The sequence below is a fragment of the Lacerta agilis genome, chromosome 17 (genome assembly GCF_009819535.1).
Source record: "Lacerta agilis isolate rLacAgi1 chromosome 17, rLacAgi1.pri, whole genome shotgun sequence".
Lineage (NCBI taxonomy): Eukaryota > Metazoa > Chordata > Lepidosauria > Squamata > Lacertidae > Lacerta > Lacerta agilis.
Genome location: NC_046328.1, coordinates 34778215 through 34849882, shown reverse-complemented (window position 1 = coordinate 34849882; position 71668 = coordinate 34778215). Strand labels below are relative to the sequence as shown.

General features: G+C 45.4%; 3 protein-coding genes across 3 annotated transcripts; all 3 read right to left on the bottom strand.

Moving 5' to 3' along the window:
* Positions 1-25678: 25678 nt before the first annotated feature.
* On the bottom strand, positions 25679-27658 carry LOC117061877 (keratin-associated protein 5-4-like). Its single transcript, XM_033174866.1, has 2 exons — positions 27592-27658; positions 25679-26867 (listed from the first exon to the last, which is right to left on the bottom strand). Exon 2 carries the CDS (start codon positions 26865-26867, stop codon positions 25905-25907), a length of 963 nt encoding a protein of 320 aa, XP_033030757.1. The 5' UTR covers positions 27592-27658; the 3' UTR covers positions 25679-25904.
* Positions 27659-30670: 3012 nt separating this feature from the next.
* LOC117039174 (loricrin-like) lies at positions 30671-35117 on the bottom strand. The gene is made up of 3 exons (XM_033136244.1): positions 35049-35117; positions 32137-32693; positions 30671-30773 (listed from the first exon to the last, which is right to left on the bottom strand). Exons 2-3 carry the CDS (start codon positions 32691-32693, stop codon positions 30671-30673), a joined length of 660 nt encoding a protein of 219 aa, XP_032992135.1. The 5' UTR covers positions 35049-35117.
* A 6513-nt stretch (positions 35118-41630) lies between these two features.
* LOC117038956 (proline-rich protein 4-like) lies at positions 41631-47812 on the bottom strand. The gene is made up of 2 exons (XM_033135957.1): positions 47784-47812; positions 41631-42556 (listed from the first exon to the last, which is right to left on the bottom strand). Exon 2 carries the CDS (start codon positions 42532-42534, stop codon positions 41725-41727), a length of 810 nt encoding a protein of 269 aa, XP_032991848.1. The 5' UTR covers positions 42535-42556; positions 47784-47812; the 3' UTR covers positions 41631-41724.
* Positions 47813-71668: the final 23856 nt, after the last annotated feature.

Below are 71668 nucleotides of genomic sequence, written 5' to 3'. Positions count from 1 at the left end.
GATAGTGACCAGACCCAGGTTCTAGTCAGCAGGAGTGCTGAATCTTGTGAGCAGAATGGATTGGAACACATCCCTAGAAGCCCTGATGTTCTGGATGGTCCTGTCAGTGCTGGACAGGCCAATGCGCCACCTGCTGGTGGCAGTGGTCCAGGTGGATCAGCCCCAAGAGGGGGTATCGCTGTGGTTTTGGCAACTGCTGGTGGCTCGGGCCGAGTTCCCGGCCATCACCAGGGTGCAGCGCAGCTAGGGGCAACTCCAAGGCAGCAGCCTGGGAGTGCACCCGCAACTCCTATGTCACGGACTAGGAGGCAGGCCACGCTTAGTGACTTTTTGTGTGGCAACTCTTCTCCAGGAGAGCCTGACGCAGGTCTCGTCCTGGTGCAAGAGGGGGGTTCTTTGGCAGTGAAGCAGGAGCCCAAAGGCGCGCCAACGTTATCCTTGGGTGGTTCAGTTAGGATGCACAGGCGCAGCAAGTCTGTAGGTGAGGTGCCTGACGTCAAGGACGTGCAGGTGGAGTCCAGTGCAACTGGAGCAGAGGGAGAATCTGAAGTGGTATCACAGCAGTATGCACAATCCACTGAAGGGATTCTGCCCGAAAGGTTCACGGCCACTAGCGTGAGTGCTTGTTTGGTTCAGTGTGAACCGGAAAGCCTTGTGAAGGTTCAATGGGTATCTCAAGGTGAGGCCCAGAAATGGCAGGATGCCATGGTAGAGCAGGTAAGCTCAATGAGGTCTTTGGGTGTGTGCACAACCACGACGCTGTCAGAAGGTCGTTGGGTGTACAGACTCAAGACGGCAGCAACTGGCGAGTTGCAGTGCGAGGCTAGGTCAGTAGCCAGAGGTTTCACTCAGGAGGAGGGGGTCCATTGTTCCGAGGTACTGGACGCGCCCTCTCTCAGAAGCGGAACCACGCGCATGCTGTTAGCGGTCGCGACTCAAAGCAGTTTTGAGGCGAGCCACTTTGGTTTGGATGCCTGTTTGGATTCCGACCTGGATGAGGAGAGGTACGAGGTACCTCCGCCAGAGTTCGAGGACAACGGGCCAAATCAGGTGTGGAGTTTGCACGAGGCAATCACTGGCTTGAAGGAGTCAGCCAGAGATTGGTCCTCAGGCGTGCAAGAAGCTTTGAGAAAGCTAGGTGTCAGCCAGAGTTGTGCTGATAGCTGCCTGTTTCTGGCAGGAGTAAGCCCAGAACAGGATCTAGTTCTGCAGTCCGGTGCGGACATGCTTTACCTGGTGGAGACCAGGGGACAGGTGCAACGGTTCGCAGAGGAGCTTGGTCAGTCTTTCCAGCTCAGGAACCTAAGCCCTGTTGGTGTTTACCTAGGTGTGCAGGTAGACAGAGCCGAAGACGGTAGTGTCTTGCTCAATCAGACTGGCAAGGTAGTGCAGTCGTTGAAGAAGTTCAGAGTGTCTGAAAGTGCTAGTGTCAGAACACCCATGGAGACGTGTCTAGGTGAGGACAGTCAGACCGGGGAACGCTCTGAGTTCGAGAGCCCCGAGGTGTTTAGGTCAGCTCCTGGGAGGCTGTTGTTTCCTTCACGGTTGAGCAAACCTGACATAGCAGTTGCTGTGGATCTGTTCAGCAAGGTGGCTGCAAATCCCAGCGTGCATGCCTGGAATGGCATGGAGAGAGTGCTCCAGAGTTTGCAGGAGACTAAGGAGTTTTGCCCAGAGTTGTCAGCTACCGGTGAGCCCCAGCTCACGTGCTGGTGCGACGGCGGTTGGGCAAATTCCGAGGACAGGAAATCTGTGTCTGAAATGGTTGTACAGTGTGGAGGAGCTCTAGGCGGGCTGAAGTCCCGGTGCCAGAGCCTCATTGCTCGTTCTCGTGCAGAAGCCAGGTACAGTGCGTTGTCAGTGCTTTGCAGGGAACTGGAGTTCAATAGGTGTTTGGTCCAAGAGATCTGCGTTCAGAGTTGCCTGCCCGTGATGGTTTGGGAGGACAACCAACTCTGTTTGTTGGCGGCAGAGTCTGGACAAGTCAAGGCCAGACCCAAACACCTAGACGTTCTCTTTCGAGACGTGTGTGTTCAGACCGGCTTGGAGAAGCTGAAGTACTGTCCTGGTCAGGTGAACCAGAAGGTTGGGTTCACGAAGCCCCTCAACTTCCAACGTCATGGGGAGTTCTGTGAGGGTTTGTGTGAGGTAAGCTGCAAGCTTACAACGCCCCTGTGTGCGGGACAAGAGGGGGTGTAGAGGTTTGGAGCTTTTAGAGTTAACAAGCTCAACCAGATTGTCCCACCCACAGGAGGAAGAGCGTCACCGGATGCTCTGTGTACTGTTGTACTTTGTAATGTGATACTTTCTGTTTCTGTGTCCGGAGAACGGAGAGAAGGGAGAAGCCACCAACATGGCTTGCGTCTCTCCAGGAATGTAGATTTATGCCTTGTAAAATAAAGCTTCTAGATTAGAAAGAAGCCGGACTCTGTTGTCTGTAATATGCTGGCATGCACACCACCCGTTGCGTGAGAGAAGATAAGAAAAGAAAACTCTGCTGAATAGCACAGGAGACGGCATCAAGGAAAAGCGCTTCAGCAGGTACGCGCAGAGGAAGTGTGCCGGGCTCCGTTAGTGTGCAGAAATTGGTTTGAAGCGTTTCCAACAATCAAAAACACTTCATACCTGAAATACAGAGCTGAAAAGGAGGAATTAGAAAACACGTGAAAGGTGGAGGTGAAACACGAGTCCCAAGGAAAAAGGGAAGCAACTCCTCCATAATGCCCCCATGGAATTAAACATTAAACCTGATATATGTCCAGCTACCTCACCCTCCAATAAGATCATGCTCACCCTCTTCCAAACTCAGGATGGGATGATGGACAAAATCTGGAGCAGAATAATCAGGAAACTCAAACATCAAGAGGCTGTGTTTTATAGGATTTGCCGTGAAACTCCCACTAGGGATGGTCTGGGCTAAATTTGCAACCATGTGGAACCAGATTTTGAAAACGACCTCTTCCACTATTTTAAATTTAGTCTACGTGCCTCTTTCTTTCTTTTTTTAAAAGTATTCACTGAAAGACTGAAAAAAGGGCCCCACCTAGACTGGAGTTGTGCCTTTTAAAAATAAGCCAGATTGTCCATTTTCTGGATTTATTTATTTATTTTTCATCTTTAACGCCACCCAATCTGTTCTCCCTGAGTTATTAATGACATTCATTGAGGACATTTGCTTGCCCCCCCAATTGCTGGGAACCATGTGTCCTGAGAGACAATTTAGTGCACCTGCGGGAGTGAAGTCAAACCACTAGAGCCTGTTGTGGCTGCAGAGACCACTGTTTGACAACTGCTTTCTCCCATGTGGTTTTTGCACCAAAGAGTCATCTCTGGGGCACACGCCTGGGCAATATATAAAATATATATCTGAGCAACTAACGGTAAATGGCTACAAAGAAGCAATAGCCCCAACGACTCAATGCTCATTCAGTGCATTTAACACTGTGATAGATGTACCAACGGTCTGAATCTGTAGCAAACATCCCCCTGTGCAAACCAGCTTTTTATTCAAGAACATCAGGACTGAAATCTCACTTGGCTAAGGACCATAGCACTGTAGCAGAGCAGTAATATAAAGGTGGCTCAGTGGCAGAGCGTCTACTCAGTATACACAGGTAAAATCTGCAGCATCTGTCTGAAAAATTACAGACTGATTGGTGTAAGAGAATTCCTTATGTTCTATATTGGGACCAAGGCCCAGTGGCAGAGTATCTTCCTTTCCTGCAGAAGGTCCTAGGTTCAAACAACTCATCCTGACAGAAGGCACCCACAGACACAGGTGCATAACATACTGGAGTGTAACGGAAGATAGGAATCTCATGTAGGGATGAGTCAAAACTCATAAATGCAAGATGGTGGGAAGTTAAGGAAATGTGAGGTCAAGGGTGCGTCAAAAGCTCTATCAGAATGCCACTGGTTTCTGAAATGGAATGTCTGGACATGGTATAAAAAGCTCTTTTGCTCCAAGGGAACCTCATTCGCTCGACAACACTTGACTTGAGAACAACGTCTTCTGAGTGATCGACAGGGTAAGTATGAGGACCTCACTTTTCTCTGGACTCTCAATGGATCTGTCATTCTTCAAGGGAGCCTTCTGCCAAATCTAATTGAGTAGAAACAATAGTTTTCCAGATTTGTGACCGGAGAGGTCAAGGCAGGCTTCCTCAACCTTGACCCTCCAGATGTTTTGAGACTACAATTCCCATCATCCCTGACCACTGGTCCTGCTAGCTAGGGATCATGGGAGTTGTAGGCCAAAAACATCTGGAGGGCTGAGGTTGAGGAAGCCTAGTTCAAGGGCTGCTAGTCATGATGGCTATGTTCTACCTCTACTGGTGGGGGCTGTATGCCCCCAAATACCAGTTACTGGGAAGCGCAAGGGGAGAGGTGCTATTGCACTCGGGTCCTGCTTCCAGCCTTCCCATTGAGGCATCTGGTTGGCCACTATGAGAACAGGATGTTGGACAAGATGGGCCACCTTTGGGAGGATGGAGCAGGCTGTCCTGTTATTCTTATAGGATCAGGCAAATTCAGGTAGAATGGCTACTAGCTGTGATGGCTACGTGTGCAGCATTGCACCTCTGAGCATCAGTTACTGGAAATTACTAGTGGACAGACTGGTGCTGTGTTCAGGGCAAGCTTATGGGCTTCCCATTGAGGCATCTGATTGGCCACTAGGAGAACAGGATGCTGGCCCAGATAGGTCTTTGTCAGAATCCAGTAGGCTCTTTTGTCTTGTCCTGTTTTCATGAAATTATTTTACCAAACCAAATTCAAGACGCTTGTGATAAGTTATAAACTCATTAACAACTTGAGACTTAGATACTTGGACTCCGAACTTTCATCATTCAAAGTCAGTCTGACCAAAGGTAGAGGATGATGGGCATTGTATTCCAGCCTGATGGAATGGCGGCTGCAAATAATAGTGGTGGGATGAGCCTGATGAAACTCGTCCTTTAGCAAGGAAGGGGAAGAGGCCCTGCAGACCCATCTCTCCCCCTGCTACAGCCTCATGGAATTCCTAGTGATGTACTGAAACTCTGGATGACCTTTATCTTGATTAGATAGTTGAGTTCATCTAGCTCTGTACTGCCTATTCCAACTTGCAACAGCTCTCCAGGGTTTCAGACTGGATCTTCTCCCAACCCTTCCTGGAGAATCCAGGGATTGAACCTGGGACCTTCTGCATGCAAAGCCAATGCTGTACTTCTGAGCCACAGTCCTCATCCATAGAAAGGAACATACAAAGTTGCCTTGTATGGAGTCAGACCATTGGCTAGCTCAATGTTGTCCATCTTGACTGGTACCTGTGGCCTTCTTTTGCATGCAAAGCAATTGTGCTACCCACAGAGCTACGGGGCCATTCCCCCTCTTAGTCAAACTGTTGGTCCATCTCACCTAGCTGTTCCTCCTTTGACCAGCCGTGGTTGTCTAGGAGTCTGTGTCAGTGGCAAATCTATGATGGAGATGCTAATTACTGAACTGAGCGGGGCTTTGATATACAAAGCGTGTGTTTTACTGCTGAGTATTGGGATTTTTCATTTGACACAGCATTTTGCAAGAGCTTGAATACTATCTATAAATGGTTGTAAAATCAGGATTTAGCTGGAATTTTCTTTTTGTGCTTGGTTAGATTGGCTGAACTGAAGCAGGGACAAGGAACCAATCTTGATTTCTGAAAAATCAATTTCTTTGGGAAATATTCTAGTATATTTAAAGAACATGTCTCAACCAATCAGGGATCATATAGGAAACACACATACAGAGGTGTAAAATAAAGAAGGGGGGCGTGTAGTCCTTTAGATGTTGTTGGTCCCTGATTCCCATCACTCCTAGTCAGCATGACTGATAGGCAAAGAATGATGGGGGTTGGAGTCCAAAAGTAACTGGTGGGCCTCAAGTTTCCATTGATGATCAGTAGGGTTGCCAAACCCCCAGGTTTAACCTAATGTCTCCAGGTTTTATTTGGCTCCTTTCAAATGCTTGTCGGGGGCTTGAATCTCCAGATGGGTAAGAATGCCAATCATCATCATCATCATCATTCATTAAGAAGACTGTGCATACAACTTGCAAGCTTCATCCCAACATAGCTGGCTGCAAAAGACAGATACTTGGGGTGGGTCTGCCCTGCTTGCTTCTCTCGTTGAACTAACCTCAGTATCCAGGACCCATAACAACACAAGGAGCCACCCCAGGGTCTCAGGTTTGGGCTCTAAAATATCAGGGTCTGGGATGTTCCTCACGTGGCAACCCTGCTGGTCTAGGAAATGATGTCTATCAAAGGTAGGGAACCTTTGGACCCCCAGATGTTATGGGACTCTTATGTCTAGCATCCCCAACCAGCATGGCTAATGGAAGAAGGAAAATGGGAGTTCTAGTCCAGGCATAGGCAAACTCTGGCCCTCCAGATTTTTGGGACTACAATTCCCATCACCCCTAGCTAACAGGACCAGTGGTTAGGGATGATGGGAATTGTAGCCCCAAACATCTGGATGGCCAGAGTTTGCCTATGCCTGTTCTAGTCCAACAACACCTGGAGCGATCACATACCTGCTTTACAGATTACCCCAAAAGCTGCTGCCTTGGAGAAACCGGATCAAAAAATGACGTTGGTCTTTCTATCTTTTTCTCTCTCTCCAGAAGTTATCAAAGCCATAGCAAAGATGAGCCAACAACAACAACAACGAGGAGGAGGAGGAGGAGGAGGAGGTGGCTGTTGCTGTGGTGGCCGCCGTGGAGGCGGTTGCTGTTGTGGTGGCCGTGGAAGAGGAGGTGGAGGAGGAGGAGGAGGTGGCTGTGGCTGTTGTGGTGGCCGTGGAGGCGGTTGCTGTTGTTGTGGTGGCAGAGGAGGTGGTGGATCATCTCAACAAAGCCAGAGGAGTGGAGGATGCTGCCGTAGTGGTGGTAGTGGAGGTGGTGGAGGTGGTGGAGGATGTTGTGGTGGCCGTGGAGGTGGATCTTCTCAAGGCGGAAGCAGCAGTGGAGGAGGATGCTGCGGTGGCAGAAGCAGTGGTGGAAGCAGCGGTGGAAGCAGCGGTGGAAGCAGTGGTGGATGTTGCGGTGGTGGTGGTGGTAGTGGTGGAAGTTCTCAGCAGAAGATGAAGTAGATGCCTCCAGAAAGAGCTGAAATCCCAAACCACAATGACCACCGGCTCTTGAAGATATCTTCTTGCAAAGCAAACTGTTGCTGTCTTTTCCAGATGGATGAACCAGACCTTCCTCTGACATGGGAACCATAGTCTTTCATTTTCCTGCTATGACTACCTCTTTCAAGGCATTAAAATCTTCTTTCCTGCAAGCCTCTCAGTGTCATGGTGTTCTTTTCCTATCTTCACTTCTCTATACACACATACGTTCCTACTCTTTATTCACATTAGACCAGTATTGTCCACTCTGACTGGAAGCAGCTCCCAAGCTCTGCAGATAGTCCTTATTCAGAACTTATTTGAGAAGCTGGGGATTGAACCTGAGACCTTCTTCATAAAGAAGGTTCTCTACCACTGATTTAGGAGTCCTCCCAAAATGGGAAGCTACCTAGATAATCTTGCCCTGCATGGCCTACTGTGACTGGCTGCATCTCTCCAGGGCCCCCAAAAGAGGAAGACATTTCCCATGCTTTCCCACGTGATCTCTTCTCCATTGGAGATGCTGTGGGCTGAACTTGGGATCCTTCTTCCATTATTGAGCTAGAATGATGGACCTACAGTCTCAGTATAAAGGAGCTTCCTATATTCTTCTTCCACGGTGGAATATACAGGTGGCTTTTAAGAAAACTTGATGCAAATTTCATCTCTTCAGTGAACGGTTCAGTGTGTACCTATTATTTTACATCTGTTCTTATTTCAGGCAAAGATAGAGGTGTTCTTTTGAATCTCCTCTCAGCTTCCACCTTTTCCAAAAACACCCAAATGAGTCATCTTGTCTAATACCTTGCCAAACAAACAGAACCTGATTATCATGTGACACGAGAGGTTAGCCAGAATGTCTGATTAGAAAAATATATAGAATAATGACTAATGCTCTCCTTGGGGTTGTAGATCATAGAAGCCAATTCCTAGGGGCCGTAGTGCCTTCTCCCTTCCTTAAAATATTTGAGGGGCTGGGCCCCAAGAGCTTAATGGGCATTGCCATTCAAATGCTGTGGGGGTGGATTAACTGGGCCCTCACAGTGCCTTATTCAAGTTGGCACCCCTGTTGCAGATGATTGATCCATCTAGCTCAAGGTCAGTTATACTGATTGGCAGCAGCAGCAGCTTTCTAGCGATTGGACCCAGCCCCTCCTTCATGAAAAACAGTAGTTTTACCAGTGAGTTACAGTACTTCCCTTGGGTTGGATTTGTGTGATCCCTCTGGACTCAACTGGTTGTCGTCAGATGGGCTTTGTGTGTGTGTGTGTTTTTTTTTTTTGGTGTGTGTGTGTGTGTGTGTGTGTGTGTGTGTGTGTGTATGTGTTCATTGAATGTGTTTATAAGTGAGCTTTGAGGATAAGACCTCCCAAGCTGGCTTCCGACAAAAACAAACAAACCAATGTCCCATGTTCAATACCTGGCATTCCCATAAGAACAAAAGAAGAATCATGACAGATCAGGCCAATGACCCATCTCATTCACTATCCTATTTTCACAGTGCAAAACCACAAGAGTAGACCCTCCTAGTGTCCCTATTTCCCAGGGACAGTTCTGGATTTATGGAAGCTCTCCTGGTTTCTGATTTGATCCTGGAATGTCCTGCTTTTCCTTAGGACATCCTTATTTTCATTGGATAAATGTTTGAGGGTATGGAGTTATCCAACTCCTGAGCCAAAGAGATAAGTAACTATACAACATTTATAAGACATCTGAAGGAAACCCTGTATAGGGAAGTTGATTATGTTTTTATATGTTGGAAGCTGCCCAGAGTGATTCACAACTGAGTCAGATGGGTGGAATATTGATGATGATGATGATGATGATGATGATGATGATTGTAGTAGTAGTAGTAGTAGTAGAAGAAGAAGAATAGGACCTCCCTATTTTCAACAGAGAAATGTTGGAGGCTATGCAAGATAACTCTTCCTTCCTGGCATTCAGCAGCATCACTGCCTCCCTTACCTGAAACCCTGGAGAGCCACTGTACACAATAATGTACACATTAATCAGAGTACGCAATACTGAGCTAGATGACCAAGGCTCTGTTTCAGTAGAATCCAACTTCCTATGACCCTACATCAAAGTGACGTTGACGCTGGTCATTTACCAGATAGAAATGGAAGATTATTTGGATGAACTGCAGAGATGCTTAGAATAAAAAATAAAAATGAACAAATAAAGAGTTCATTATTGCTAATTGTTTATTATTTATTCTCTCATGTGTGCAAATGAACAGCAAATAGAAATAGCTCCAAATGTCACAGGAGATGTTCCCCTTTGAAGAGGAGAAGAGGTAGCTGAGAATTTGGAGCATTTGAGGTGGTGGAATTTGGCGCAGGGGTAAAGCTGAGAGTGCCTCAAATGCTCAAGAACTGTAGTTAAAATGACTCCACCTAATGCCTGCAGAATTAGGCCCTTCTAGGAAATGTCCTTGGTGTTACTTCAGCTTCTGAGATGGCACTTGGAAGACCTGCTGCTGCTGTTGCTGTTGCTGCTGGTCTTGTTGCTTCCCGTGACAGCCGGATGAACCACGATTGTCATGACACCCTCCGCTGTTTCTCCGTCCCAGACAGCAGGAACCTCGGTCCTCACTGGTGGAAGACCTCCGGCCACCACAGCAGGACCCTTCCTCTTTCTCCTGCTTGTAGCATTGGTCTTTGTCCTGACGGGAACACATCTTTCTTGGCTGTCAAAGCAAACCTGTAGGAAACAGAAGACAGACCTGGGCTTACTTTTGTTGAATTGGTTTATTTACAATTCCATTTGCATCCCAACTTTCCTCCTGGGAGCCCCACAAGGCATCCATGCATGACCCTCCCCTTCCCCATTTTATTCTCACAACAACCCTGCTGTTGGGCTCCTTGCCTCCTGACCCACCAGTCAGCATGGAAATTATCCAACATCTCCCACACACTAATCCAGGTGTAGCCAATGTGGTGCCTTCTAGATGTTGTTGGATGGCAACTCCCAGCATCCCTGAACATTGGCCATGCTTGCGGCTAATGGGAACAGATTGCTCCCAAGGTCACATTCAGACCAGACATTTAAGTCCCCAAGAAACAACTCTAAACAGTCATGGCTTCCCCTAAATAATTATCGGATCTGAAGTTTGTTAAGAGTGCTGAGAGTTGTTAGGAGAATGATGAGAGCTGGAGTCCAGCAGCATTGGAGGGAACCCAATGGGCATCGGCCACCACTGCCTGAAAGGAGGACGAGGGAGGCAGGGAGGCAGGGAGGGAGGGGGGGAGAGAGAGAGAGAGAGAGAGAGAGAGAGAGAGAGAGAGAGAGAGAGAGAGAGAGAGAGAGAGACTTAGAGTGCTGAGAGTTGTTAGGGGAATGATGAGAGCTGGAGTCCAGCAGCATTGGAGGGAACCAGATTGCTTCTAAGGCCTTCCACCATGCAAGTCCCAATGGGCATCAGCCACCACTGCCTGAAAGGAGGACGAGGGAGGGAGGGAGGGAGGGAGGGGGAGAGAGAGAGAGAGAGAGAGAGAGAGAGAGAGAGAGAGAGAGAGAGAGGCTTACCTGGTTCACCAAAGAGATCTATGGAAGTGCAGCTGTTGTGAATGTCAGCCTCCCATCCAGGGCACCTTTTTATACTATTCCTTAGCCAACCCCTCCTGTCGATTGAGCCATGGCCCAGCCATGTCAGTTTGTTTTCTTTTCCTTTGCATTTTGTACCAATCTCTTCCTTAATTAGTTGGAGCTGTGCAACCTTGGCCTTGACTCATGGCATTGCACACAGAATTTCCAAGCATGGGATGGTTTCTCCATCCATTTGGGTCTTGGTCATGTTGTCTTTGCGTCACCTGGGCAATGATTGCTGGACACACCCCATATGAGTTCCAAGGTGGGGAAACCAGGGGTGTTTCTCTCTCTTATGAGATCACTTGGTGTGTGCAGAGCTCATCCATATTCCTTGGAAATTCAGTTTTGGCTTCAATGAACCAAAATGACATTATGTACACATTTGATTCACCTTCACTTTCACAGGATCATAAAATCATACAATTGTAGGACTAGAAGGCACCAGGAGGGTCATCTAGTCCAATCCCCTGTAATACAGGAATTGTTTGGCTAATATGGGGATTGAACCTATGACCCTTAGATTTATTTCCCGTTTGGATTACTGCAATGCACTCTACGTGGGGCTACCTTTGAAGGTGACCCGGAAACTACAACTAATCCAGAATGCGGCAGCTAGACTGGTGACTGGGAGTTGCCGCCGGGACCACATAACACCGGTCCTGAGAGATCTACATTGGCTCCCAGTACGTTTCCGAGCACAATTCAAAGTGTTGGTGTTGACCTTTAAAGCCCTAAACGGCCTCGGTCCCGTATACCTGAAGGAGCGTCTCCAACCCCATCGTTCAGCCCGGACACTGAGATCCAGCGCCGAGGGCCTTCTGGCGGTTCCCTCATTGCGAGAGGTGAGGTTACAGGGAACCAGACAGAGGGCCTTTTCAGTAGTGGCACCCACCCTGTGGAACACACTTCCATCAGATGTCCAAGAAATAAGCAGCTATCCTATTTTTAAGAGACATCTGAAGGCAGCCCTGTTTAGGGACGTTTTTAATATCTAACACTGTATTGTTACAGGTGGGTAGCCGTGTTGGTCTGCCATAGTCGAAACAAAATAGAAAATTCTTTCCAGTAGCACCTTAGAGACCAACTGAGTTTGTTCTTGGTATGAGCTTTCGTTTTAACGCTGTATTGTTTTAACATTCGTTTGGGGCCGCCCAAAGTGGCTGGGGAAGCCCAGCCAGATGGACGGGGTACAAATAAATTATTATTATTATTATTATTATTATTATTATTATTATTATTAGAGTCTCATGCTCTGCTCACTGAGCTATCCTGCAGCCCATGTGCACTGGCTTGACAGGAGCCTGCATGATTTCCAGAAGTGGTGTCTTTCATCTCTACAGTGATGGCTTCCAACTTGTATGGCTTTAAAAGGGGATTCGACAAACTAATGGAGATCAGACTAACAGTGGCTCCCAGCCATGAGAGCTATGTTCTCCCACTGTTATATGCTGTATGCCTGAGCGTAATACCAGTCACTGGGAATCATCAGTAGGAAGAATTGCTGCTTGTGGGCTTCCCATTGTGGGTCCTTTGATTGGCCACTGTAAGGACAGGATGCTGGTTGGTTTTATTCTCTCTCTTTTTAAATTGCATTTATTTGTTTTGTTTTTCAAATCAAAATTTTATAGAGATATATCAAACATAAATCATAAAAACAAGATTCCAAGGAACCTCCTGGACACCCACCCTCCCCTTTGTGGGTCCTGTTATTTATCATTTCCTTCTGCTTCTTTTATGATGGTCCAAATCTTTTGCATCTCCATTGTATCCAGAATTCACCCTTAAACTACAAGTGATATTCCAATCCTTACTAACAATTTTAATTGACATTTTGGCCTTCCTGATTTCTGATTCTTCCGGTCATTTTGGCCATTTCAGCATCGTCCAACAACTTTATCTGCCATTCTTCTCTGGTAGAGACTTCGTCTTCTTTCCATCTCTGGTTGGTTTTATTCCCTTATGACTTAACAGCGAGAGAGGGGGCTCTCCTGTTCATGCTCTGTCTGTTGCTTTCCTGGCAGAATTTAATAATTCACTGAGAGATCTGGCTGTTAGGCTAGATGGGCCTAGATGATCCAGCAGATACAGTCTTATGGTCCAATGGGCTTTCTGTTTTATGTCTGGTAGACACTGACGAACCCCTCGTCCTCCTGGAATTAGTCTATAAGACCATCTAATTGTCGGTAGTATGTGTAAGGCGTAAGACCCAGGTGGCGCTGTGGGTTAAACCACAGAGCCTAGGGCTTGCTGATCAGAAGGCTGGCGGTTCGAATCCCTGCAATGGGGTGAGCTCCCGTTGCTCGGTCCCAGCTCCTTCCCCCCTAGCAGTTCGAAAGCACGTCAAAGTGCAAGTAGATAAATAGGTACCGCTCCGGCGGGAAGGTAAACAGCGTTTCTGTGTGTTGCTCTGGTTCACCAGAAGCGGCTTAGTCATGCTGGCCACATAACCTGGAAGCTGTACGCCAGCTCCCTCAGCCAGTAACGCGAGATGAGCGCCGCAACCCCAGAGTCGGACACGACTGGACCACGACTGGACTTTACCTTTACTTTTATGTGTAAGGCAGTGAAAGATAGGCGTGCCTGGCGTGCTCTGGTCCATGGGGTCACGAAGAGTCGGACACGACTGAACGACTGAACAACAACAACAACGTGTATGATAAGATGTGTAAACCATTCGATCGAAAAGCTCTCCAATCAGTGTACAAATAAAACTAAAATCCACAACCCGGTTAAAAGCAAATATATACAAGAGCATTATCATGGAACACAAAATATGTGCCCTCCCATAATCCCTAGTCACAATTTTATTGCTCCTTCATTCAATCATAGATTTGTAGAGCTGGAAAAGGTCACAGGGGTCATCTATTTGAAACCCCAGCAATACAGGAATCACAGCTAAAAAAATCCCTGATAGATGACTTTCCAACCTCTGTTTAGAAACCTCCAGTGAAGGCGAGTCTTACACAGTCAATTCTACTGCTGAATGGCTTGTAATCATTCAGTCATTTATTATACGGTCACAGACCCATTAAAACGGAACACAGAAAGCATAAAAACATGACCATTTAAACATTCACTTGTTCGATTATAACCAGGGCCGGTGCTAGGGTTTTTTGCGCCCTAGGCGAGATCACCTTCTGGTGCCCCCACCCCGGCCAATCCCTAGCACCGGCTCTGTGGAGAAGCCTGATTTCGGGCTGCTCCCCCCTCCCCGCCACTCTGCCACTGGCGAAGGGGGGGGGCGGAGAAGCCCGATTTCAGGCTGCTCCCCCAGGCTCCTCTGCCACTCTGCTGCTGGCGAAGCGGCACCGGGCGGCAGGGGAGGGCAGGCTGGCCAGTGCCCCCTCCATTTTTGTGCCCTAGGCAACTGCCTAGTTCGCCTAAATGGATGCACCGGCCCTGATTATAACTCTGTGGTTTTCAAGCTACTGACACAGGTTTGAGGCTAGTGCTTCCCCCCCCCCCTAAAAAAATGTTGAGGGGTACTTTCATTTTGACTCAAGAAAATCACCATTTTATAGCTCAAATCGGGGGGAAATAAATACAGTAAATGGACAAAAGTACAAAGATTCACAAAACGTTTAGGGGCATGCCTACCCCTGCGTACCCCCAGGGAAAAAGCACTGAGTATGACTATACTAGTAACAGAGAAATCACTCCTGTTGATTCACAGCAATGGTGACCATGTGTAGCCTTATGATCTACTATTATGGCACTGTCACAAGGAAGTAAATGACTGTCCCTTTAACAGGGCTGCAATTAGATCATTGGAGCTGCGAGGAAGGCATAATGGTGTGTGCAGCTGAAGTTTCAATTTAATGAAATGGAAACGGGAAATGAAGACTTCTTACGCAACCTATAAAGGTCACAGTTAGGAAGACAGGAAGATCTGCCTTCCTCCAAGTCAGATCATTGGTTGGCTCTGCATTGTCTACAGCAGTGGTGACCAAACCTGGCCCTCCAGCTGTTTTGGGACTACAACTCCCATCATCCCTACCTAACAGGATCAGTGGTCAGGGATGATGGGAATTGTAGTCCCAAAACAGATGGAGGGTCAGGTTTGGCCACAACTGTTCTACAGTGACTGGCAGTAGCTCTCCAGACTTTCCCTGCCCTACCTGAAGATGCCAGGGATTTAACCTGCAAGCTTCTGTATGCAAATCAGATGCTCTGTCACCAGATTATGGTCCTTCCCCTAAAATGGATTCTAGTCCTCATGGTTATAAATTAAGGGCCAGTTTAAATAGGAAGCTGAGTTGTACTGATTCAATCCATTGGTCTGTCTAGCTCAGGATTGTTTACACTGAGTGGCAATGGCTGTCCAGGATTTCAGGCATGGGGCATTCCTTTTTATTATTACCGGTATTTGATTTTAAAAAGTATAACCATACAACAAACAACAATTCAGAATCCAAATATTGATATTACTCTGAATCTCCAGACTCCCCCCCCCCCCAATCCCTTCCATGGGTCCAAATGACAATATTTACAATTGCATATCAATGCTATCCATTTTTTTTCCTTCTAATTTATCAACGTTTTTCGTTTCTTTGCAAGTGTGATTAGAATCTTGCCAATGTTCTGACCTGCTTGCAATGGACTCGTAAAGAAATTATAAACTTTTCCCATTCTTTTTAAAAAGTTCTTGTCTTCTTGATTTCCGAGCTTCCAGGTAAATTTTGCCATTTCGGCATAGTCCACCATCTTGGTTTGCCATTCTTCTCTGGTCGGCATTGACTCTTCCTTCCATCTCTGGGCTAGAAGAGTCTGTGCGGCTGTTATCACATATATTTACAATCTTTTCTGGTCCTTTGGATATCCCCAAGTGCTGGAGATTGAAGCTGGCACCTTCTGCCAGTGAGCTACTGAACTCCCCCTGATATTTCTTCCTGCTTCCATGGTCACCTGTCGCTGATGACAGCAAACCAAAGAAAAATAATGTACGTTTGTAAGAGACAGCAGAACTGCAATTTTTTAGTTGTTGAAACAGATTTAAGAATAAAACAAAGACAATAGAAAACCATCTTAATTATTCAGCAAAAAATATTGGGAAGCTTAAGGGCTTCCTGTCTGGTCATTGTTTGGCCACTGTGAGAACAGGATCCTAGACTGGGTAGGTCTTTGGTCTGATCCAGCAGCTGCGCTCTTAGGACAATGCACAATGCACAATGCCGAAGATTTTAATCTGGATTCAGTCCTTTATGGGCTCAGGACACTGTCTGTTGAGGGCTTGCTGTCAATCTTAATGAAACATTCTCCCCTCCCGCAGGCATATACAGATCATTCCGTAACGACAGTGCTCTGCGCATGAAATTTACCACCCTCCCTTCCAGCATAAGCCAGTCTCCTCGTGTCAATCACACCAAGAGCAGATGGAGGAACAGATAAGTGTGGATGCATTTAGGGTTTGCTTTGGAATTCAGGCTGAATATATGGGACATGATAATACATTGAAATTAAATAAAAAAAAATAAAGTGACTTTTCCCCAGGAGGCCAGAATCCTTCTAGACAGCGAAATCCCAAGAAAGCCTTAATGGTACTTATGTATATATATGACAGCACGGGTGGCGCTGTGGTCTAAACCACTGAGCTTTGGGCTTGCCGATCGGAAGGTTTACGGTTCAAATCCCCACGTCAGGGTGAGCTCCTGTTGCTCGGTCCCTGCTCCTGCCAACCTAGCAGTTCGAAAGTACGTCAAAGTGCAAGTAGATAAATAGGTACCGCTCCGGAGGGAAGGTAAACGGCGTTTCCATGCGCTGCTCTGGTTTGCCAGAAGCGACTTATTCATGCTGGCCACATGACCCAGAAAAACTGTCTGCAGATAAACACCAGCTCCCTCGGCCTGTAAAGTGAGATGAGCGCCACAACCCCAGAGTCGTTCGCAACTGGACTTAACTGTCAGGGGTCCTTTACCTTTACCCTTATGACTACAGTGGCAAGGATTCAGAAATGGAAGGAGGCGAGAACACACTCAAAGGAATAATAATAGTAATAATAATAATAATAATAAGAAGAAGAAGAAGAAGAAGAAGAAGAAGAATTTATTTATACCCCACCCATCTGGCTGGGTTTCCCCAGCCACTCTGGGCGGCTCCCAACAGAATATTAAAAACACAATAAAACATCATACATTAAAAACTTCCCTAAACAGGACTGCCTTCAGATGTCTTCTAAAAGTCAGGCAGTTTTTTATTTCCTTGACATCTGATGGGAGAGCGTTCCACAGGGCGGGTGCCACTACCGAGAAGGCCCTCTGCCTGGTTCCCTGTAGCTTTGCTTCTTGCAGTGAGGGAACCGCCAGAAGGCCCTCGGCACTGGACTTCAGTTTCCGGGCAGAACGATGGGGGTGGAGACGCTCCTTCAGGTATACAAGACCAAGGCTGTTTAGGGCTTTAAAGGTCAGCACCAACACATTGAATTGTGCTCGGTAACGTACTGGAATATGTAGTGATGGCAAAATGGACGGCACCAATAAAAGATACAAATTTAGAATCTTTTAAAGAAGACTGGAAACCATTACTGGTCCATATAAAAAGTTATTTCTCATATGCGAACACCATAGTGGGGATTGAAGTGCAAGAAAACAGCAGAATATATTAAGAAACAGTTAGAGAATATGAAATAAGATAAGACGGAACCTTAAAATGCAATTGTATGCAATTTGGGTTATAAACATTGAAACTGGGTGAGGAGGGAAGTCACTAGTTTTGCTGAATTGGAATATAGTTGTTGAGTAACAAATGTAATTTTCTATATGGAGAATAAAATAAAATATTATTATTTGAAAAAAGGAATTTGGGCTGAATTTAGAATCTGGGTAAAATTAGCAAGAATGAGCATCTTAGGAGCAACTGTTGAGAGATTCCCCCTTAGATGTCCCTCTCTGGTCCCAGGATGAGGTTGGCATTGTTTGGAGGTATTGAGTAAACATTCCAGGTTGATGAGCAGGATATTATAAAGAGTGAGATTAAGCATTTAGGTGTCCACCCAATGGCAAACAGGTATGAGACTCGAGTGACTGGTTTGCTCGAGGGAGGAAGAGTCATGCAATTGTGTGGGAGGCTTATCGGAGAACTTGATGCAGGAGAATGTGGGACAACTTCATCCCAGCTTGTTGGGGGGTGGGGGGCTCAGAGGGATTTAGGAAATGGCCCTCTATCTAAAAATAAAGGAAGATTCCAGCCCTCGTCATTGAAAATGCAGGGCTGATTGGAATAGGCAGCTTGTGCCCCCAGACAGAGAGATCTGCCTTAAATGGAGCCAGACCAGAGTCACTGAAGGTAGTGGCTGTCACTGCGCCTTGTCCCAGGGAGTTGTGTAAGTTGTAATTAACAGCACGTGAGGTGAAGAAAGACTTCCTGTTTCCTGTCCTGAACCAGATCTCCCAGGTGACCTCGAACAATGTTGAATTTTAGGGGAATCCCGGAACACCAATCTCCCAGCTCTAGGGGTAAAAGAGACCCCCTGACCATTAGGTCCAGTCGTGCCCGACTCTGGGGTTGCGGCGCTCATCTCGCTCTATAGGCCGAGGGAGCCGCCGTTTGTCCGCAGACAGCTTCCGGGTCATGTGGCCAGCATGACAAAGCCACTTCTGGCGAACCAGAGCAGCGCACGGAAACGCCGTTTACCTTCCCGCTGGAGCAGTCCCTATTTATCTACTTGCACTTTGACGTGCTTTCGAACTGCTAGGTGGGCAGGAGCTGGGACCGAGCAACAGGAGCTCACCCCGTCGCGGGGATTCGAACTGCTGACCTTCTGATCAGCAAGCCCTAGACTCTGTGGTTTAACCCACAGTGCCACCTGGGTCCCTACCATGCTTCTAAAGCAGGGGTCCCTACCATGCTTCTAAAGCTCTACCATGCTTCTAAAGCAGGGGTCAGCAAACTTTTTCAGCAGGGGGCCAGTCCACTGTCTCTCAGACCTTGTGGGGGGCTGGACTATCTCTCCTCTTTTAAATCTGTCTGTGGACTAACTCTGGCTCCCCTGGCCTGAAAGCCAGATGAGCTCCGCAACCCCATAGTCACCTTTGACTGGACGTAACTGTCCAGGGGTCCTTTACTGTTTACCATTGTGACTGGTAAAGCAATAGGCAGGTAGCCCTCATAGTAGGTGAAGCCAGAGCCATCAGCCTCCCTGCTGAGTTCTACCAGGAGTAATATTGAAACTCAGAAGAATGAAGCTGGCAGACAGTGTCACATATCTGCGCTTGCAAGCAGGGGCGTAGCAAGGGGAGCGTAGGGGGTGGGCCGCCCTATGTTCCATAATAGAGGGTGTGACAATTATCAAGGAAAAATTACTGCCCTGTTAGAGCGGTTCATAAAAACTTTTTTTTTTAAAAAAAGCATGCTCCACAGGTCTTATCTTACTATACTAGGGATTATATAGCTATATATGAAATTTCATGCATATCGGTTAATATCTTGACCCTCCTCCACCAAAATAGCTGTTCACTTGGCTGTTTTCCTATGTCGCGAAGGCTGAAATTTCAGTTCAGTGGAGCACTTACTGTTCCCAACCCTAACCCTGTGGAAAGCCATCTAATTAGACTTTAATTTGATTCTGAGATGTTTTTAGGTGGTAATTTAATTATTGTTTGATTTTATACCAATGTTATGTATCTAATGTTAGCCAAACCTGAGCCCGACTTCAGCCGGGGAGGGCGGGATATAAATAAAAGTTTTTTATTATTATTACTTGTTCTTATTCCTTTGTAAGAAAATATGAAAGAACGTAAAACCATTTTTGCGGGGGGGGGGGGATCAATGGGGGGGTTGACAAGAAATTTTCCGCACCGGGTACCACCTGACCTTCCTACGCCTGTGCTCACCACTGTACCACACTGCCTCTCAAAGGGGAAGCCTGTCAACAGGAGCTCATTGCAACAACAATGCTGTCCTCACATGTGATTTTAGACCTGCCCATCCATATACAGATATAACAAAACATCTAATGAATGCAGGAAATGCAGAATGTTGGGAACAGGGTGCACCATTGTGAAACGCTGTTTGGTGTCTTGGGTTATCTGAGGTATGTTTCTGAAATGAGAAGGTAAGAGTCTCGTAGTGGAACTTTTAAGTGATGTATGAGCCATAATTACGAGGCAAGGCACTGATGGATAACTCTGTCATTTCGCCAGGCACGTGAATTACAGTCAACAGGCTTGTACTCAAGAGCTGGATGAAGGAAACCTCATTTTAGTGTCAAGGAGGAGTAAGCAAAAATATTGGGTCATCTCCAATGACGTTCTATGCAGAGTAGAATAATTAAATTAAAGAACCCAAGTTAATCAAGCAGAATACCTTGGTTCTCAAATGCCTTGGTACCCAAACAACTTGGAACCCAAACACTGCAAACCCGGAAGTAAGTGTACCGGTTTAAGAACTTGTTTTGGAAGCTGAACGTGCTCCGTTTTGAGTGCTACACTTCCATTTTGAGTTTTACTCTGAGGTCCATCTGTTTTTGATACTTATTTTGCGTTTCTGTTTTTTGCGGCTCTTTTTTGTTCTGTTTTTGCGACTGTGTGGAACCCAGGTCAGCTACTGATTGTTTGATTGTGTGACTGCAGTACATTGTTTATTGCTTTCATTTTATGGATCAATGCTCTTGTTAAATAAGTAAAATTCATGTTAGATTGCTGTTTTAGGGGTTGTTTTTAAAAGTCTGGAACGGATTAATCCATTTTGCATTACTTTCTATGGGAAAGCGCACCTTGGTTTTGGAATGCTTTGGTTTTGGAACGGACTTCCGGAACGGATTAAGTTTGAGAACCAAGGAACCACTTTAGCTTTTACTGCCCAGGGCATCATAATCCGGAGAATGCACGTAGAATCTCACTCGATGGGTGCTCCCTTCTATGAGTGCACAAAATAGCAAATTACGTGCTATTTCAAAAAAGAGCCATTTGTGTTCCTGTGTTCAAGTCATTTCTATCCTTTCCCCATTTCTGCCTGTACACAGAATCCAATTTTATTTTATTTTTTGGTAACCAAACATTTCCGTAGAGCAAGTGCCCTCGGTTCCTCTGGATGGATCATAGAATGCCCACCTTCCTTCAGCTGCCTATTAATTTCAATGGGCCTTCTCTGAGTAGGGCTAGCATTGGATTCAATTCATTATTGCTGAGATGCAGCAGGAGGAGATTATTTTGCTCCCCACGCAGCTGTAGGAAGGGGAAAACATAGCTCTTGATTTACAGAAGTGAAATGTTATATTATAAGGTATTCTGATACATAATTTAGAGCTTGAAATAGGAATAAAATGTGGTCAAAAAGAACCAGCTAATTCAGTAAAGGAGGAATTAGGAGGTTCATTGGATTTTGATGGATTGGAGACCCATTGAAATTAATGGATGTGATTCACTTGGACCCATTCATTTCAATGAGTTGCATTCAATGCCAGATCTTACCTGTAAGGTTCTCAGTTAGTTGCTCATGAGTAAGCAGCCTGAGAGCCAGTGTGGTGTAGTGGTTAAGTGGGGAACCGGGTTCGCGTCTCCGCTCCTCCACATGCAGCTGCTGGGTGACCTTGGGGCTAGTCACACTTCTTTGAAGTCTCTCAGCCCCACTCACCTCACAGAGTGTTTGTTGTGGGGGAGGAAGGGAAAGGAGAATGTTAGCCGCTTTGAGACTCCTTCGGGTAGTGAAAAGCGGGATATCAAATCCAAACTCTTCTTCTTCTTCTTCTTTAAAGATTTCATTGTGCAAACTATGTACAGTGCAGAGCTAAAAGGTTCATGTCTGTATCAAGCGGTGTCAGAATCTGGGAATGGCTCCTTCCGGTTCTGACCCCAGCAAAAGAGTTTCGGAATACGGAAACCCCGCCTCCCATACTTTCTTTTAACTCCACGACGCCTGTGGGGCGAGGGAAATTGCGTTCCCCCTGTATCGCCCTCAGGACTGTGGGAGTGTTGGGACTGTCTTGCATCCCCAGAGCCTCTACTCCCTTTCCCCTGTGAACCCTCCCCCTCCTCGCTGGACATCTCGCCACTCCTCTCGCTACCATAGGAGGAGCTGCTGGCAAGGTGGGACTGGTGCTGCATAGGGGACAGTTCCCTGACATTCCCTAAAGATGCATCTCTTTACTCTGGCATGTGGCCCTTGGAAGGTTCCCCAGAGAAGAATAATTGCATTTTGAATGTGGAAAAAGTCTCCATCCAAACTGGAAATCAGAGCATTTCTGGCTTGCTGGCGTTTTGTAAATCATTTTGTGGTCTTCTCTGGTGAAAAGTGGCATATAAATACCTGGAATAAAGTAAAATAAATTAAAATATTAAACCTCCTGATGGCTCCTGGCCATATGAGGTCTCATTAAGTATATACAGGTGAAACTTGAAAAATTAGAATATTGTGGAAAGGGTCATTTATTTCAGTAATTCAACTTAAAAGGTGAAACTAATATATGAGATAGACTCATGACATGCAAAGCGAGATATGCCAAGCCTTTATTTGTTATAATTGTGATGATTATGGCGTACAGCTGAGGAGAACCCCAATTTCACAATCTCAACGTTGGGGTTTTCATCAGCTGTATGCCATAATCATCACATTTATAACAAACAAAGGCTTGACATATCTCTCTTTGCATGTCATGAGCCTATCTCATATATTAAACTCCAGTAGCTAATGAAAACAATTGCTTACATAAATGGACTTTTCCACAATATTCTAATTTTTCAAGTTTCACCTGTAACTACCAGTGCTTTCTTTAAAGGGGGTTCTCAAGGGCACACAGTTCCGGCACCTCTTTTTGTTGTTGTTAAAAAGTGTGGCACTTACTGTAACAACTTCACGGTGAGTACTGGCGTATTTTATTGTCAGTATAGGCAGGACTCAGTTTTTGCACCTACCACTTTCAGCTGTTCTCTGAGATGTGGAGGGGAGGAAAAAGGAAAACCAGGGCATTTTGGGATTAAATCACAAACCGGGATGGCTTCTGCAATTCCTGGACTGTCAGGACACTTGGAGGGTATGGAATCCTTTACTTCTTCTGTTCCTTTTTTATTCTTTGGATAACCAGGCCATATTTATACCCTACATTTAAAGCCTTTTTATATCACTTTAAACAGTCATAGCTTCCCCCAAAGAATCTGAAGAACTGCCATATGTCCTCTTTTTCCAGGACACAACCTCTTTTACTTGGGTATGTAAAATGAGAGTCATACTGATCCATAGTTAAAAGTAGAAGTCGGCAAATGTGTCCTCTTTTATTGCTCTTCAAAATATGGTAACTCTAGCTGAGAGTTATGGGACGGGGGTGGCGCTGTGGGTTAAACCACAGAGCCTAGGGCTTGCTGATCAGAAGGTTGGCGGTTCGAATCCCCACGACAGGGTGAGCTCCTGTTGCTCGGTCCCAGCTCCTGCCCACCTAGCAGTTCGAAAGCACGTCAAAGTGCAAGTAGATAAATAGGTACGGCTCCAGTGGGAAGGTAAATGGCGTCTCCGTGTGCTGCTCTGGTTCGCCAGAAGTGGCTTAGTCATGCGGGCCACATGACCCAGAAGCTGTACGCCGGCTCCCTCGGCCAGCAATGCGAGATGAGCGCCACAACCCCAGAGTCGGACATGACTGGTCAGGGGTCCCTTTACCTTTACCTAACTGAGAGTTAGTAGTAGACCTCAATTCCCCCCACAGAGCTTCATTTCTCAGAGTTCCTTGTGAAGAAAGATTAATGGTTAAATCACATTGGAAGTTGTAGCTCTGTGAGGGGAACAGGGGATCTCCTAGCAACTCTTAGTATCCTGAACAAAATACAGCCCCCGTAATTGTTTAAAGAGTGCTTTGAACGTATGGTGTGATTGTGGCCTCTGTGAAGCTCCAGTCCATGCTTACAGATAGTTGTGCCCAAAATATTGATCTCACCTGTTAAAAATGCCAGCATCAGGACCTATTCCTGCCAAAGGAAAGGAGCTGTACCAGAAGAATGGTGGCCAGCAGGTGGAGCTCATCTCCCACTTATATGCTGCAGTTATTTGTCTTGCTGGCATTCGATCGCATAGAGTTGGGTGTAGGGAACTTGTGGCATTTCAGACATTACTGGACCCAAACTCCCATCAGCACCAGCCAGTGGTCAGGGCTGATGGGAGATGTAGTCCAGCGACAGTTGGAAGCCATAAAGTTGGAAAAGGATGGGCCAGACGCATCCCTCTGGAAAGCTCACCAACAGCTCTGTCATTTTTCTTCCAGCATCTGGTACCCAAAGGTATACTGCATCTAAACCTGGAAGTTCCATTTTGTCATATTAGCTAACAGCTATTCTGACTTGTTTTTTTTTTCCGTGACAAGAATTGTAGAGTTAGAACAGACCACAAGGTTCATCTAGTACAACTCCCTGCAATGCAGATTTTTCTTTTTCTTTGACCAATGTGGGGCTTGGACCCATGAGCCCAAGATTAAGAGCCTCATACTCTATCAACTGAGCTACCCAGCTCCTTATCTCCTCTTTCCCATCCCCTCTTTTGCATCTTGGTGGATTCATTATCTCCTGTTTGCACCCTTCAGAGATAGCATTCATGGGAACAGCAGGACCAGAAAGGAGTCCTAGAATTAACTGACCCAGCCTTCTCTGCCAAGGCAGATTCTGCTCCACCCAAATAGTTGGAGACATCATGCTCCTGTTAAACACACACCTGAACAATTACAATTAGCACTGACCTCTAGCGCTTCCTTGAATCCCTGCCCAGGCATGCACACGAAAGCTTATACCCAGAACAAACTTAGTCTCTAAGGTGCTACTGGACAATTTTCTTTATTATTTTTGGAAGGATTCTTTTAAATACTTTTTTAAAAGAATTAATCTTTTTTTAAGGACTTGATTCTTTTAAAGGAATATTTTTTTTGGAAGAGTTTTTAAAATAATCTTTTTCGAGATTTTTTATTTATTTATTTCGACCACGGCAGACCAACACGGCTACCTACCTGAATCTCTTTTCCATTATGCATTGCTCAAGGAGTGCATTTTAGTGCAATGGTTGGTGATGTCACATGTCTCTATAAAGTGGGGCGGGGGGGGGGGATAAAGGGTTGTCTCTGATGTTAGTCCTACTCAGAGTAAAACCATTGAAGCAAATGACTCTAAAGTATTCTGTTCTATTAATTTAAATTAATCTGCCCTGAGCAGGGCTAACAGTGGATGCTATCCCATATAACTCCCACGTGCAGTTCCTTGGGGGGAAGAAAAGGAGGAATGAGACCACCCTTCCTGCCCTGTAGATTAAAACGTTTCAAGATTCCTCATATGACATCTAAGGGTTCCTTTCCACCTGTATCAGCAAAGGGGTTCAGGAAGTATGAAAAGGACCTGTAGATGCACTGGGCAGGTATATAGGACAAGGATAGGGAATCTTAGGCTAGGGACAAAATGTGGACCTCCTTAGGCTACACCCATCTTCCCAGGCCACAAAGAAGGAACCAGCAGGGCAGCCGCTGACTGCACCCAATCATCAGAAGAACACAACTTTAGCCAATCAATAGAATTTTATTTATGCCAAGGAAAAGAAAAAAAACAACAACAACAGGAAAAACACAGAACTTCGTTGCAGGCAGATAATGTTCAGGCGCCAACGGTCCAGATATGGTCCACTAAGAAACGTTCACACTTCTCTGCAGCGGACACAGTCTTTAGGTTTTCAGGATGACTCAGGGGTTGATGGAGTGAGGAAATGGTACAGCATTTTCAGGATGTTATCAAAATTAGAAGAAGACATTGACGGAAAAAGCTATTTATGTGGTTTGCTATCAGTACCATCAGTCAGTCAGTCAGTCAGTCTAGGAGGGCACCTGCAACATGCTTCCCTCTCTCCATCTGGAAGGAAGAACCTTCTATGTAGATGATGAACTCATCAAGAGACATGGCCGAGAAGAGGCCATTACCACTCACATGCTTTCCTGATGTATTGTAATATTATTATTTTCTTTCTGGGGGGGGGGGGGTTGAATGTCTAGAGTAAGCTGCTTTGAAAGCCCAACTTGGCTACAAACTGATGCATAAATACCAGTGAATAAATATGATGAAGCTTCCTCTGCTGTGGTTGCGCTTGCCAGCCACTCAGACCGACAGTATCTCTCTCTGTAACATTCTTGGCTTTGTATATTGTGGTTGCAGGGACAGGGTGATTTGGAGCCCATCTGATGACTTAGAACACTTCCTCCTCCATCCACCTGAAGATGAACGCCTTGGCTCAGCACACACTCCCCTATGAGCGGCATCCCGGCTCAGAACACACTCCTCTTCCTCCTCCGCATCCCGGCTCAAAAGATACTCCTCTTCCTCTTCCACATCTTCCTGAAGATCTAACGCTGGACTCGGAACACACTGAGCCCCCAGAGGTTTGCGGCCGCCTTGAAGACCTGCCGCATCCCGGCTCAGAACACACTCCTCTTCCTCCTCCACATCCAGGCTCAGAACACACTCCTCGTCCTCCTCCACCTCTTCCTGAAGACCCGGCACACCCAGCTCCCCCAGAGGTTTGCAGCCCTCTTGAAGATCTCCCGCACCCCGGTTCTGAGCACACTCCTCTTCCTCCTCCACATCCAGGCTCAGAACACACTCCTCGTCCTCCTCCACTTCTTCCTGAAGACCCGGCACACCCTGCTCCCCCAGAGGTTTGCAGCCCTCTTGAAGATCTCCCACACCCCGGTTCTGAGCACACTGCTCGTCCTCTTCCACATCCAGGCTCAGAGCACACTCCTCTTCCACCTCCACATCCTCCTGATGAAGCAACTGGCTGGGCACATGCCCCGCCTTGCCCACCTCCACATCCTCCAACAGATCCACCGCAAGATCCACCGCAGAATGACTCTTCATTAGAATAGTGCCCCCCTGTATTTCCATCGCACGAATCGCCTATTGGACGCCCCCAGTAATCACGGGGTCCTCCTGAAGGATTGTGGACACAGCAGGTCACTCTTGGGTTTCCCCCTTGCCTACAGGTGGAGCTTCGATAGCCGTAGCATCGGTAATTGTGGCCTCCTCTTCTCGGTACATCATCCCTGCGGTTGCAACCGGTGACACAGGATGTGTTTACAACATAGCGAAATGGTTTGCGGCGATTATCCAACCAGGATCCAGCTGGGCCATACCATGTTGAGTTCAGATTGAACCAGGGTTCTCTCCCAGAAGAGTAGATCACTCTATCTTCACACCTTTCTTCACACATCTGAAAGACATGGGGGAAACCACACATTAGATTAGAAACACAGATTTCCTCTCTTTCCCCGAACCACCAAAATTATGTATCTGTCATTGTCTTCTTTCTATGTCCGTCCATGCTTTCTATGTCCATCCATTTCTTTCTATGTCCATCCATTCTTGAATTACAAGGCTTTTCACCTTTTGGAAACTGATTTTGGCAGTGGAGTCTGTTATGTCAGGCAATACACAGATCCAGAACAGGAATCCCTGAATGGCTTCCTTCCTCATTTATCTGGGATCCTGATTCCCAACCCATAAAAACATACTGTAGGACTTAAAAGGTAACTAGCACTGATACAGAAAACCTACTGCTTCAGGGCATCCATCCATCCATTGTTTCAAAACCTCACACACCACCTTCTGAGACCATTGTCAGACAGCTTGTACCATCAGAATGTTTTTTTCTAATATGTAGTCAAAATCCTATTTCTTATAACTTGAATCTATTCTTTCAAGTTGCTTCGAGCAACAGAAAGAATCATCTGGAGTTCCAGCACTGACACAAGAGCCCTTCAAATATTTGGAGATGGTGATCATATGGCTCTCCTTGTTCCCATCTGTTCTTTCCTGGTATCCTGATGGTATAGTCCCAATCTGTACAGCAGGAAGCTAGTTCAGACTGATAGCAGAAGTCTAGAAATGGACACAGGGGGAAGTGAAGACACAAGGATCAGCAGAATCTGACTTACCTTAACAAGTGGGGAGAAGACAGCTGGTGAAAAGGCAAAGGCCAGTGAGTGAATGAGGACTCCTGGACAGAGAGGCCCTTTTATATGGTTCTAAACAGTCCTCCCCCCTGTAGATGATACAGGAGCTGGGGAATGGTGGCTCAGTCCAAAACCATGGACCCAAGGAGACCATGTCTGCATTCTACAGCAGCCTCCTGACTCCTGATCCTTGACACATCATGTAACCATTACTCGATGGATCAAGATACATCTAATTAGTAGTCACACCAGTTCCATGATACAGATGATAAAGCATGTTGCTTCTATAAAGATCAAAGAGCTCTATGGGAAATGCACGGGATGCTGGTGACAGTGGTTGCATGGTAGCCCTAGTGACTCAGAGATGAAGCTGTGGGAGATCAATGTCTCCACATCAGCACCAGGCAGAACCATGCTGAGCTCCTTGCCACACATATTGTAGTACCCCGTGCCTGGTGATAAATGGATTATTCATCACTCCTCATGTGTATTGAGAAGCAGAGTGAAACAGATTTGAAGAATGGGAGTTCTCCAGGATGGCTAACATATGGATTTTCAGGGGGTCATCTCCAGATTTGCCTTCACCAATCTGTTGCCCACCCTGATGCTGTTGGACTCCCATCATCCACAGCCATCAGTGCCGGAGTTACGTATAAGCTAAACAAGCTATAGCTTAGGGCCCCACTCTCTTGCCCCTCCCCCCCAAAAAAAATATTAAAGAAAAAAACACTGGATGTACAGACTCCAAAATATAAGATAAAAAAGAAATAATATGAAACCTACATACAGCAACAGTGTTTTGTGTTGTGTAGGCTCCTATGATGTAAGTCATGGGGCCCGCCTGCTAGCCCGCTCCCTGAAATGTCACTGGTTTGCTCCTTTCTATATATAGGGTGCCTATATTCTGCATGGACTGGTTGTATTAACTACAATTGCATTGTACAGGTTATAACACTTAATTTCATATTAATAAAGCTATTTATAATTATTAGTAGTTTGCACCATATATTTACACCTATTATTATTTCATGTTATAGTAAGTTTCTTGAGACTAGATTATGAGTCTTTGTCAATTGTGTTTCTAAAGAAACTTTTGTCATTGCCAGATGCCAAAGTGTTTGCATTATTAAGTTTGTTATGAATGAAAAATAATTTTAAGTGAGAGCTTAATAATCATTTCACTATTAATATACTTCTTCCTAATTGTATTTCACTATTAATGACCGTTCCCCGCATTAAATGGGGAGCCCCTTTTGTGTGGTTGCACACAGCCCCCTTGGATCCCAGAGCGGCCCCTGCCAGTTCGGGCTGGCATCACCTTCCCCTGGCTGGATACCTGTGGTCTCTGCCTACCTCAGCCAGCGTCCAATCCTGCCTGGGGGAGGCGTAGCCAGGGGGATTGGCCAGGTAAGGGGAGGGACCACCCAGCCCACACAATAGAAGGCGTAGCTTACCTGGGAAATGGCAGTTGGGCTCCAGAGCTTCTCCCACCCTCCACTCCCTCAATTAACTCTTAATTTTGCAGGTTAACCTCTTCTGCAAAGGTACACAGGCACTGCTATGTCAAGGCCACTGTTGAAGGGCCGGAAAGGAATTTCCCTGCATTGGCAGGTTTCGCCTTTCCCATAGCAAAGTGTCACAACTTTGGCGGTTTCGGGCCTTGGGCGGAATCCCTTAGTCATCTTCCTAAATGGGGGTGGGGTGGGACGTCTCCTCCTTCCATCGTTCTGCCCGGACACTGAGGTCCGGCTCCGAGGGCCTTCTGGCGGTTCCCTCGCTGCGAGAAGCCAAGATACAGGGAACCAGGCAGAGGGCCTTCTCAGTAGTGGCATCCGCCCTGTGGAACGCCCTCCCACCAGGTGTCAAAGAGACAAACAGCTACCAGACTTTTAGGAGACATCTGAAGGCGACATCTTTTAGGAGACATCTGTTTAGGGAAGCTTTTAATGTTTAATAGATTATTGTATTTTAATATTCTGTTGGAAGCCGCCCAGAGTGGCTGGGGAAACCCAGCCAGATGGGCGGGCTATAAATAAATTATTATTATTATTATTATTATTATTATTATTATTATTATTATTATTATTATTATTATTATTATCATCATCATCATCATCATCATCTCTCCCCATGGAGGCACAGCATAGCCATCATGGTTAGTAGCTATGGTAGTCTTTGCTCCATTAATTTGCTGCCTCCTGTGGAAGGGAGTTCCATAGGTTAACTGCCTGCTGCACAAAGAAGAATCTTCCAACATTCAGCTTCATTGGATGTTCATGAGTCCCAGTGTTAGGAAACAGGAAGAAAAACCTTTCTCTCTCTACTTTCTTCATGCCATGCATAATTATATAAGCTTTTATCATTTCATCATTTAGTCTTTTCCCCCACTAAACTAGGAAGTCCCAGATGCAACCTATATTTCCAAAATTGCATTTCTGTATATAAATCAGCAGGTGCAAGTTTATGGGGTTCTATGGCCTTCCAGAGGTTGCCAGCTTTCAACTTCCACCACTCCCTTTTTAAAAAGCATTTATTGATACTGTTCAAGTTTATGCATTTCATTAGTTTTACAATCAATTTAACATTTCAAAGTTTGGCTTCCTTCCCCCTCTTTCTGCGGTTCCTTAAATTTATTTTTTAGTATCTCCTGTGTATCCAAATTCATTTAATTTGCTGATTGAATTATCTGCTTTAAATATATACTCTTAAAGTGTGCAACTGCAGGTTATTACAATAACCCTGCTAATGTTTTTTATCTGTTTGCAATTTATCTGTAAATATTCAATAAAACATTTCCACTCTTTTGTAAAAAGTTTGTTATCTTGATTTCTTATTCTTCTGGTATGTTTCGCCATTTCTGCATATTCCATACGTTTTTGTATCCATTCTTCCTTTGCTGGGACGTCTGCTTCTTTCCACTTCGGGGCAAGTAGCATTCTTGCTGCTGTGGTAGCATACATGAATAAATTTCTATACAATTTAGGTAGTTCTGTCCCTGTAATTCCCAAAAGAACAGCTTCTGGGTGTTTTTTTTTTAAACAAAAGTTATTTTCAACTTCCATCACTCCTGAGCATTGGGCCATGTTGAGTGCTGGGACTGATGGGAGCTGGAGTCCAGAAAGATCTGGAGCACTGCAAGTTTCCCATCCACATGGATAGCAAATCTAGGAAGTTAATCAAAGTCTTGGAGAACCAGAATAGATGGCCAGGGAAGTGTACTCAGGTGGAAAGGTCTAAGGTCAGAAAAATCTGCCGTTGTTTTTCCATGTGACTCATCTGTGGAAGCGTGCATGGTAAGTATGAGTCACTTCTTAGCAACATGATAATTATCAATTGCACAAGATGTCGCTATTGTAACATATGAATTGGGCAATGAATAGTTGGGATTCATCAAGAGCAATTAGTGGCGGCACGCAAGAGACATTGGAATCAGCTACATTATTCAAAAAGCAGTATTTTCAATGCATTACAAACACAAAACACCAGATGGCGCTGCAGAGCGAAAAAAAATTCTATGCGATTTTACATAGTGTTTTTTCCGTTTTGATATAACGATTTAATTTCTGACTTACATCAATCCCTAGCCACACCCATCTTCTCAGGCCACAAAGAAGGAACCAGCAGGGCAGTCACTGACTGCACCCAATCATCAGAAGAACACAACTTTAGCCAATCAACATAATTTTATTTGTACCAAGGAAAAGAAAAACAGGAAAAGCACAGAACTTTGCAGGCAGATAAGTTCAGGCACCAATGGTCCAGATATGGTCAACTAAGAAATGTTCACACTTCTCTGCAGTGGACACAGTCTTTAGGTTTTCAGGATGACTCAGGGGTTGATGGAGTGAGAAATGGTACAGCATTTTCAGGATGTTATCAAATTTAGAAGAAGACATTGATGGAAAAGGCTATTTATGTGGTTTGGTATTGGTACCATCAGTCAGTCTAGGAGGGCACCTGCAGCTTGCTTCCCTCTCTCCATCTGGAAGGAAGAACCTTCTATGTAGATGATGAGCGCATCAAGAGACATGGGGTGGGTGGGGGGTTTGAATTTCTAGAGTAAGCTGCTTTGAGAGCCCAGCTTGGCTACAAATTGATGCATAAATACCAATGAATAAATACAATGAATAAATACAACAAACAATCAAATAAATATGATCAAGCTTCCTCTGCTGTGGTTGTGCTTGCCAGCCACTCGGCCCAACAGCATCTCTCTCTGTAACATTCTTGGCTTTGTATATTGTGGTTGCAGGGAAGGGGTGATTTGGAGCCCATCTGATGATTTGGAACACTTCCTCCTCCATCCACCTGAAGATAAACCCCTTGGCTCAGCACATACTCCTCTATGAGCGGCATCCCGGCTCAGAACATACTCCTCTTCCTCTTCCACATCTTCCTGAAGATCTCACACTGGACTCAGAACACCCTGCTCCCCCAGAGTTTTGCGGCCGTCTTGAAGACCTGCCGCATCCCGGCTCAGAACACACTCCTCGTCCTCCTCCACCTCTTCCTGAAGACCTGGCACACCCTGCTCCCCCAGAGGTTTGCAGCCCCCTTGAAGATCTCCCGCACCCCGGTTCTGAGCACACTGCTCGTCCTCTTCCACATCCAGGCTCAGAGCACACTCCTCTTCCACCTCCACATCCTCCTGATGAAGCAACTGGCTGGGCACATGCCCCTCCTTGCCCACCTCCACATCCTCCAGCAGATCCACAGCAGAACGACTCTTCATTAGAATAGTGCCCCCCTGTATTTCCATCGCACGAATCGCCTATTGGACGCCCCCAGTAATCACGGGGTCCTCCCGAAGGATTGTGGACACAGCAGGTCACTCTTGGGTTTCCCCCTTGCCTGCAGGTGGAGCGCCGATAGCCGTAGCATCGGTAATTGTGGCCTCCTCTTCTCGGTACATCATCCCTTCGGTTGCAACCGGTGACACAGGATGTGTTTACAGCATAGCGAAATGGCTTGCGTCGGGTGTCCAACCAGGATCCAGCCGGGTCATACCATGTTGAGTTGAGATTGAACCAGGGTTCTCTCCCAGAAGAGTAGATAACTCTATCTTCACACCTTTCTTCACACATCTGAAAGACATTGGGGGGAGGAGACACACATCATTAGATCAGAAACACAGATTTCTTCTCTTTCAGCGAACCACCAAAATTATGTTTCTGTCTCGATATTCTGCGTCCATCCATTCTTGAATTAGAAGTATATGATGGAAGTGCATGGGTGATATTTCAAGTATAAAACAGCTAACTTTGCTCTTAAACATGCACAGAAGGTAAATCAGTGTTCCCCAATGGGAAGGGGGAGCTCTTTAGATCAGGCTGGGAGGATTCGGAGTTCTTCAGATATTGTGGGGAATCCAACACCCACCAACCCCAACCAATGCTCGATCTGGGGGTTCTGAGGAGGTCCGCAGCGCTTCTGTGGTGTATCCCGACTTCAAAGCCCTAGAAATTTTTCCGCTGATGGCGTCGCCTGAAGTCAACGTGATCAATGATCAAAGATGGTGGGAGTTGTATTCATAAGGCTACAGGCTAGTGACCCTTGTAGTTCTGTACCTGGTTCTCACAGTGGCCACCCAATGCTTATGGAAAGCCCACAAGCAGGAACTGAGAGCAACCCCAATTCCTGTAGTTTATCATCTGACAATTTATTGAGATCCACAAGGTTCTCCACACCTCATCTACCCACACAGTTGAGGGCTGATGTGGCCCTGTTCTACTTGTGTCCTTTATGGAGGCACCTGGCTTTTCACCTTTTGGAAACAGATTTTGGCAGCGGAGCCTGTTATGTCAGGCAATCTTTAAACTGGTTGCAGAAGGGCAAGCAGTTGTGAGTTCTCTGAGAGCAGACTGAGAGGTTTCTGTGACACTGCCCCATTAGCCCCAAATGACCCAACCTCCACCGCTTTGATAATTATCATATAAAATTGCCCTTATTATATTTTATTTATTATTGCATTTCTGTATCGCCCTATGCTCCCAGCCACATACATTAAAAAATATACATGATAATAAATGATAATAAATTCTCCCCCTCCCCATTTCAAAAGGACACTGGTAGTCAATCAGCCCAAAGACCTGTTTAAAGGGGAATGTTTTTGCCTGACGCCTAAAGTTGTACAATGAAGGCGTCAGGTGAACTTCCCTGGGGAGAACATTCCACAAATGGGGAGTCAATGTAGGAAAGGCCAGTTCTCACATTGCCACAATCCGCAGGAGCAGAGCAAGGGGGCGGAGGGGTGGGCCGCCCCGGGTTCCAGGGGAGGGGGGTGACACTTGGGCTGGCCCTGCCCCGCTGGCGGGCCCCGGATGGGCCGCGGGCCCCGCAGCCTGCTCGCCAAACTTCTCGCCGGCCTACTCACAAGCCGCGGAGTGAGGCCGGTTCACCCCGCATGCAGTCCGTGTCCCATCTGGCGCCACCGCTATGGTGCAGCACGTGTGCACAATGCATCGTACAAACTGCTCACGTGCACATGCTGTGCCATAGCACCACTGGGCAGGACCCGGACGGGCCGCAGGGCGGAAAGGGCTCGCCCTGCAGCCTGCTCGCAAACCTTCTCGGCGGCCTGTTCACAAGCCACGGAGCGAGGCCGCTCCGCTCTGCAGGTCGTTCGGGGCCCGCCCGGCACTGCCGCTATGGCGTGGCACACATGCACAGTACATTCTGCGCACAAGCCTCTGCGTATGACTCCGGGTCACAGAGCGGCTCACTCCGCCAATGACCCTCCAGACCTGTTGTGGAGGAGGCATACCAAGAAGGGCCTCAGAAGATAATCTCAGGGTCTAGGCAGGTTCATATGGAAAGAGGTGGTCCTTGAGATATTGTGGTCCTGAGCCATTAACTTATGGAAATGTACAGCTTCTTTTTCTGTCTCGAGGACTGAGCATTCTGTCACCCATCCCCTCCAACCTTGTCCAGAGTGCAGAGAATAAACAGATCCAGAACAGGAATGGTTTCCTTCCTCATTTATCTGGGATCCTGATTCCCAACCCATAAAAACATAGTGTGGGACCTAAAAGGTAACTAGCACTGATACAGAAAACCCTCTGCTTCAGGGCATCCCATCCATTCATTGTTTCAAAACCTCACACACCACCTTCTGAGACCATTGTCAGACAGCTTGTACCATCAGAATGTTCTTTCTAATATGTAGTCAAAATCCTATTTCTTAGAACTTGAATCTATTCTTTCAAGTTGCTTCGAGCAACAGAAAGCATCATCTGGAGTTCCAGCACCGACACAAGAGCCCTTCAAATATTTGGAGATGGTGATCATATGGCTCTCCTTGTTCCCATCTGTTCTTTCCTGGTATCCTGATGGTATAGTCCCAATTTGTACAGCAGGAAGCTAGTTCACACTGATAGCAGAAGTCTAGAAACCCACACAGGGGGAAGTGAAGACACAAACATCAGCAGAATCTGACTTACCTTAACAAGTGGGGAGAAGACCGCTGGTGAAAAGGCAAAGGCCAGTGAGTGAATGAGGACTCCTGGATAGAGAGGCCCTTTTATATGGTTCTAAACAGTCCTCCCCCCTGTAGATGATACAGGAGCTGGGGAATGGTGGCTCAGTCCAAAACCATGGACCCAAGGAGACCATGTCTGCACACTACAGCAGCCTCCTGACTCCTGATCCTCGACACATTATGTAACCATAACTCGATGGATCAAGATACATCTAATTAGTAGTCACACCAGTTCCATGATACAGATGATAAAGCATGTTGTTTCTATAAACATCAAAGAGTTCTATGGAAAGTCCTGGTGGGCCAGCATAGATGGCCAGGGAATTGTACTCAGCTGCCAGGGTCAGACAAAACTTCCATTGTTTTTCCATGTGACTCATCTGTAGAAGCGTGCATGTTAAATATGAGTCACAGCTTAGCAACATGACAATTTTCAATTGCACAAGATGTCGCCATTGTAACATATGAAGTAGGCAATGAATTGTTGAGATGCATCAAGAGCAATTAGTGGTGGAGATAGAACTGATTGGAGGCCCTCGCGTGAGTGAAACATGTCCAGGACATCTCGGGACGATCATCCATGCTGGGGACGCTATGAGCCACACTCAGAAAGCAGAAATTCTCCCGTGCTACTGCATAAAGTCACCTGAGCAATGTAGTCACCATCAATTCACATGAAACATTCCCCACTTATACTGTTTCTATTTTCTGTTAACTTCACCCCCCCCCTTTAAAATTTAATACTCTGGGCATCTTCCAACATATAGAAAAGCATAATAAAACATTAAACAATTTCCCTATACAGGGCTGCCTTCAGATGGCTTGAGGGTCGGATAATTCCATGTTGTTGTTGTTGTTGTTCAGTCGTTCAGTTGTGTCCGACTCTTCGTGACCCCATGGACCAGAGCACGCCAGGCACCCCTATCCTCCACTGCCTCTCGCAGTTTGGCCAAACTCATGTTAGTAGCTTCGAGAACACTGTCCAACCATCTCATCCTCTGTCGTCCCCTTCTCCTTGTGCCCTCCATCTTTCCCAACATCAGGGTCTTTTCTAGGGAGTCTTCTCTTCTCATGAGGTGGCCAAAGTACTGGAGCCTCAACTTCAGGATCTGTCCTTCTAGTGAGCACTCAGGGCTGATTTCTTTGAGAATGGATAGGTTTGATCTTCTTGCAGTCCATGGGACTCTCAAGAGTCTCCTCCAGCACCATAATTCAAAAGCATCAATTCTACGGCGATCAGCCTCTTTTATGGTCCAGCTCTCACTTCCCAAGAAAACTCCATGGACAAAGACAACAGGATAATTCCATACTCTCCATCATTTCTCTGATGAAATTTGGGGTGTCCGAAGGAAAAGCAAAGCTACCAACATAAGTTTGACCAAACTGCAGGAGGCAGTGGAAGACAGGAGTGCCTGGCGTGCTCTGGTCCACGGGGTCATGAAGAGTCGGACACGACTAAACGACTAAACCACAACAAAGGAAAAGCAGGACATTCTAGGATCAAATCAGAAACTGTGACGGCTTCTGTAAATCTGGGACTGTTCCTGGAAAATAGGCACACTTGGTGTCAGGCGTGGAGAGTCCTCTCCTCCCTTCGGTGACTTCACAGACAAGAATTAACGAGCAGTTTATATTTGATAAAGGACTATAAAATATAAACTGCTTGTTAATTCTTGTCTGTGAAGTTATCAAAGGGACAGGAGGCCATTCCATGCCTGACAGCTTGGCTACTCTAAATCCTCCCCCTTCTGTCTCCAGCAGCACCCTGGGGACCAACGGAAAGTCCCCCCTCTCTGCATTCTTTATTCTCTAATACAGATGGACCTCCTAGTTCAGGGGTAGGCAACCTAGGGCCCATGGGCTGGATGCGGCCCAATCGCCTTCTCAATCCGGCCCACGGACAGACCGGGAATCAGCGTGTTTTTACTTGAGTAGAATGTGTGATTTTATTTAAAACTAGCTGACCCGGCCATGCATTGCTGTGGCTGATTTTGTGAAATTGAAGAAGTTCCCCTGTTCAAATTCCGTCTGCCCCTTCTCTTTCAATTACCCTCCCCCCCAACTGTTTTCAATTACCCTCTTTTCGGGGGGGAGGCCCTGATCAACTTCTGTCTGCCCCTTCTCTCCCCTCCCCCCGTTTTCAATTAGCCTCCCCCCCCGTTTTCCATTTTTTCAGCCCCCCCATTTTCAATTACCCTGTTTTCCGTTCCCCCGTTCAACTTCCATCTGTCCCTTCTCTCTCCCCCCCCCCGTTTTCAATTACCCTCATTGACCCCCACCCACATTTTAAATTAGCCTCTTTTCCGCCCCCCCCCCTTTCAGTTACCGGTTTGCGATCTCGCAAATGGCCAACGGAGCTCTGCCGGGGGAAGCTGTATTAGCTGCAGTACCAGTATAGCTGTTGCTAGAGGGTGATGTTTTGCCAGTGACATGTAATAGTGGTGCCAATGTTTAGCTTTTGTAGCTGCAGTACCAGTATAGCTGTCGCTAGAGGGCGATGTTTTGCTGGTGACATCTAATAGGTGCGTCAATTTCCCCCCTTTTATCCTTTATTTTAGATATGACAGGTGTGGATTTTTTGTAATTTAATTTTGCCATATCCTTCTCCAATGGGCATGGAACGCTGAGTCCTAATTGGATGCGATTCTGCCCAGCGGTTACGGAGCAAGTGTGTTACCAACAAACACGCAATGGGAACTCGAAAAATTAGAATATCGTGGAAAGGTTCATTTCTTTCAGTAATTCAACTTATAAGGTGAAACTAATATATGCAATAGACTCATGACATGCAAAGAGAGATATGCCAAGCCTTTATTTGTTATAATTGTGATGATTATGGCATACAGCTGATGAGAACCCCAAATTAACAATTTCAACTTTGGGGTTTTCATCAGCTGCACGCCATAATCATCACAATTATAACAAGCAAAGGCTTGACATATTTCGCTTTGCATGTCATGAGTCTATCTCACATATTAAACGCCAGTAGCCAATGAAAACAATTGTTTACATAAATGGACTTTTCCACGATATTCTAATTTTTCGAGTTTCACCTGTAGTCATAACATGCAGCAGACAACAAAGGAATGTGATGGCTGAGATATTCCCATGCTCCTCTACACAAGCCTTGAAGTGTTGAGCCAATGTTTTATGACTCATGTGGGGACCCAGGTCGCCCTATCTCTAAAGGACACACGGCTCCACATCTCCCACTCCTTCATTTAGGCGGCCTTTCTGGAATAAGTGCTCATTCTAGCAAGCTGTGTTGAACTCTTACAGATCTCTACTCTACAAAACTGCAGCAAAGGGGGAAACTTTCAGGGCATCACTCCTATTATTATTATTATTATTATTATTATTATTATTATTATTATTAAATTTATATACCGCCCTATACTGTAACCTGTGGGTTTCAGGGCAGTTCACAGAAATGATCACAACATATATAATCAGGATGAAAACAACAACCCAATAGCACCCTCCCCCCCGAAAAGAGCCACATTTCAAAAGGGTATAAGATGTTAAACAGATCAACCAAAGGCCTGGTTGAAAAGGAACTTTTTTTGCCTGGCACCTAAAGGTGTGTAATCAAGGTGCCAGGCGAACTTCCCTGGGGAGAGCATTCCACAGACGGGGAGCCACTGCAGAGAAGGCCCCGTTCTCTCGAGGAGTAGGTACATGAAGAAGAGCCTGAGAAGATGATCTTAGGGTCTGGGTAGGTTCATACGGAAAGAGGCGGTCCTTGAGGTATTACTGTCCTGAGCCATTTAATAATAATAATAATAATAATAATAATAATAATAATAATTTATTATTTGTACCCCGCCCATCTGGCCGGGTCTCCCCAGCCACTCTGGGCGGCTTCCACCAAACATTAAAATACATTTAAAATATCACAGTTTAAAAACTTCCCTAAACAGGGCTGCCTTCAGGTATTTCCTGAATGTCAGGTAGTTGTTTATTCCCTTGACTTCTGATGGGAGGGCGCCACTATTTAAGGCTTTATAGTTCAAAACCAGCACTTGGAATTGGGCCCGGAAACTGATCGGTAGCCAGTGCAGTCAGACCAGGATCGCTGCAATATGCACAAACCGTTTTGCTCCGGTGAGCAACCTGGCCATTGGATTCTGCACCAGCTGAAGTTTCTGAACCGTCTTCAGAGGCAGCCCTACGAATAACACATTGCAGTAATCTAATCTTGAAGTTACCAGAGCATAGACAACAACTCATTATAATGCAATTGTCTTCCAGAGCTTTTTCTAGCTCAGTTCATAATGTAAAACAATGGTGCGGAACCATATTTTTGAGGGCTGCATTCTCTTCTTGGAAACTTTCTGTTGACCACATGCCAGTGGTGGGCAGGGCAAAAGTGAGCAGAGCCGTGAATGTACATTGTACCTTTGTACAGTAGACTAGTATCTATCCACGCACCCATCCACCATCCAGGCAAGCAAGAGACATTGGACTCAGCTACATTAGTCAAAAAGCAGCGTTTTGAATGCATTATAAACATGAAACACCAGATGGCGCTGTAGAGCAAAACACTTTTCTATACGATTTTACATAGCGGTTTCCCCCCTTTTGATATAATGATTTAATTTCTGACTTATAGTGTGCTTTCACACACACACACACACACACACACACACCATGTGTAGACCCACCCATTGTTAGAATTCAAGGACACATTCCAGCGAGGCAAATACATTCAAGGCAGATGTGAAGTTTTGCTGGTGGGGGATGTAGGGGTGGGTTGTTTTAGGAGAGCGAGTATGGCTGGGGAGAGGGTGTGGCCTTTTGAGAGTCCTGAAAAGTGTTAGGTGTAAAAGGCGAAAGATTTATACGATCTGAGGAGAAGCCAGAGTAGGTTAAAGAATATTAGGAAATGATTTATAATGAGTTGAAAAGATTGTTTAAAACAACATTCCCAAAAGATCGGAGGCCTTTCTGTTATGAATAGACTGATGTTCCCAGGTGTCAGAAAATATATATATTTATGTATGCAACAAGGGTGACTTGAATTTTGTTAGCCCAAAGATGGAAAGTAAGGGAAGTCCCAAGTAAGAAAGATGACAACTCAAGATGATAGAATTTACAGAACTAGCAGGTTTAACATATAGAATAAGAGAGCAAGGAGTGTATTTATTTAAAGAGGAGTGGAAAATCTTTGCTGAGTATTTGGAAAACAACTGTGTACAGTTGAAGACACTGGCAGCATTAAGATAAACTCAACAGCGTGCTTAATATTTGAATGATGTAAACTGGAGAACTGACTAGAATGGTTACAGTAAAATATGCAGGAATGATAAGCAAGTTAAATGAACCATGGAAGGAGAAGGGGGAAGTCATTGGGTATATGGTATTATGTAAAATGTTTATTTTGAGATGTACAATTTAAAAACTTAATAAAATCTATTTTTTAAAAAAATAAGGAGAGAATTGTTAGGAGTTTCCTCTTATTTTCCTTGCAGAGTTACACCTCGCAGAGTGGTTTAACATTCAATTCTAATAAAATAACTTTGTAAGAAATTTTATTAGAATGGGGGGGTACAGAGAGTACTATCAGATACCTTTTTTAATCCAAACTGAAACGTTAATCTAAATAAAAACATAAACCAAAATTGGAGAGAAATGAAGGAGCCAGGAGAGATGGATTTTTGGGGGGGAGAAATGCTTTTATTTTGTTGCATGTATACTTGTTCAAAAGGACGAGGATAGTAACAGTAAATTAAATGAGTCCACACAAAAGATCTCATATAAATATCAACACCAATAACGTATCTCCAATAAATATCAGCTTTCAGCAAAGCACAGCAAATGTTAACACTTCCCATAAGCAAGAATGCGTTATTTCGTAAAGACTACGGAACCCATGCTTCAGTGTACGGAGTAGCTTATGCACTATGAGTCCCAGTGGCATGCGGTGAAATTTTTTCATAGGGAAGCAAGGCCAGCTTGCAAGTGTGATGGTGTGTGTGTGTGTGTGTGTGTGTGTGCGTGTGTGTGTGTTGTGTGTGTTGTGTGTGTGACGTCACATGTGTGATCATTGCACCTCCCTCCCTGCCTGGGTTCTGGGAAGGAGGCAACAGGCCTCTGACATGATGCTGGAGCCCTGCTGCCTCCTTCCCAAAGTTGGGTGGTTTTTGGGAAGGTGGTGGGAGGGCTCTTGGACCCTTTAGGGGAGTGGTCTAGTCTCCCTAGTCCACGGACCGCATGCCACGGATGAGTCCCATACTTCAGTGCGGCCTTCAGCAAATGCCACCAGACTGGTTCAATCTCAGTGGGTCAAAGCCACATTAAATCGAAAGGTCTTCTCAAATTTCTGATAGAGCGCTGGGCTTGAAAGCAGCCGAATTCTCCAGGAAAGTGGAGTTGGGTCAAGCAAAACGATCAATTTCTTAAGATGCAGCTATATGCACAGGAAACATTAGCAGTAATTTGGCCTTACACATGGGCAGCAAATGAATAACCATTATTGGGAAGCACACGGAACATTGTGTGCTGAATTTAAACCGCCGGGAATTAACCACAAAGGGCACAGGTGTCGTGGGGACCACAAGAAGGAAGGAAAGGAACAACATTTCTAGACGGATGACAAATGTCCTCGTGAGCCCGTTTGCCTTTATCTATATCCGTAGCTACTTCTTCAGAAGATGTGGTGGAGCTTGGCAGACTTGCTGTATTTGGCAGATCTCGGGCTCTCGAACCGGTGTGTAGGTCTGCTGAGGCGGTGGGCAGTATGTCTGGACTGGAGGGCAGTACTGTTGGACTGGAGGGCAGTACCGTTGGACGGGAGGGCAGTACTTCTGCTTGGGTGGGTAGCATTTCTGAACCGGAGGGCAGCACTGTTGCACAGGAGGGCAATATTTTTGCTGGGGCGGGCAGCAATTTTGGACTGGAGGGCAGTACTTTTGGGCCGGGGGACAATATTTCTGCTGGGGCGGGCAGTACTGTTGGACTGGAGGGCAGTACTTTTGGGCCGGGGGACAATATTTCTGCTGGGGTGGGCAGCATTTTTGGACTGGAGGGCAGTACTTTTGGGCCGGGGGGCAATATTTCTGCTGGGGTGGGCAGTACTGTTGGACTGGAGGGCAGTACTTTTGGGCCGGAGGACAATATTTCTGCTGAGGCGGGCAGCATTTTTGGACTGGAGGGCAGTACTTTTGGGCCGGGGGACAATATTTCTGCTGGGGTGGGCAGTATTTTTGTACAGGAGGGCAGTACTTTTGGGCAGGAGGACAGTACTTTTGGACGGGAGGGCAATACTGTTGTGCAGGAGGACAGTATTGCTGCGATGATGTGCCACAGCAGTCCACCACAGAGCTTGAGCTCATAGAGTGATAGGGGTCACATGATGCTCCCGATGGAGCAGACAATGGCTCGGAACACACTGATGCGCCATAGTCATCACAGGAATCTTGACCATCTCTATTCTGGGGAGGATACATCTCCTGGGAGTATGGACTAGACCTGGAAAAATGTGCAAGAATTGTTATTATTATTATTATCATTACAACTACTGCCACCGTTCTGTTGAAGGGGACAATTCCCTGTTGCTAATTATTCCCTGTTGCTAATTCCCTGTTGTGAAATGCCTTTTAATGCTTTTAATGCTTTCTAGCCTGTTTAAATGCATATATTTTGCAGCACTGTGTATTCATAATTCTGTATTGCTTTTACAAGCCTCTGTAAAGAAGAACAGTTTAAATTGACATGAGGAAAAGGGCCTCTTGCTTGGCGGTCGGCCAGAATCGGCCGACTCGGCCAAGGTTAAAAGATAAGTGCTGTGTCTGGGCGAAACAAAGGAGTCTTGAATTGTCTATTAATAGAAAATAGCACCCGGCCTGTACAAGAGAGGGGGAAGAGGCCCTTTGAAGCCGGAATGTGTCTATTTAATATTAAGCCTTATGAGTTAGCCTTATTAATCGTATTATAAGCATCAAGCTTGTTAGAGTATTTTATGTACCTTTGCTACTATTGCTTTATTGATTTATACCTTTGTATTCTAAAGCCTAATGCAATAATTTTATTGCCAGTTAATTGAAGTTATGCTTTCTTTGTTGATTGGCAGTCACAGGTGTTATGAATAGACTCAATCTTCAATAGACAATAGGGATCTGTGTGCTCACTAGCTAGGTTCTATGTTGCTATCTTGTAGGAAGCTTGCCAAGAACAAACTCCCTTTACATTCTCAGACAGGAGGGTGGGCTCTGGGAGGCTGGATAAGTTTCGATTTTCGATTTCCTGGAAGTCACCTGATTTCCTGTAAAACACATGTCCTAATTATGAATTAAGTTTTGAATTCCTATTGTCATGTATAAAAGGAATGCACGCTAGTCTCTCAGCGTGCAGTCTGGCAAATTATTCCCCTGCACCTTTTGCTTTGCTTTTGCTTTGCATATGCAATTCAAAATAAACCTGTTGTATCCTGCATGGTGTTTGCCTCTTTGTGTTCATGCTCCTGCACTCAAGAGCCCAGAACGGTCTTACACTGTTGTTGTTGGTCTTGGAAATATACCTTCACTATAAGTTTCAGAGCTGATTACAAAAGCAAATGAAACATCTGATACACAATCTTTAAAGCACAGATTAAAACAGGGGTAGGCAACCTTCTCAATCCGGCCTGCAGACGGTCCGGGAATCAGCATGTTTTTACATGCATAGAATGTGTCCTTTTATTTAAAATGCATCTCTGGGTTATTTGTGGGGCATAGGAATTCGTTCATTCCCCCCCCCCCCCAAAAAAAAAAATATAGTCACGGCTGAAAAAGGTTGCTGACCCCTTGGCGGCCGCGCCGCCCGGCCACATCGCCGTCGCCATCTCTCTTCCTCCTCCTCCCCCTCGTCCGCCTCGCTGTCCTCCTTTCCCAGCATAGAACATGAGAACAGCATTCACACACCCTGCAAGTGCTCCTATTTTCCAGGGACAGTCCTGGATTTAGAAAAGCTGCCCCGGTTTCTGATTTGATCCCAGAATGTCCTGCTTTGCCTTAGCACGTCCCTATTTTCCTCAGAGAAATGTTGGAGGGTATGGAGTTATGCGACCCCTGAGCCATCTGAAGACAGCCATATGTAGGGAAGGTTTTCAATGTTTAATGCTTTATTACGTTTTAATATAGCTTGAAAGCTGCCCAGAGTGGCTGGGGCAACCCAGTCAGATATAAATAGTAAAATCATTGTTATTATTATTATTATGGAATAGGATGTCCCTATTTTCATCAGAGAAATGTTGGAGGGTATGCATTCATGGTACAAAGGACTCCTGAAATAAAACTATTTTAATCTGCCATCTGAAGCTGAGCAAAGGATGTTTCCTTCCTGGTTTCTAACAGGAGGGGATTGGACCCACAGCACTGAAGGCACAACTCCTCACTGACGTGAGACATGCTTCTGATTTAAGCTATTTGCAAACGGCTTAATTAAGCAGTGTACATCAAACTGAAAATGCATGCAATGGATAAGATCAATCAAACTTATTAATAAAAGCAGAAAATGTCCTTAGAAGGCTTACTGAAATCGGAAAGTCTTTTCCCAAAAGCACTAAGAAATTGTAGTGCTCTTGGAAAAAGTCTTTCCGGCACTTATTGGGGAAAAGGGGTTTTGCACCCCTTTTCATCTGCTTCATCTGTCAATACATTGTTCAACCCAGTGCTTTTTTTGTCCCCCCAAAAATAATAATGTTTAGGGGTACTCTCATTTTGACTCAAGGAAATCGCCATTTTATAGTTTGAATCGGGAAAAGTAAATACAGCAAATGGACAAAAGTACAAAGATTCACAAAATGTTTAGGGGTATGCGTACACCAGGAAAAAAAAGCACTGGTTCCACCAACACAGTGAAGGATTCGGGAGCAAAGTTCTTGCTTTAACATCAAGAGTGGGGTGTCTCAGGCCCGGAGTGGAGGCAATGCAGACCTCTAAAATCAGAGGTTTCTACACAGAAACACACATACCCATGTCCCCATCCTTCATCTAGGCAAGCAAGAAGCATTTTTCAGCCTGACGGCAAGTTCAAGCTTAGGAACACTACTCAACGAAGGCATGCAGGAGAGCTGTTGAGTTGAGGGTGGGTGGGTGGCCCAGAGAGAGTTTCAAGGGCCACACAGAGAAACCTGTGGGTCTACTTCCTCCTCCTCTAGGACTGACGTTCCCCATTCTTAATGCAAAGGAAGTTCTTTTCCCCTGGATCCTTCACCTTTTTCAGTGGAACAGCGTAAAACCAACCGTCTGGAGCAGCTAGAACAGGTTGGGGCGCAGAGTTTCCCATTAAGCACCTGAACAAGCTGTAGTGCTCCCACAGTAATAAACCAGTCCATTATTATATTGTTGCACAAGCTATTAGCAGGAAGGAGTGGAGGATGCACCAAGCTCGGCAAAATTCCTTCAGAGAATACCATATTTGCCTGAATGTAAGCCGCATTTTTCTCCCCAAGTTCCGACCATGAAAGGTTGAAGTGCGGCTTATATTCGGGCCAATACGGTATATTTGGCCAAAAATGTATCCATCTGGCTCAAGCAATTGAGTCAAAACTAGTGCTGAGTGAAGCTCTGCGTTACTTCTGGGTTTCTCATGTTCCCCAATTTATGCTCAGCTCTGCGATTTGCACACCAGTTTGCAATTATGATTATGATTGCTAGGCCTCATGAAAATTCACCTGAATTTTATTACAAATACAGGGTGCTGTTTCGCCAGGGCGTTCCCTGCAAGGGACATGATGGCAAAGCAGAGCCCTGCAGCCAGCAGGATTGAATCTTGTGGTCATCACAAGATTTGGCCGTATTGTTGTCACTGCTGCTATTATTATTATTATTATTATTATTATTATTATTATTATTATTATTTAAATCTTTTGTACCCTGTTCTTCAGCCAAAAATGTTCCCAGAGCAGCTTACATACAATCAAAACAAGACAGTCCCTACCCGCAGAATTACCATCTAAACAAAAAATAAAAAACAAAACACAGCACACAAGGGAAAGGGGACTGGGAGGGAAGAGGAAAACAAAACTCAGAAACCAGTTTCTAAACAGTTGCTCCTGTAATGACCAAATGCCAGCACAGTTCAGAGGGAGGAAGTGCCTGATGGAGCTGGGCCTTCAGCAAAGCTGATGAAATGAGCCCTGCTTCCTATCTCTCCTTCTGAGGCAGCCTAATGGAATGTCCCCAGGTGATAGCTGAGAGGAGAGGAGAAGGCCTGTTGGATCCGGCCTGTCACAGAAGAACTGATGGAATGAGATCTGCTTCCCAGCTCTCCCACTGCACAGCCCTACCAATTCCATTTCACAAAATTCAGAACACCAATACTCTTCACTCCATGCCACCCAACGAATGACACACTTGAAAAGGAATTTCAACCCAGGTCTTTCCTCGGCTGGAACCCAACAATCTCAGGGAGCCTGCTCCCTCCCTTAAACCATGTAGTCCTTACCTAGCAAGATGCCTTATAGGTAAAGTAAAGGTAAAGGGACCCCTGACCATTAGGTCCAGTCGTGTCCGACTCTGGGGTTGCAGCGCTCATCTCATGTTACTGGCCATGGGAGCCGGCATACAGCTTCCGGGTCATGTGGCCAGCTTGACTAAGCCGCTTCTGGCGAACCAGAGCAGCGCACGGAAACACCGTTTACCTTCCCACCTGGAGTGGCCGGTACCTATTATCTATTTGCACTTTGACGTGCTTTCGAACTGCTAGGTTGGCAGAAGCTGGGACTGAGCAACGGGAGCTCACCCCGTCAAGGGGATTTGAACTGCCGACCTTCTGATCGGCAAGCCCTAGGCTCTGTGGTTTAACCCACAGTGCCACCCGCGTCCCTCAAGATGCCTTATACTCGGTGCTATTTTTCTAGAAAAAGAGGTGCCAGAGCTCTCAATGAATGAAGTTATCTTCTATTGGCAACGACGCCCACCTGAGAGTGGCCGGAACTGAGTTCCGGCGAGTTCCAGCTGAAAAAAAGTCTTGCTTATTCTGAGTCAAACCTTTGGTCTATCTATCTAGCGAAGGATTGCCCACACTGATTGGCAGAAGCTCTCTAGGATTTGTAAATCATTTTTAGATGCTTTAAACTAAAAATGACAATGGGCCGGACCTGGAACCTTCCACATGAAAATCTCTAGAGCTGAGTCCTAAAATAAGATTCCGGCCCTCAAGCATTCTAAGGAAAGGTCTGGTTTAAATAGGAACACAGGAAGTTGCCTTATACCAGATAGCTACAGTGAGTGGCTTTTGGACAGAAGTTTTCCACAGACTTTCCTGAAAGCACTGGGGATTCAACCTGGGAGCTTCTGTGGGAAAAGCTGACCCTCTGTCGCTGAATTGTGGCCTTTTCTCATTGGGAGCCCTAAGTAACTTCCTATGGTCCTGTGGTGGGAGAATGGCTGATGCTGCCCAACACCTCTTGTGAAGACTTCCAGGCAGCATTGCTGCCTTCAGCTGTGGAAACACAGCATGGTCATCATGGCTGATAGCCATCAATAGCCCTTCCTCCATCAATTTGTCTAATCTTCTTTCAAAATCATCTCGGTTTGGGGCCATCACTGCCCCTTGTGAGAGCGAGTTTCATAGTTCAACCATGCACTGCATCATTCCTTGAATTCAACATGTCTGTGCCGAACAAAGCACTCGGTTGACTACATCCCAGGTGTCTTTTTAAAAAAGTATTCCACCCGAGGATGTCAGTGACATAGCCTTGAATCTGACTTACCCAACAGGCTGGTAATCGTCTGTGGAGGAGATCTGCAGTTATGATAGTCAACAGTGCCAAGACGAGGGCCTTTTATACGGTTCTGGAATCGCCCTCTTATGATTGGGCTCTTCATTTCCTGCATCAGTTCTAAAGGAGAGAAGACAGAATGAATTCAGAATCTCCCGGTCACCCTTCTGGACGCATGGCTTTTGACTTTGTCACCTTCATTTTTCTCTTATGCCTTGCCAGCTTGCTCGTTTGCAAGTTGATCAGCCGGAGGCAATTAGGACATCTTCCCACCTGCCTTGGGTGAAGCTACCAATAAGAAAGAACATGGATGATGAAAGAAGGATGCCTAAGGGAGTGTCACCTGTGGCAGAGATGTGATTAGGCAAAACAGACTTGTGGTTCTCAGCCTCGTGACGGCAGCAGAACAGAAATGTATGAGCATGATGGACAAAGCTGATTGGAACGCATTGCAAATGCAGTTACGATGGACTTCATGTTGGACATGGTCATGCTCACAAGCGTGGCGCATGCCACATTGCAGATCGCATGCCACATGGACGTTCTGCAAGAGCAGAAGGCATCTCATGTTATATCAAGAACCACTCTATGCCCCAGAAAATAGTTTCTGGGCTCCAGAATGGGGGAATTATGACACCCATCCTGAGACCCTCTAGTGGGTGCCGCTCACGTTCCACAGGGATGGACAATTCAGGACATACACCCGGAAAGACTTCCCGGTTAAATCATGGAGTTCTCTCCAATCCAACAAGATGTAGGGATGGCCACAAACTTGGGAGACTTTAAAAGAGGATTAGACAAAGTCATGGAAGATAAAGGGGTTGATGGTCGACAGTCATGATGGCCATGTTCCTCTGAATACCAGTTTCGAGGAATGAGAAGCTGGGAGCGTGCTTTTGAGCTCAGGTTCTGCTTGTGAGCTTCTCATAGGCATCTGGTTACCCATTCCAGTAGGCAGCCTCTTGTATTCTTTTGTTACCCCCCCCCCCTTAACTCACAAAGCGAGTTCTCTTTCATGGAGAGCACGTGTTGCGGTGGGGGCCAACAACCCCATCTTCCCATTCTTGGTAACATGGTTGTAATAGTAGAGTCCTTTAAGTTCCTGGGCTCCATAATTTCTTATAACTTAAATTGGTCAAGCAACATCAATAGTATTATTAAAAAGGTCCACCAGAGGCTGTATTTCCTGCGTCAACTAAGGAAATTTAAATTGTCCCAGGAAGTGTTGATTCAATTCTACAGAGGCATCATTGAAACTGTTCTCTGTAATTCTATAACAGCTTGGTACGGTACAGCCTCTAAGAGAGACAAGAAAAAGCTCCAACGAGCTGTAAGAATTGCAGAAAGGGTAATTGGTGTTAGCTTGCCTTCAATAGAGACAATTTATGCTACCCGAGTAAGGAAGAGAGCAGAGAGAATTGTAGCAGATCCTTTACATCCCGGTCATCATCTGCTTGATTTACTTCCATCTGGACGTCGCTACAGGACTTCATATACAAAATCGGCCAGGCACAAGAATAGTTTTTTCCCTTGTGCCATTAAATTGTTAAATTCGTAGTTGTATAGCTTAAGGGGAGGTAAAATATGGGTGGGGTTTCTTTGCTTCTTTGTATTGTGAGAGGAACAGTGTCTGTATGTTTACATTGCAATGTAGCCGAAACAAATTCCAAGTATGTTGGAAAATGTACTTGGCCAATAATAAATTATTCCTATTCCTAGTCCTAGTCCTATTCCTATTCCTATTCCTATTCCTATTCCTATTCCTATTCCTATTCCTATTCCTATTCCCTAGGCCTTGTGTGTCCATGACCCAACAGCATGTAAGCCGATGGCTCTGTAAAGCTCATTTCAGTGAGTGGAGGGCAGAGATCTTGCTGCCAACAGCTAGGGTGGCTTCAAACACCTGTTTCCTCCAAGTGGGCCTTTCTTTTTTTCTTTTTCTTTTATCTTCATCAAGATTATTGGATTTGGGGGGTGGAAAACTGAGAAGGTTCTAGTTCTTCTTTTGCAAAATTTTCATGTCTGTTGTCTGGACCATTTATATAATGTTTGAAAAGATGCAGTTGTCATGTTATTCTTGTGTTATCGGTATGTTTCTGAGTGCAGTCCCGAGTGTCGGTGCTGACATTTAAAGCCCTAACTGTCTTCAGCCCTGTATACCTGAAGACGCGTCTCCACCCATATCGTTCAGCCCATACACCAAGGTACACCTCTGAGGGTCTTCTAGAGCAGGAGTAAGCAAACTTTTTCAGCAGGGGGCCACTGTCCACTGTCCCTCAGACCTTGTGGGGGGCTGGACTATATTTTGGAAAAAAACAATGAACGAATTTCTATGTCCCACAAATAACCCAGAGATGCATTTTAAATAAAAACACACATTCTACTCATGTAAAAACACCAGTCAGGCCCCACAAATAACCCAGAGATGCATTTTAAATAAAAACACACATTCTACTAATGTAAAAACACCAGGCAGGACCCACAAATAACCCAGAGATGCATTTTAAATAAAAGGACACATTCTAATGTAAAAACACCAGGCAGGACCCACAAATAACCCAGAGATGCATTTTAAATAAAAGGACACATTCTACTCATGTAAAAACACGCTGATTGCCGGACCGTCCGCGGGCCGCATTTAGAAGGCGATTGGGCCACATCTGGCTCACAGGCCTTAGGTTGCCTACCCCTGGTATAAAGTGTGTGGTTATGTATACATGTTTGATTCATAAATGTGACTTCTCCTATTACAGAATTGCAAGGAGGGATTTATATATGTGAAGAACACATACAGAGAACCACGGTTTAGTGGTTAGCCTCTAAATTTGCTATCCATCGTGACAGGTGTCGAATATGTAACCGTCATTGACCTATTGACTAACAGGAGCAATGAAGAGAGGCAGCAAATTGCTGAAGAGTTCCTGGATTTCACGAAACAGGCGAGGATGGGAAGGAGCAAACCCGGGCCTTAGTTTGGGGACCCCTGTTCTAGAGGTTCCCTCACTGTGAGGTGAGGTTACAGGGAACCAGGCAGAGGGCCTTCTCAGCAGTGGTGTCCCCCCTGTGGAATGCCCTCCCATCAGATGTCAAGGGGATAAATAACTATACAACTTTTAGAAGACATCTGAAGGCAGCCCTGTATCAGGAGGTTTTTAATGTTTGATGTTTTATTATGTTTTCATATGTGTTGGAAGCCACCCAAAGTGGCTGGGGCAACCCAGTCCAATGGACAGGGTATAAATAATAAAATCATCGCCATCACCATACTTGACTACAAGTCCCATCATCCCTGCCCATTGACTATACTTCTCAGCACCTGTGCTAAGGGTTGAAAGACTGGAAGAGCGTAGTGTTTACATTTTGTTTGCCAAACAGGAGGCGTGTATGACACTGGGAGGAGGAGAACAGGAAAAAAGAACGAAGAAGAATTAGCTGAGACCGCAGAAGAGAAGGTGAGAGCTCAGAGGCGTGATTTCAAGGATTGTGGCTTACCGCCTGACATTGCAGCAGGGTGACTCATGTGAATTAGGGTTAATTATAGGGCACTTTGCTGTATAAGCCCTGGAATCCTCCTTTGCATAAAGAGAAAGGTAATCCCCAGGATTTTGAACATGGTGCCTGCTTAAATCGCTTAGCAAGAAGATGCTCTGCGTAGTCTGTCATTACTGGGTAGCACTGCAGGAATGCAGAACGTGATAAGAGAAATAAGCATAAGAAGTGCCTTCCTGGGTCCAGCTCTCCCAGCATCCTGCTTCCAACAGGGGACAGACAGAGAGCTTCAGGAAGCATACACCCAAGGCATGGAGACTATCACCCTTCCTTGTTGCTTTGCCCCAGGCATCTTGCCCTGTGTGTTCATGCAGTGGCGTAGGAAGGGCGGGGCGTAGGGGGCGCTTCGCCCCGGTTTCCAGGGGAGGTGGTGACACTCCCCCGCCCCTCCCCTGCCGCCTGGCACCCTGTCCGGATGGGGCAGCCCTACGACCCGCCGCTCGCTCGCTGGCTCGCAGCAGTGCCAGCCGGATCCACTATGCATGCCCGGAAATTTCAAAGTCTGTTCTTCTCCGGTTTATCTCATTTTCTTTTATTGTCCTTTGCTTTGATAGAATGTGAAGACGGAGTGATAGTTAAACCACTCTGAGAACTGCAGCTCTTTGAGCGGAATAGGGGTCTCTGAGCAACTCATGCCACCCTTAACACTTCTCAGGATGTTTTTTTTTTTGGGGGGGGGGGTGGACCGTGACTGTTTAAAGAAGTGTCATAGGGCGTCAGCTAGACTGACTGTGACACAGGTATGCAAGGATGCTTCGGTTATTAATGTGAGCTGTTGGCATACAAAAGCTTTGTTCTTTGCTGTCTCAGAAAAATAAACCAATCACCTTATCATACCGTTCAATTGCCCCCCAAATACTGGGATCGCCACAAAAGCCCATAAATAATCACGGCTTCTCACTTTGTCACACAAAGTCCTGAATTCCCAAGGGCCGTTCCCTTCAGTACAGCATTTCAATGTGTTCCTTGTGGTTCAGAACCATGTGTCCCTCTCACATATTTCCTAGATCTATGCCTCACCCTGCCCCAAAATGGCGCCACTTCCTGTTTTTATGAAAACAAGATCTGGGCCACTTGAATGCCCCCCAAGAAAGTTTTTCACTGATTCCCCACTCCCCAGTAAAGAAACCAGTGGGTGGGGAAGTGAAGGGGGTGGGGTCTGTCTGTGAGCCCACTGTCATGGCTGTGAGGGGTGCTGAGGGGTCATGGGCAATGAAGAGTGGCCATTATGGTAACTTGGCTCTGGCTTCTGGCTCTGGGGAGGGGGTGCAGGGATGGGGGGGGTGTGACGATGATACTGAAGTTTTAATTTGAGGAATGTTGGAGGGTATGCCTTATGCTTTTGAAGTGGACTGTGAAACCAACAGACTTTGCTGCCCTTGTCCCAGTCAAGGATGACTTTATTTGGCAATACCTATGACATATACCAAGGGACGTGGGTGGCGCTCTGGGTTAAACCACAGAGCCTAGGGCTTGCTGATCAGAAGGTCAGCGGTTCGATGGGGTCACAGTGATGGGGTGAGCTCTCGTTGCTCAGTCCCTGCTCCTGCCCACCTAGCAGTTCGAAAGCACGTCAAAAGTGCAAGTAGATAAATAGGTACCGCTCCAGGTGGGAAGGTAAACAGCGTTTCCGTGCGCTGCTCTGGTTCGCCAGAAGCGGCTTTGTCATGCTGGCCACATGACCCGGAAGCTGTACGCCGGCTCCCTCAGCCAGTAAAGCGAGATGAGCGCCACAAACCCCAGAGTTGGACATGACTGGACCTAATGGTCAGGGGTCCCTTTACCTTTACCTTTATGACATATACCAGTAACTTTGTTGGACTGTTTGGTCTAAACCAGGCTTCCTCAAACTCGGCCCTCCAGATGTTTTGAGACTACAATTCCCATCATCCCTGACCACTGGTCCTGCTAGCTAGGGATCATGGGAGTTGTTGGCCAAAAACATCTGGAGTGCTGTGTTTAAGGAAGCCTAGTCTAAACCTTGCCTCCTTCACCTGTCCCTGTTTAATATGACAACGTTTCTCCTCTTCATGTATTGCCTTATGCCTATCTCCTACTCTGCTTTATACTTACTTAAGTTTTCCATAAAATCATCCAGGTGACTGTTTCCTCACTCTTTCCTTCAGAATGTTTACTATAACTGTAATATGATATATTACCATTGTTGTCCTTCTAAGGTTTTAAGTGCTTAAATGTATATGGTTGCAAGACCTCCAGGTTGGATCTGAAGTCTCCTGGTTTGCCTGGCCCTCTCCAGGCGGCAATTCGAGGGCTTGAAACTCCAGGTGAGTGAGAGTGCCTTTGATAATAATAAACGGACAAAACAAAACAATAAAAAAAATGATTAAGAAGACTGCATGCCGCTTGCAAGATTCAGCCCAGAAGGAGCTGGCTGCAAATTATAGCATAGATATTCTGGCAGGGTGTGTTTGTGTGTCTGCCTTCTTCTGCTCCCCTCTTCCAATTAACCTCCGTCTCCAAGGCCTGCCCCTGTGACATCACCAGAGGGAGCCCCTGTGTCTTAGTTTGGGGCCCTGAAATCTCAGAGTCTGGCATGCTCCTCACATGGCACCCCTAATGGTTTACCAACCACAATGTACTGCTAAACGTACCATAATTAGGGTTGCCATATTCCCAAAGGTAAAAATCTGGACAAAGCTGTTGGATTTTTACAGCGTTTTTTCTTTGTTGCCATACGTCCGGGTTTTCCATAATAGGGTTGCCTTCTAGTGGTTTGAGAGAGGGAAGAGTAGGAAATTCCCCCAGAAAGGTCTGTGCAGACCTATTCAAGATTGAGATCAGGATGAAAATGCAAGCAAAGGATGGAGGAGGGTGACCTTTTTATACAGCTCAGAGGTTAAATTTCCCGGAAACAAGGAAGAATGTCTGTGGTTTTCAGGACTGCCTTCCTGGGTGTTCCATAGTGACACTCACTCCAGTGACAGATTTTTGGCCTGCAGGGAAACAGTTTTGCAACTCAATCCCCATTCCTCACAAACAACTCAAAGAGGTGGAAAATAAAACATCAAACAGGTATGCTTTATTATGTTCATTAAACTGTGGAAAATTATGTGCAGAGCGTTTAGCATGCTGGAGTCTCCCACACTTCTTCCTGCCGATGAATTTCAGCGGGTTCATTCTGAACAGGAATAACATTGAATACAAACTGAATATTTCATCTGAAAGAACCTTTTTTTTTTTTAAAAAAAAAAATGCATTCCAAAGGAAGTCTTGTTTTAGTATTCATCGGAAGGGATGGGAGAGAAATTCATCCCACTTCACATTTAAAGGCAAATCTCTCACATTTGCAGTTTCCTAAGCAATATGAGAACAAAAATATAGCCGTTCTTCGAAATTTGCACTTATCTGAATTTTACAAAGTGGTACGCCAACCAGTCAATATTTTTTTTTAAAAAAAATGCATCATATTTTGAAAAGCTGCTTGAAAATGTGCACATTAGTCAAAACTGCATACAAAAATGTGTTTATTAGGAGAAATTCACATCCAGGTGTTGATAATTTTTCATGAGGACTGAACTTGGTCCCTTCTGCATGCTAAACAGATGCTTTGCTACTGAACTATGATGCTCTCCTTTCTAATAAATCAAGATTCCAGTTCTCATGATTCCAAAGAAAGGAAAATAGGAAGCTGCCTTATACTGACGCCATTGTCCATCTAGATCAGAACTGCCCACCCTGAACACCAGCAGCTCTCTGGGAATTCAGGCATGGTCAAACCTGAGACCTTTTTTTGTACAAGGCAGATGCTCAGCTACTGAGCCCTTCCTTTGTAAATCTATAGTGTTAGTTCTCATTTTTGCAATATTATGTATCATAGGTCAGTTGGTAAGAGCATGAAACTCTTAATCTCAGGATTTTGGGTTCAAGCCCAACATGGAGCAAAAAGATTACTGCATTGTATGGGGTTGAAGTAGATGACCCTCGGGTCCCTTCCAATTCTTCCAATGTGGTGGAGTCTCCTTCTTTGGAGGTCTTTAAGCGGAGGCTTGACAGCCATCTGTCAGGAATGTTTTGATGGTGTTTCCTGCTTGGCAGGGGGTTGGACTGGATGGCCCTTGTGGTCTCTTCCAACTCTATGATTCTATGAATTCTATAATTCTATGTGCTTTTTTTCAGGGGGAAAGGTGGGAGAACTCACAATGAAGTTTTCTTGTTTGTGTCGAGATTTCCATTCCACATGACTGCTACGTGCCAGCGCAGATTGCTGGGTACTTGCTGTGTAGATTTTGCTTTTACTCTCTCTCTCTCTTGGAGGAGAAAAAGGCAGACATGTTTTTCCTTTGTCTGACTTATGCTTAATAAACTGCTGTGAATAATGCTTAATCACACATTCTCAGTGCCTCGTCTGTTGTGTGGGATCTGCTAAAGAACGTGTTCCTGCCTCGGAGAGGCAGAGCCATTATCTGTGTTTGCTTCAGAAGTCCAGGTTTCGGCCAGCGTGTCGGCTGGAGGGCTTGAGCCAGCTGGGAGATAAGCCAGCAGGCCACCCGGTACCCTCTGAATGTCAACAGTTTGTTGCTGGCCCGATCGCAGTGCTGCACCCCCCCCCCCATCCTGGCAGTGGCTAAATGGAAGATGTGATTAAAAAACTCAAGGAATGATCTGGATTAGAAATGGTCACAGCTTTATAGATATAGGTGGGTTTATGTCTCAGGCATTGGGTATATATATACCAATTCCATTTACCGTACTTTTCCGTGTATAAGACTAGGTTTTATTACTTAAAAATTATGTGAAAAACTGTGGGTCGTCTTATGCACGGGGCAATCTCCCCCCCCCATTTTCATAAATTGGAGTCCCTAAAAATAGGGGGTGTCTTATACATGGGGGTGTCTTATACACGGAAAAATACGGTAAGGTAAGGGAACTCAGTTTTCTTGAGTCCCTGCTCAAAAACAACAACACCACAACCCTTGTTTATGATTCTATGAAAAAAGTGAGTTGGATATATAATGGGTTGCATGCAATGTCAACCCTACTCAGAGTAGGCCCATTGAAATCTATAGACATGACAGGTGTAGATCCTTTTCTTTCAGTGGGTCTACTCTGAGTTGAACTTAGTTGGATGCCTTCCAAAGTTTTCATGTTTAGCAGCAGGAACATACGAAGACCTGAAGAAGATGTTGGCCCTTCCTTCCTTTATCACATTTTTCCATCGTCGAAACATAGTAAGCTCCGTTATGCCAAGTTAGCTCATTCATCCACCTGGTTCAGTGATGTCTATACTGACTGGCAGTGGCTGCCCAGGGCTTCATGCAGCTGTACTTGGCGATGCCGGGGACCAAACCTGGGACCTTCTGCATGCAAAACAGATGCTCTGTCACTGAGCCACGCCCCCCCCATTGCTTTGTGTCTTTAAGCAAACCCAGCCAGCCATACCTATTGCCATGATGACATGCCTATATCGGCTTGGGCTTCAAACAGTTTATTTTTTTTACAATTGTTGTTTATGACATTGCTTTTATGGGGAGAAATTAGTTTAGAGGCAGTGATGGGCCAACCACCCGATGGGACAACTAGGTGTCATCAAACCTAGATCTTAATCGTTAGCCTTAAGCTGGGTGCTTAATGAGTAATAATGTCTTTTGAATGCCACCGTCCTCGTGCATGCATTCTGATATCCTCAAAAAATTGCCTCCTGGGTTCTGCCTCCCGGCCCTGATACAGGCTTTTCTGGATCGTTATTTACCAAATCGCTCTCATCAACTCAGGGCTGGGCTGCGTATCCGTCCAAAAATGTGGACCTCGGGACCGAATCGAGGAAGAACCAGCAGGAAGAACGCAAACAACTTGATTGGCAAATCAAGAATTCTCCATTCTCCATCTGTGTCTCATTTCCTGGCCTCAGTTTGTTCGGAGCTGTATAAAAGGTCCAACCCCGGCCCAGACTCCTTCACACATTTGACTTCACTGCTCTTCGCTTGCTCTTCGATTTGTGAACAGGGTAAGTCATTCTCTTCTGATGATGAAGGCTGAAGGGTTGTGGCTCGGGGGTAGAACACCTGCTCTGCATGCAGAAGGCCATAGGTTCAATCCCCAGCAACTCCGGGAAGGGCTGGGAGACCCTCCCTGTCTATTTATCCCTGGAGAGCTGCTGCTGGCCAGTGTAGACAGTACTGGGCTAAGAGGGTTACGGGGCAGCTTCCAATCTTCTTAGGATTTTTTTTTTTTTTTTACTGTAAATCTGTAGGCAATGATTCAGCAAAGTAAAACATGGTATCTTATGTAAGGCCTACACAGAAGATAAAGGGGAATAAGGAGGTTTGTCCTCTGTGACTTTGAACCAATGGGTGGATATTGCAGGAAAGCAAGTATTGACATTGAAAAAAAATGGAGAAATTCCTAGTTGTATGACATTCATAAGGAGGTGGGCTCTTTCCCCCCTGAAAGTATTTGAGCAGAGGGAATGTGGACACCTACAGCAGAGGTAATAGATCAAAACATCCTGCACTATAGCTTCCTGCAAGAAACTGAATGTTAGATTAGATCAGCCTCACCTAACCCAGTGCCCTGCACATGTTTTTGGACTCCAACACCCAACAGCCCTGGCGAACATGGTCAATGGCAAGGGAGGGTGGGAGTTGTAGTTCTGCAGCATCTGGAGATCTCCTTCCATGACACATTGAGCCCATTGTACCTAAATGAATTATGTGCCTCCTTTGATTTCAGTTAAATATGGTCTGGGTATGACTTAGTCAAATACCATGGATTGAATTCAACTACAGCAGACACATTGAAAATGCTGGACGTTAAGTTAGCCACCTCTATTAATGTCTGTGGTTTTACTCTGAGTAGAGGACTAGCACTGGGGATGCAGACCTATCTGATGGACTTAATTGAGTCATGTCCACTATAATTCAGTGGGCCTGCCCAGGACTGATGCTAGAGTTTCTTGCGCCCCAGGCAGACCACCTTCTGGCACCCCCCGCCCCCTGCCAAAGCCTGCTTTAGCGGGAGGTGGGGGGTGGTGGAGAGGCAAGCAGCAGTTTCTCCGCTGTAGCGTAGAAGCTGCTGCTCGCCCGCCCCCGCCCCTGCCCCCCGCCTAAGCCTGCTTTAGTGGGAGCCGGGGTGGTGGTGTAGGGGGCAAGCAGCATCTCTCCGTTACAGCGGAGAAACTGCTGCTAGCCCGTATCGCCCCCCCCCAAGCCTGGCCAGTGCCCCCTCCATTTTGGTGCCCTAGGCAATTGCCTAGTTCGCCTTAATGGACACGCCGGCCCTGGGCCTGCCCTGATTAGGTCCAACATTGGATAGAATTTAGTATTTATTTTAAAATTATATGTTACTTGATTGTTAAAAAAAAAACCAAAACAAAACAAAACAAAATACAACCCTCAAAGTGGTTTACAAAATTAATTCCAATGGGTCTGCGAGGATCATAATTTGGATATCATCCTTTGAATTTCTCACTTTAAATGCTCAACGATGTGCCTGTGTGTGATCTCATGTAGAGTTATAACCCGGTTTGTGTGTGAGAGAGATTTGCATTATACTAAACAGATTTCAGAATACAAGTTTCTGGCAGACTTTATAAGTACCCTGGCGTTTGGCACTTGTGCATATTTTTAGGACCTGCCTTATCTTAAAGAAGTTGTTTTAAACTGGGGTTTTTTTTAATGTTGTAAACCGCCCCAGGACCTTAGGGTGAAGGGCAGGCGATAAATAAATAAAGCCTATTAAAAAATATGTGTGCAAGGTCATAAATCTGCCATTCAAAATAACCCTTTGATGTGACCCTTTGGGGAAGGACCATAACTCAATGGTAGACAAGATGCTTTGCATGAAGAAGATTTCAGGTTCGATCCCTGGTATAGGCAGGTAGGGCTGGGTGTATCCTCCACCTGAAACCCTGGAGAGCTTCTGCCAGTCAGTGTGGACAATACTGAGCAAGATGGACCCGTGGTCTGACTCAGTCTAAGGCAGCTTCCTATGTGTCTACATTCCCCATTCGTAATTATCAAATGCATTTCCCCCCATTAATTTAATGGAAAATATTTGTGCAGGGTCAGAGGGAGGAGGCAGGAGAAATTCCTGGAGCAAAGCACTGCTTTGACCCTTTTCGTTCTTTTCAGTTTCTAACCTAGATTTCAAGATGAGTTGTTGTGGCGGCTGTTGTGGTGGAAGCAGTCAATCCAGCAAGCAGATCATGTGTATGCCTATGCAGGCCTCCTCTTATTCCTCTGGGTCTTGCTGTGGATCTTGCTGTGGATCGTGCTGCGGATCTTGCTGCGGATCGTGCTGCGGGTCATCCGGACAATCCTCCAAGATTGTGTATATCCGCCCCATGCGATACTGTTGCACTCCCATGATGTCATACTGTGCACCGGCCCAATATAGCCAGGGTTGCTGTGCTCCGAAGAAGTGCTGCTAAAGACACCCACCCGGTCTTCTGATGGTTCACCCCAACAACTGGAGATCCCTCTGGGAGATCCCCCGATGGTTCACTCCTGGCTCTTGCCCTGCTGAGATTGCTTCTCAAAGCTACGCTTGCTCCTCTGCCTTCCTGCATACCTTTGCAAGCTATTTTCCCAACCCAGAGATTATGCTCTGTGAAGTAAAAAGAAAAGAAAGCCGTCACCCGCCAGCCCACACTGGTGTGTCATTTCCAATACCTGATGGCTGATCTTCTGCAGATGCAAGATCGGATCTCGTTCTTTAGCTGATTTCCCCGCACACCCAAGCTTTTCCTCAGTCTTCCACTGGAGCCAATAAATCTGGAAATCTGTTCTGCATCTCAGTTGTTTAAAGCGTGTGCTTGACTTATCCCTTTATTGCATTTACATCTGACCTTTTTCTCTAAGGAGCCTCAGGTGGCACACGTGGTTCTCCCTCTCATTTAACCTCCACGACAACCCTGTGAAGTAGATTGTGCTGAGAGGCAGTGAATGGCCCAAGGTCACCCAGTGAGCTTTGTTGGCCAAGTGGAGATTTTAAGCCTGGGATCTCAGTTCCTAGTGTGACACTAACCAAGGTACCATACTGGCTCCCCTAACTTATACCATTTTACTTATTTAGGACTCTTACTGACTTATCTAAGGGCAGCTTATAAAAAATCAGCTCTAATCTTCAGACTCACAATCTAACAAAAAAAATATGCTCCTGGTTCTTCATATATACAGGCGAAATTCGAAAAATTAGAATATCGTGAAAAGGTTCATTTCTTTCAGTAATTCAACTTAAAAGGTGAAACTAATATATGAGATAGACTCATGACATGCAAAGCGAGGTATGTCAAGCTTTGGTTTGTTATACTTGTGATGATTATGGCGTACAGCTGATGAAAACCCCAAAGTTGAAATTGTTAAGTTGGGGTTCTCACCAGCTGTACGCCATAATCATCACAATTATAACAAATAAAGGCTTGGCATATCTCGCTTTGCATGTCATGAGTCTATCTCATATATTAGTTTCACCTTTTAAGTTGAATTACTGAAAGAAATGAACATTTTCACGATATTCTAATTTTTCGAATTTCACCTATATATACAAGTCAGATATGGGATAGAAAGGAAGCTGCCCACCCAGCATTGCACAGAAGGGAATAGGAATATAGTTTTGAAATAACCCTGTTCCCTTAGCAAAGATCACTGGAGAGACCCTTTCTTTCTTAGAATCAGAGAATCATAGAGTTGGAAGGGACTCAGTCTACTCATCTGATCTACCCTCTGCAATGCAGGAATTACAGCTAATATTCCTTTATTGCATTACACAATACAAAAGGTTCTACATGCTTGATAATCTGCAATAACCCTTCATCTCTTCATTGAAAAGCCAGGATGAGGTCTGCAGTGCACTATCAAGGCAGGATTTTGGCACTACTCAGCTGAATGAGTAGGTGGGACACACACACACACACACACACCATGCAACAGCACTAGTGTGCCACATTTTGAAGTGAGAGACTCAATACACATAACAACAAAGAGGGAAATCAATTCTTTTTTTTTTAAAAAAATATTTTATTATTTTCGCATTAAACAACAACAAAAACACAATACATACACAAATACACAATAGGAAAAAACATAATAAACACATCAAACAAAAAAAAAAAACAAAGAATAAAAGAAAACTTATACAAACCTACATAAACAGGAACAATAAACTTCATTATTTAATTCTAGTTTCTATCTTCTTAGAGGGGGACTTCCCCCGCTCCCTCAACTGCGTTCAATATCAATATACTTTAGTAACTTTGTATCTTTTTTCTTAACATTTACCAATCTTCTTAATAATCTTTAAGACATTAATTACTCAAATATAGTTCATTACTTAAATTACTAATCCTAAAACATTCTTATACATTTAAATCATTCAAAACAATACTTCTTCTGTACAATTTTAGCTGACATCAACTAGCTAAAGCCAATTCACAAAGCTAATTCTGCTCAAATATCTAATTTTACACGATTCTTTAAATAGTCCTTAAATTTCTTCCAGTCCTGTTGCACCTTCTCCTCCCTCTGGTCTTGGAGTCTCGCGGTCAGTTCAGCGAGTTCCATAAAGTCCATTAGCTTCATCTGCCATTCTTCCACTGTCGGGATCTCTTCGCCTTTCCAGTTTCTTGCAAGTAAGATTCTAGCAGCTGTTGTGGCATACATAAAAAACACTCTATCCTGACTGGGGATCTCATGGTTAGTCATGCTCAAAAGGCAGGCCTCTGGTTTCTTACAACAAAGAGGGAAATCAATTCATCACTGAGGATGTTCTGGCAAAAAGGTGGGAGCTTCACTCCGAGGGGGTACCAGGAGCTGAGAGTTGGGCAGGGGGTTTAGAGAGAGGGTGGGGTACCTAGGAATGAGACCGGAGAGACTGAACCAGGAGCCAACACTGCCCCCTGTCCCCCCAAAAACCAAATCAAAACTCTCTGGACCCGGGGAGAACACTGTTGCTGTTGCAGGCGAAGTCTCAATCCAAACAGGAAGCCTTTTTTTAGGTCTTTCCTGTCTTAGAGAGCCAGTGAGGTGGCAATTATAGCAAAGGAAATCAAGAGGCTTCCAGACACAGCAATCCCAAAAGCATAACCCTCAATTCAGGAGGGAGTTGTCCTCCTTCATATCAGCCCTTCATAAGTGCTGCAATGCCACAGGCAAACCACTTAAAATATTTTTTGCCCAGAAATCCTGAGGTGTGGTTAAACAAAATAGGTCAAAAACGCCTCCTAGGCTCTCCTGGGAATTACAATGTTGTTATATGGGCGGGGGGAGCACCAATCACACACCAAAACCTGTTCTTTAAGAGGGAGTGAGAAACTGAGACTTCAAGGGAAACTTCCAGATATCTGCACAGCAAGCAGAGATGAGTTTTGCTGTCAGTTATAGGAATTGTCCTTTGTGGTGGATGCGTCTAAGAACATAAAACAAGCCTGCTGGATCAGGCCAATGGCCCATCTAGTCCAGCATCCTGTTCTCACAGCGGCCACCCAGATGCCCCATGGGAAGCAGAACACAGACACAAGAGCCCTTGTTCCTGCATTGCATGGGGTTGGGCTACATGCCCCTTGGGGTTCCTTCCAACTCTGCAATTCTAGGATTCTTCCTTTCCTGTGGTTTCCAGCAAGTGGTATTCAGAAGCGTTACTGCCTCCAACAGTGGAGGAGGCAGAGCATGGCCATCCCTGGTTTGCAGCTATGGATAGCCTTGCCCTCTGTGAATTTGTCTAATCCTCTTTTAAAGACATCTTAGTTGGTGGCCAGGATTACATCCTGCAAGGGAAAGTTCCATAGTTTAACTATGCACTGCACTTGGTTTTCCTGGGGTGGGGAAAAGGCAGCTCGGATTACAGGAGGTGCTTCTGATAGCAGATGTATGTATTTATCCATTTATATTTAGCATAGGGAAATAATGAGCCCTCCAGATGGTGTCAGACGTAGAGATAGGGTGGCTGTCAACTCACTTCGCATTTTAATGCAAAAGTATCTGCTTCATAAGCAGAAATTTGACTCCTCCCCCCTTTTTGTGGTTTCTTTTCTAATTTAAATTTTTAACGCTGCATTTTCCACTTCACTCCATTTCTGAGATATTCTTCCATTTCTCTTAATGATGATTTTAACTTCTTGATTTAAGTTAGTCCTACAAATGAACTTACTTGCATGCCAGAATTTTTCAAATAGTCTACAAATGCTCCCCAGCAAGAAGGTCCTTCTGAGTCCAGCCACCAAGTGCTCAGATACGATCTAGGTAGAAACAGTCCATAAGATTTTCCATTTCCGAATCATTTGGGACCAGCTTACCCTAAGAACTACTGCCTAAGGGCACTAGTCTTTTGGAGGGCGGCTGAAGAGCTGCTTGGTCTAAAAGAATATACAAGGTTTCGTAACTGATATTTTGTCACCAGAAGAATAGAGCAGGCACCCCCAAACTCGGCCCTCCAGATGGGACTACAATTCCCATCATCCCTGACCACTGGTCCTGTTAGCTAGGGATCATGGGTGTTGTAGTCCCAAAACATTTGGAGGGCCGAGTTTGGGGATGCCTGGTGTGACGGTTTGGACCTAGGCTGGAGGAGTTATTACCTCCCGGCTCAGAAGGAGTTAGTTCACCTTCATCTTGACTGACAGCTCATCCTTTGGGGGCGGGGCGGTCCCCGGTTTAAAAGGAGGGAACAGCCGTTTTGACAGTGGAGAAGAGGGAGGGTGTGTGTGGAGACAGGGAAGAAGAAGGGTGTGGGGCCAGGATAGTGGTGGTTTAGGTCAGGATTAGTTTAACATGAAACTATAGATCGAAAGATGTTTCTGTATTACCGCAACTAAGATTGTGAATGCATGAATCTTTAAAACAACTATGCTCTCAAGAAAATAAAGTTCAGTTCTTTTTGGTGCCAAGGAGGAATCGTCATTATTGGTCCAGCAGGGTATCAAATCACACAGAGGTGTGGACTCAAGAAAGGGCAAAACTTACCTGAGGAAAGGGGGGGGTGATAGTTTGTGTCCTAGAGTCACACAGAAAAGGGTTAGATGGTGAAAACCTAGAGTGCCACGAAGTTGCCAGAGTGTTGAGGCAAATCGAGACAGTGGGGATCTGAACTGAGTGAGGCCCTTTACTGCAGGCAAGAGGTTGTTCATTTAAGTAACCCAAAGTAGTGAGGATACCAGGCCACGAAAGCTGGAAAAAGACTATTAAGCCCTGGAAGTAAGAGGGGTTTGTTTTGAGGCGAACCAAGTGGAGCGGGGTTGGTTTCACCCCTGTACCCTTGTGGACACGATTTTAGTAATTGATTTAGTAATTGAGAGGTGGGATTCGTCGCACCTGGAATCGAGGAACATGCGGTAGCAGGCTAAGCTTTAAAGACCAAGTGGAAAGTGTTTAGGGGGAGGTTGCTAGAAGGATGAATGGATGAAATGGAGCACTTTAACAGGAGGAAATTTTAGATTTTACTAACACACACCATACATCAGCCTATGAGTTTAAATGTTGTTTCTTTGTGTATATATATTTTAAAGTTTTTGTACGTGATTCTTGATCTTGCAATTTTATATGTAAATGCCTAATAAAGGTTTGATAAGTAGTAGTAGAATGGATGAAATATATCCCATAGCATGTGTGTTCTGATGTGGCCCAGGATATCAGTAAAACATGGGGGATGGGGAGAAAGAAGGAATACAAAGGATATTCAGCAAATGCATGCTTTATTGCATTGGAGACAGAAGAAAGAATGTAACAGGTAGACTTTAACAGCATGCAAGATTCCGGATGTTAAGAACATATTGTAAATGATGTAGAATAGGGAGAAAATTGCATCTGTTCAAGATACAAGTCCATTGAAATAGTCATTATCAATATTAAGTACGCCACTATGATGATGCTCTACATAATAATATGCACAGAGAACTAAGTCACTGTCCCATGGAGCTTATAATCTAAATTTCAACTAGGGGAGGGGAAGCAGGGAGGACAGTGAGAGGCCGGGGTACTGAGAGGCTGGTTGAACAAATATTCAAGCTGAGTTTCAGTTTAGGTGATGAAGATTAAGGGGTAAAATTCAAGGGAGAGGTGGAAAGCTAAGAAGGCTTTGAAGGAAGAGTTATGAGCAACTGGTGGATTTGTGGCTGTTTATGGCATGAAAGCTGCTATAAACAGATTCACCCAGCACCAGGTGTTTAGCAGAGCTTATAGCCAGGGTTTCTGCTGCTGCAAAAAAGCTGTGCAAGCCTTTGGGAGGCAGAGACACAAGAGGGCATCAGAGGAGGGAGGAAAGGGAAGGGGGACAGAGGCCAGTGTTGCCTATGACACACCTGACCATCATTCAAGGCACTCCAGGGTGCCACGGTACACTGGTTGAAAACCACTGATCTAGCTGCACATGTCTGGTGCCAGTACAGAAACACATGTGTACAATAAAACCTGCTGCCTGCAGGGCTCTGCATCACCAACTCATTCAACACAAGGGAAGCTGAGACCAGGAGGATTGAATCCTTTGCCCACCAGCTGGTGAGCGGAGGGTGCAATTCTGCTAGCTGCAGGGATCTGCTTCACCTATGGGGTACACTCTGGAGAAGCAGACCCAGATCTCTCAAGGTTGCCTGACCCGATTCCAAACCCTGACCCAGTTCCAAATTATCTTTTCAGTAGTTTCTGAAGGATACTTAGGATTTTCACTACCCGTTATACCCTACTTGTGACCTTCAGACATGGAATCTAAGGGTTGTGTCCAACGTTAATCCTACTCATTGCTATTAAAGGACATGTCTATAACTTTAAACAGTCAATACATTTAAACAGTTCTACTCTGAGTGGAACTGCGTTGGATACAACCCTACTTATAGACTGATTCTTTGGTATGGGCTTTTAGCAATGAAAAGTTTTTTATATGCATAAAGTTTTGGTTCAGCACACAATTTGGCATTAGCACAATAATATAGGTGCACGGCCCAGTTCTTCAGGCTTGCAGTATTTCAGCATGGGGGACCAGCGATAGCTCACTGTGAAGGAGTTCAGAACTATCAGATTGTCAGAGGCATTTCCCCTGCAGTCAAGTTGGGGTATAGTAAAGCTATGCCCGGTTCTTTCCTCTCCAGAGTTTGGAGAAGTGCCGTTATCAACACTTGCTTGACGCGACTCTCCTCCTTGAGCCTGAACTATTGACCCAGCTCCATGGTTTTCATCTGCACAGGATAAAGCACTGTGTTTGTCGTCAGCCTTCTCCCCTGAAGGCTCATCTTCGATGTCCACTAGGATTGCAGTTGCCTTAGTCATCTCCCCTGAAGGTTCCCCTTTGACACCAGCTAGGTTGGCAGTTGCACTAGCCATCTCCTCTGAAGGTTTGACACCAGCTACATAAGTACTTGCATGATGTTCAGAGACTGAGAAGGTGCCATGACCCACCTGGCTTGGATCTTGCTCTTGAATGAAGACTACCTGCCCAGGTACACAAACAACGTCAAGTGGTTCATGGTATCCAGTGTGTGGACAGGTGCAATTGTCACTTGTCTCAACCAAACGTTGCCCTGGAGAGCAAATTAAGTTTGTCACTGCAAAGTGTCCATTTCCATGACTCGGGCTGTCACCGCAGTTCATTCTTCCTAAATACTGAGGTTAAATCTAAAAGAAACAAATAACCACATATATATTTTTTGTCTGGAAGAAGAAGAAGAAGAAGAAGAAGAAGAAGAAGAAGAAGAAGAAGAAGAAGAAGAAGAAGAAGAGGAGGAGGAGGAGGAAGAGGAGGAGGAGGAGGAGGAGGAGGAGGAGGAGGAGGAGGAGGAGGAGGAGGAGGAGTTTGGATTTGATATCCCGCTTTTCACTACCCAAAGGAGTCTCAAAGCGGCTAACATTCTCCTTTCCCTTCCTCCCCCACAACAAACACTCTGTGAGGTGAGTGGGGCTGAGAGACTTCAAAGAAGTGTGACTAGCCCAAGGTCACCCAGCAGCTGCATGTGGAGGAGTGGAGACGCAAACCCGGTTCCCCAGATTACGAGTCTACCACTCTTAACCACCACACCACACTGGCTCTCCAGGCGGGTAGTGGAACAGGATTCCAGGGGAAGAAGGCAGAATCATCTTAAAAATCCGAAGGCAGCTTGTAAAGAAGTTAAAGGCCATCGGGTTTGCCTGGAGTCCAAGTGGACAGCTCCCAGGGCTCAGGCCTGAGAAAAAACATTATAGGGCTGTGCAAAATACTGCCCAGATGTTGTTGGGATATAACTCCCATCAGCCCCAGTCATCAAAGCCAATAATCAGGGATAATGGGAGTTGAGGGCCACCAAAATCTGGGGAGCTACAGGTTCTTCACCCTTGAAGTCTGAGAACACCCACATTTCAAAAGATTTTTGCACAGTCCTCAGACTCCTGGTCCTCTTCTTCCAGAATACATTATTCTGCTTGAAGAACAAATGATATGGTACTCTGAGGTAGTGTGGAACACTTAATGTCCATTACTTAGCTACCACATACCCAGAGCTACGTCCAGGTCAAAGGGCAAAATAATCAGATGTCTTACACCATAAGAACATGCTAGATCAGACCAGTGGCCCACCTAGTCCAGCATCCTTTTCTTACAGTGTCTGATGGCACCCTCCTGGGACACTTACAAGAAGGACCTGAACTTCCAGCAACTGGAATTCAGAAGCACGCTGCCTCCAACGGTGGAGGGAAAACATATCCATCAAGGTTAGTAGCCATCGGTTGCCTTCTCCCCCACAAATTTGTCTCATCTTCTTTTAAAGCCATCAAAATTAGTGTCCATCGTTGCCTCTTGTGGAGAGCAGATGACTTGATCTTAACCATGTCTACTGAGAAGGAACTCCTATTGAATTCAATGGAGCTTGTCCCCAGGAAAGTGTTGCCTTAGTTTAAAAATAATAAGGAAAACCAACTTACCTGTTTCAACAGCAGCAGCTCATGGAAAGTAGAGAAGCTAAGTGATGAAAGGAGGGTTATTTAACATGGGAGAAGCCATACGAATCTCTCTGCTCATCCATCCCAGGAAATGATGCACTGCAAAAAGAATTGCGTAGTGGTACAATTTGCCAGCACAACATGCTTTTATTTGCCGTTTTCATGGTCTGCTCTCTTTCGTTGTGTGTTGACTCAGTCTGTACATCACCCCCCACTCCCGGTTTATTAAAAAAATGAATATATTCAGTGCTCCCCATACACAATTAAACCCTTTTATCCAGCTTAATGACACAGTAGCTTACATGGTAATCATGCCTCCATCATGGGGCTAAAAACACCTTTGGGGAGTTATCCCAGAAGGCATGCTTAGCCCCATTTTCCAGGTAAGATGACCGGTACTTGTGTGTAGTTTCTGGCCTGCTCACTGGGATTAAGTTTTTAGCCAGATGATGCCCAGTTTACACATAGGAATGCAGGAAGTCGCTTTGTACTGAGCCAGAGCAATTGGTCCACCTAGTTCACTATTGTCTACACTGATAGGCAGCAGCTCTTTGGAGTTTCAGGCAGGGGTCTCTCCCAGACCTATCTGGACGTGATTCCAAACCCTGACCCAATTCCAAATTATCTTTCCAGTAGTTTCTGAAGCATACTTAGGATTTCCACTACCCGTTATGCCCTACTTGTGACCTTCAGACATGGAATCTAAGGGTTGTGTCCAACGTTAATGCGTGGAACTGAGCCTGGGACCTTCTGTGTGCAAAAACAGGAAGCATAGGACTGAATTGCTGTCGTTCTGTTTTGAGGCCATCCAAGTTGGCAGCCATCACTGCCCCTTGTGAGATCAAGTTGCGTAGTTTGTGGCAATTAGTGGACCAATGGTCTGACTCAGTGTAAGGCAGGAAGCTGAGCGCCTCCATAGGTTGTTGAATTTCTGCTCCAATCAGCCCCCCGCTTGCCTGACCGATGACCAAGAATGATGGGACCCTAATTTCCATGATCTCCAGCCAACATGGTGAATAGCCAGGAATGATGGGGCTGCAACTCCATCTGCGAATTCTACGACACAGTTATTGTGGGTGGGTGTTAAAGAGCTACCCCCCCTCTCTCCAGAAGCCAAATGTGAAAACTTTGCAAAGAAGTTCAGACATGCCTCATGTTGTGGAGGACATAAAGTCCAGGCATTCATTAAGGAGTCATTGTATAATTAACTTATAGTGCAATAATACACAACATGTATACTCAGAAGTGAGCCTATTTGTGTTTATTTTTTCCCCTTCAAAAATTTATTGGTTTTTTAACAATACATTAAGCAATAAACAAACAATACATACAATAAAAAACATTATGAAATACAAAACAAAATTAATAAAAACACATATTTAATTCTAACCATTCTTCTTTTATAACATTATATATTGATTTACTCACGTCCTCTCCATCTGCATTCCTTATAAATCATCTTTAGTAATTTCTTTACCTTTTTATGTTCTCATATTAATAAACTAATCATCTTCTCTTATCTATTAACCTTAACATTACTTCATCTATTACTATATCTTATCTAACTTCTGCCTGTCTAGTCTTCCTATATTTTGAAGGAAAAAAATGAACGAATTCCTATGCCCCACAAATAACCCAGAGATGCACTTTAAATAAAATGACACATTCTACTCATGTAAAAACACCAGGCAGGCCCCACAAATAACCCAGAGATGCATTCTAAATAGAAGGACACTTTCTACACATGTAAAAACACGCTGATTCCCAGACTACCCACAGGCCGGATTTAGAAGGCGATTGGGCCAGATCTGGCCCCTGGGCCTTAGGTTGCCTACCCCTGTCTTTGAGCCTTTTTCAAGTGAGGCCAGGGAGCTGTCCAGCAGTGGGAGGCCAAAGCTGTAGCAAAGCAGGTGGGGGAGCTGTCCAACCATGACAGAACTGAGAAATGTGATGCAGGGCTCACATTTCACAAAAAAGTGTACAAAAGTGCTCATATGAGGGGAGAGTGTGAATTAAAATAAAAATATTCATGAAAAAATAAATTAAAAATTCCAGCCCCACATCCATCTTGAAATTTAGTTCTGCTTTTAGGCATCATTTTTATTGGAAGGGGCTTGAAAACTACTTTGCTAATCCAAAAGCTTCAAAACGCAGGATATTTTGCAGCTGGGTTGAATGAATGGGAAGAGACATTTTTTTGCCATTTACTACCTATTCACGAACTTGTTAGGGATCTGCATGTAAGAAAGGGGCCACCTGAGGGTGGCCCTGGCTACATCTGAGTACATTTCACACACATTTCAGTTTCACATGGGGACCTATTTGGACATCTGGAGGGCTTGTATTAATTTATATGTCACCATATCCAAGAGTCACAAGATCTACTCTTAGATCAGGAGTAGCCAACAAGGTACCAGTCAAGCTTCTGGATTACAGCTCCCATAATCCCCAACCATAGGCCATGGTAATGGGGTTTACAACACCTGGAGGGTGCCATGTTGGCTAACCATGCCCTTGATAAACTGTTCCAGTTTTCCAGAATAATCTCTATTTTTAGAACTTGACTTGACACCAAACTCCCAGGACATTCCAGTGATGGGTGCCAAGCCACTTTGTTCTGTCAACTGTAGACTCTTGTGAGCAAAGCTGGTTTTTTGTTTGTTTGTTTGTTTGTTAAGAAATGACCTTGAGAGTTAGCATCTTGGGTGATTTTACAAATTTTATTGTGTTTCAATGGACATAGAAGGGGCGAAGGTGGAAGATAATCCAACCCATCAACAAGACAATTTTGACATCATCTGCACTTGCCAACAAACATGCTTTCTTCATCGATCAGATCATCACCAAAGGCTTTTCAAGGATTAAGCTTGCACAACGAGTAGCTGTCACAATGCTTTGTGTTTCGCCAGCAATGAAATATATAGAATGGAGGAGAGGGGAAAAAAACTACATTAGGATGACGGGTGTGTTGTACTTGACACTGGGGGTGGCAGAAACAAACTTGAGATGGAATTGTGACAGATCTCAATGAGTTAGTGCATAAAGGGGTTAAGACAATAAAGCTGGATTCATAGACTAGCTAGGTAACACCCTCTCTTCTCTAATGCAATGAGTTGTGCAGAGCAAGGAATAAGATTCACTGTTTATGGGGCCTGGTTTCTGAGGAAAGTCAGCTGACTTCAGGCTATGGGGTCAGCAGTTAACAGTACTCACGAGCCCAGCTGTTTAGAAGACACCATCAATTCACAGGGCCTTCCCCAACCAAATGTTTCGGACTACAACTTCCATATTCATCCTCATCCCTGTCCATTGTTAATGCTGGATGGTGCTGATGGAAGTTTTAATGCAAAACATCGGGGGGGGGGGGCAAAGCTAGTCTCATTTATCTGGCTAGCTGAGAAAATGGTGGCAAAGAAGCTTCACTGCTGGCACTTGGTGTCTTCTAAGTCCCCCTTGGGGCCATGCAGGTAGCCA

Excerpts from the sequence above, each read along its gene's own strand:
- LOC117039174 (XM_033136244.1), bottom strand. The coding sequence starts at position 32,693 with ATGTGTGAAGAAAGGTGTGAAGATAGAGTTATCTACTCTTCTGGGAGA. Across the intron at positions 30,774-32,136 it reads CAAACCTCTGGGGGAGCAGG|ATTTGCTATCCATGTGGATG; the intron begins GTGTGCCAGGTC and ends TTAACTTCCTAG.
- LOC117038956 (XM_033135957.1), bottom strand. The coding sequence starts at position 42,534 with ATGTATCCTCCCCAGAATAGAGATGGTCAAGATTCCTGTGATGACTAT.
- LOC117061877 (XM_033174866.1), bottom strand. The coding sequence starts at position 26,867 with ATGTGTGAAGAAAGGTGTGAAGATAGAGTGATCTACTCTTCTGGGAGA.